We start from the raw sequence: 70,910 nt of genomic DNA on the forward strand, positions 1-70,910 counted from the left end.
CCGACCCCTCAGGGCCTCGGACGCAAGTTCCGACTCGCCCGACCCCTCAGGGCCTCGGACGCAAGTTCCGACTCGCCCGACCCCTCAGGGCCTCAGACGCAAGTTCCAACTCGCCCGACCCCGTCCAGGCTCGGGCACCGGACCCCACTCCGCCTGGGCAGCAAGACTTCCACCGCACGGCGCCCGTACCTACGACATGACAGACGCGATGGCTTCCATACCGCAGCAGGGCAAGGCGACAACTATTCCAACCACCCTGGGCACTGCAGCATCACCTTTTTCACTATGTGCCCTTACCTCTTTCACTGCGGCGTACTGCCACACAGTAGAAAGGGAATGGGAGAGGTAAATCAACACCATTATTTGGGGTCTTTTCCCACTATTGACGAGATGTGAAGCAGTGCTGGCGATCCGACCCCCGCGACCCCTACAGGGCTCGGTAACCCTCTACAGGAACAGCCATGCCGTCAACCATCCCTCAAGGACGAGATGGACCAGCGCCAACAGGGTCGGGACTGTGGTTTCACCATTCCACCCAGGGAAATCAACTCATGTAAATCTTTGTCTCCCCTTGAGGCTATAAAAGGGGAGCCAAGACTCATAGCTAGAGGCAGGAGTTCAGAAGGTTCACACGCACACAACACTCTTTCACAGAGTAGCGATCACCACTCTGTCCACCACTAAGCCGAGACCTGGGACTTAGCCCTCTCTCGCAACCGGCTTGTACCCCCTACTACAAACACCATTGGGTGCAAGGTTATACACAATCTACAGCCACACTGGACGTAGGGCATTCTTGGCCCGAACCAGTATAAACTCTCTGTGTCTCACTTGCATCACCATCCAAATTTGGGTAGTACCGCAGACTTATACTTGTTGGTGCCTAGACCACGAGTCTAGACGCCGACAGTTGGCGCGCCAGGTAGGGGCCTTCTGCGTGACATTCACCTGTCCCTACTGGGAAGGTTTGGATGGGAGACGGATTTCACCCGCTCCGCCGCGGCACCATCATGACGTTCAGAAGCTTAGAGGCACCGGACGCTGTGTCTGAGCATCCGGTGTGCAGACAGTGCCTGGCCCAGCTAGGGTAAGGCACCGGACGATAGGCACCGGACGCTGGCTTGAGCGTCCGGTGGTGCGCGTCCGGTGTGCGGGCGTTTTGCGACCCTCTCTGCGCATGGGTCCGGTGAGCACCGGACGCTGAGGGTGCGTCCGGTGGCTTGCGTCCGGTGAACCTGCGAGTTTGCGGAACTCTCTGCGCATGAGTCCGGTGTGCACCGGACGCGTCCGGTGCTCTGCAGGTTACCGTTAGGCTCTGACACGCGGCTGATGTTGGAGCACCGGACGCTGGTGTTGAGCGTCCGGTGCCCCTTTAAGAGCGTCCGGTGACCCCGAGTTTTGCCCAGTGAAAGAGCCAACGGCTCTATTTGTTTGAGGGGCTATATATACGTGTTTGGCCGGCTTGGAGCTCACACTCTTGGCATTCTAACATACTTGACATCCTTGTGAGCCTAAGCAAACTCCTCCCACTCATCTCCTTCATAGATTAAACATCTTTGTGAGATTGGGAGTGATTCCAAGTGCATTTGCTTGAGTGATTGCATCTAGTGGCACTTGGGTATCGATTTGGCTGCGGTTTTCTTGTTACTCTTGGTGGTTGCCGCCACCTAGACGGCTTGGAGCAGCGGAGGAGGATTGGCACGAGTTGGTGATTGTTCGTGGCCATCTCCCGGTGATTGTGAGAGGTTTGTGCCTACCTCGGCGGAGAGCCAAAGGCAACATTAGTGGATTGCTCGTGTCATTGAGCTACCTCACTTGTGGGTAGGTTCTTGTGGTGTCCTAGTGAGGACGAGGTTCGTGCTACACCTCTTAGCCACCGAACCACCAAGTGTTGGTCGACACAACGGGGACGTAGCGTGCCGGCAAGCACGTGAACCTCGGGAGAAAAATCGGTGTCTCAATTGTGTTTGATTGGCATTCTCCCGGTGCTTGGTTGTTTATATTGGTGATTGGTTCATCCCCTACTCGGTGGTATAATTATCTCATCCACTCTTTTACATTCCCGCAAACTAGAGTAGCTTACTTACTTGTATAGAAACTTTAGGTAGCTTTCTAGTGTAAGTAGTGACATAGCTCTTGTGTGCCTAGTGATTATATCAACTAGAATTGTTGGATAGGTGGCTTGCAAACACCCCATTAGAGCTAGAGCAAAAAGCTTCGCTTTGTTATTTACTAACCTCTTGCTCTAGTGAGTTTGTAGAATTTGTAAATAGGCTATTCACCCCCCCTCTAGCCATATTAGGACCTTTCACCTGGGGAAAGAACCTCTAAAGAGGTGACCTCACCCCTTCAGAGGCTCGGGGGCTACTGTTGGGTACCATAATAAGGGATACCCAAATCAGAGCAATAAAAAACGCAAAAAAACATACTAACCACAACCCTCAGGGCCTCGGACGCAAGTTCCGACTCGCCCGACCCCACAGGGCCTCGGACGCAAGTTCCGACTCGCCCGACCCCTCAGGGCCTCGGACGCAAGTTCCAACTCGCCCGACCCCTCAGGGCCTCGGACGCAAGTTCCAACTCGCCCGACCCCGTCCAGGCTCGGGCACCGGACCCCACTCCGACTGGGCCGCAAGACTTCCACCGCACGGCGCCCGTACCTACGACATGACAGACGCGATGGCTTCCATACCGCAGGAGGGCAAGGCGACAACTATTCCAACCACCCTGGGCACTGCAGCATCACCTTTTTCACTATGTGCCCTTACCTCTTTCACTGTGGCGTACTGCCGCACAGTAGAAAGGGAATGGGAGAGGTAAATTAGCACCACTATTTGGGGTCTTTTCCCACTATTGACGAGATGTGAAGCAGTGCTGGCGATCCGACCCCCGCGACCCCTACAGGGCTCGGTAACCCTCTACAGGAACAGCCATGCCGTCAACCATCCCTCAAGGACGAGATGGACCAGCGCCAACAGGGTCGGGACTGTGGTTTCACCATTCCACCCAGGGAAATCAACTCATGTAAATCTTTGTCTCCCCTTGAGGCTATAAAAGGGGAGCCAAGACTCATAGCTAGAGGCAGGAGTTCAGAAGGTTCACACGCACACAACACTCTTTCACAGAGTAGCGATCACCACTCTGTCCACCACTAAGCCGAGACCTGGGACTTAGCCCTCTCTCGCAACCGGCTTGTACCCCCTACTACAAGCACCATTGGGTGCAAGGTTATACAGAATCTACAGCCACACTGGACGTAGGGCATTCTTGGCCCGAACCAGTATAAACTCTCTGTGTCTCACTTGCATCACCATCCAAATTTGGGTAGTACCGCAGACTTATACTTGTTGGTGCCTAGACCACGAGTCTAGACGCCGACAGTTGGCGCGCCAGGTAGGGGCCTTCTGCGTGACATTCACCTGTCCCTACTGGGAAGGTTTGGATGGGAGACGGATTTCACCCGCTCCGCCGCGGCACCATCATGACGTTCAGAAGTTTGGAGTTCATGTCCCTCGGTTCCGGCTACGACATGGTCCTCCTCCCGCCACGTGGCGATGTCGAGCCTGCTCCCAAGCCGATCCCACCACAGTCAGTGCGTGGGAGCCGTTCGGGACACCGTGCGGGGGGCGCTCGGCGGGGGCGTCAGAGATCTAGGATCTCCGACCCCACCACTGAGGCCAGGATCCGTCCGGTCTTCCCCCCGCATATTCCTCACCAGGTCACCCGCTCCTCCGGCCCGACAGGCGCTAGAGGAAGGGCTCGCGGGGCATCAAGCTCCGCTCCCAGGACCAACAGAGGATCATCGCGGCCACCCGTCCCACCCCGTTCGAAGGGGAAGGCACGGCCCGCGCCCGTCCCCCGCAAGGGGGACAAAGGGGCCTCAACGTCCCGTCCTCCTCCACCTATGGATGAAGGAGAAGCAGCGGCACCTCCCGAGTTACCTTTTGGGCTCAGAAATGCCGCCGCCACCTACGCCTCTTCCGTGAGCACTTCGTTAAGTGCGTACGCGGAACTTCCAGGTCACCACTTGAAGTCTGCGCTGGACCTCATCTCTACACCGCCCGTCTCGTCATACCCGGAGGATCCTACCTCAGGCGACGACGAGTGGGCTGGCGCTGATTTCTCCGGGTGTGGTGACCCGGAGACCTTCATGCGCTTCTTGGAGGCCAGCAACTATTGTCTCGGCTACTCCGACTCCGACGACGGAAGCTACGACCCGTCACGAGAGTGCTTCAACTTAGAAGTCGGAGGCACGCCGCATAACGCCCAGGGGGACGCAGGGCCCTCTAGGCAAGAGAATGCAACTCCACCTCCCAATCCAACTCCCGGAACCAATCTCGGAGCCCGTGGCGTAGCATCGGCCCCCGCTGGGGTCACCGTCCTGACCTCGCACAGCTCGATGAGCTGGAGGCCAGGCTCGAAGAAGAGCGCACACGCCTCCGCCAACTCCGCGAGGCCCTGGTCCGAGAGCCGTCAGGCCGCGGAGACGGAGGTGAAGCCAGACGTCGCGCCCGTGACGTCAACCGTCACATTGTCGAGGACCAAGGGGGAGACGCCCCAGTCTTCAGCACGGCCAGCCAGAATGTGATGGCCGCCGCGCTCCTCCTCAGGGCGATGCCCAAGCCTTCGACTCCTGAGGGAAGGAGAGTGCGCCAGGGGCTGCGTGGCCTCCTGGAGCAGGCTGTGGTGCAGAACGCAGAAAGTTCTGCCTCACAATCCCATAGCGCAAGACGTCGTGGGGACCGTCCCCCTCTGAACAAGGCACCAACCGTACAGGGTCCGCCGCCCCCCAATCCACAAGGGGGCAACAGGGCCCCGTCAGTTCACGAACGCGTCGGAGCTGACGCGGACGTGCGGGCCACCCTCGAGGCCAGGCGACGCGACAGGGACGAGGCCGAGTCGAGGCGCTACCGACCGCGCCGAGGCGGAAGGTACGACCCCGATCACGACCGCAGCACGTCACCAGAGCCCCCGGGTCCCCGCGTCTTCAGTGAGGCCATACACAGGGCCAAGTTCCCAGCGCGATTCCGACAGCCCGCCAACCTCACCAAGTACTCAGGGGAAACGAACCCTGAGCTCTGGCTGGCGGATTACCGACTAGCATGCCAGCTGGGCGGCGCGGATGACGACCTGCTCATCATCCGCAACCTCCCACTCCATCTAGCCGATACGGCCAGGGCATGGCTCGAGCACCTCCCTAAGCGCATGATCCACGACTGGGCTGACCTGGTCAGGATCTTTGTTGGGAACTTCCAGGGCACATACGTGCGCCCTGGGAACTCCTGGGACCTCAGGAGCTGTCGGCAGAAGCCCGATGAGTCCCTCCGTGACTTCATTAGGCGATTCTCCAAACAGTGCACCGAGCTCCCCAACATCACGGATTCCGACGTGATCGGAGCCTTCATTTCCGGTACCACCTGCAAGGAGTTGGTACACGAGCTCGGACGCAAGACCCCCACGAGCACTATCCAGCTGCTCGACATCGCCACCAACTTTGCCTCAGGCGAAGAGGCGATCGACGCCATTTTCTCCGACGGTGCAGCCAAGGGGAAACAGAAGGCTGAGGCCACCGAGGCCTCAGGATCGCGCGACCCCAAGAAGAAGAAGAAGGGCCGCAAGGGGAAGCAGGGTCAGCCGGACGACAACCTAGTCGCCGCGGCTAATCGCAAGAACCCCAAGCGAGCTCCTGCTGGCCCCGGTCTCTTCGACGAAATGTTGAAGAAGCCGTGCCCCTATCACAGGGGGCCAACCAAGCACACCCTTGAGGAGTGCACCGTCCTCCGTCGGTACTATACCGACACCATCACTAAGGAGAGTGCCGAAGAGCCTCCTAAGGACGACGACCCTGAGGGGGAGGCTTTCCCCAAGATCAAGAACTGCCTTCTGATCTTCGGGGGACGTGCGGCTCGCCTCACTGCGAGTCAGAGGAAGCATGAACTCCGAGAAGTTTGCGTAGTCAGCATGGCCGTGCCCTCGTACCTCAAATGGTCCGAGAGCGCGATCACGTTCGACAGACAGGATCACCCGGATCGGATCCCCAATCCCGGGAGCTATCCTCTGATCGTCGACCCCATCATCGCCGAGACCCGTCTCACTAAGGTGCTGATGGATGGAGGCAGCGGCCTCAACATCCTCTATGCCGAGACTCTGGCCCTCATGGGGATCAGCAAGTCCCGACCGAGGAACGACACCGCACCATTCCACAGAGTGGTGCCGGGGCATCGTGTCCACCCCCTCAGACAGATCGATCTGCCCGTCTGCTTCGGGACCCCTAACAACTTCAGACGGGAGGTCCTCACTTTCGATGTGGTCGGGTTCCCAGGGACCTACCACGCGATCCTGGGACGACCATGTTACGCCAATTTCATGGCCGTCCCCAACTACACCTACCTCAAGCTCAAGATGCCAGGGCCAAAGGGCATCATGACCGTCAGCACGACGAGTTAGCACGCCTACCAATCCGATGTCGAGTGCGTCGAGCAGGCCGAGGCTCTGGCCGAGTCTCTGGCCATCCTCACCCGCCTCGGCGACTGCGACCAGGACGTCCCCGACCCCAAACGTCACGCCGGGAGCTTCGAACCGGCGGAGGAAACTAAGCTAGTCTTCCTCGACCCCGGAACCTCTGAGGGCAAGGCGTTGAGGATCAGCTCCAGCCTCGACCCCAAATAGGAAGTGGTGCTCGTCGACTTTCTCCGCGCAAACGCCGACATATTTGCGTGGAGTCCCTCGGACATGCCTGGAATACCGAGGGAAGTCGCCGAGCACTCCTTGGACATCCGAGCCAGCTCCAAACCCGTGAAACAACGCCTGCGCTGATTCGACGAGGAGAAGCGTCGGGCCATCGGGGAGGAGATCCACAAGCTGCTGGAGGCCGGATTCATCAAGGAGGTATTCCATCCCGAGTGGTTAGCCAACCCCGTGCTAGTTAAAAAGAAAAATGGGAAGTGGAGGATGTGTGTAGATTATACTAGTTTAAATAAAGCATGTCCAAAGAATCCCTTTCCATTACCTCGTATTGATCAGATAGTTGACTCTACCGCGGGATGTGAAATTTTGTCCTTTCTTGATGCTTATTCCGGCTACCACCAAATCAAGATGAAAGAGTCCGACCAGCTCGCGACTTCATTCATCACCCCTTTCGGAATGTATTGCTACGTAACCATGCCTTTTGGGCTCAAGAACGCGGGGGCTACATATCAACGGTGTATGCTCCAGGTTTTTGGGAACCTTATAGGTAAAACGATAGAAGCTTACGTAGACGACATTGTCGTCAAGTCCAGGAAAGCGAGCGGCCTGGTTGCCGACCTGGAAGAAACATTCCGATGTCTTAGGGCAAAAGGGGTCAGACTCAACCCCGAAAAGTGCGTTTTCGGGGTCCCCCGAGGCATGCTCCTCGGGTTTATTGTGTCTGAGTGAGGGATCGAGGTCAAAAGGTCTCGGCCATCGCAAATATGGGCCCGATTCGTAACCTAAAGGGAGTACAGAGGGTAATGGGATGTCTAGCCTCCCTAAGCCGCTTCATTTCTCGCCTCGGGGAAAAGGACTGCCTCTGTATAGGTTACTTAGGAAATCTGAGCACTTTTCCTGGACCCCCGAGGCCCAGGAAGCCCTTGACAAGCTCAAGGCTCTGCTCACCAACCCTCCCATCCTGGTGCCCCCCGCCGAGGGGGAACCACTACTTCTCTACGTCGCAGCCACTGATCAGGTGGTCAGCGCAGCTGTCGTGGTCGAGAGGAAGGAAGAAGGGCACGCCCTGCCGGTCCAAAGACCAGTGTACTTCGTCAGTGAAGTACTATCCGACACAAAGACCCTTTACCCCAAGATCCAAAAACTGCTCTACGCTGTGGTTCTGACCCGCCGCAAGCTCCGCCATTACTTTGAGTCTCATCCAGTCTCGGTGGTATCGTCTTTCCCCCTGGGGGAAGTGATTCAGAACCGAGAAGCCAACGGAAGAATTGCTAAGTGGGCCATAGAGCTCATGGGTGATGGAATCACCTACGAGCCTCGGAAGGCCATAAAATCCCAAATTCTGGCGGATTTCATCGCAGAGTGGATCGAGACTCAGCTCCCCCCACCACAAATCCAGCACGAATGCTGGACCATGTACTTCGACGGGTCCTTAATGAAAACTGGGTCGGCGCGGGCCTCGTCTTCATCTCACCTCTCGGGGTAAGGATGCGATACGCAATCCGGCTCCATTTCCCCGCTTCAAACAATGCAGCAGAGTACGAGGCCCTTGTTAACGGTCTCCACATCGCGATCGAGCTTGGGATCAAACAGCTCGACGCCCAAGGCGATTCTAGACTCATCATCGATCAAGTCATGAAAGAGTCTAGCTGCCATGACCCCAAGATGGACGCGTACTGCAAAGCGGTCCGACGCTTGGAAGAAAAGTTCGACGGCCTCGAACTTAACCACGTGTTTAGAAAGTATAATGAGGCCGCCGACGCACTCGCCAAGATGGCATCCGAGCGGGCCACGGTCCCCCCGGATGTCTTCGTCAGCGACCTCTACAAACCTTCCGTCGACCACAAGGACGACGGGGGGTCGGACGAACCCCCAAGCGAACAAAGTTCCGACCCCAAAGACACCGCCGCTCCAGAGCAGGGGGTCATGGACATCGAGCCAGAACCACCCGCGTCTGACGACTCGCCCGACTGGCGCTACCCCTTGCTTCAACGCCTCGTCGACGACACTTTGCCCCCAGACCAGGCTGAGGCAAGGCGCGTGGCCCGTCGTGCCAAGACCTTCGTCCTCCTCGACGGGGAGATGTACAAGCGCAGCCCCTCGGGCATCCTCATGCGTTGCATCCCACGTCAGGAAGGAGTCAAGCTCCTGCAGGACATACACTCGGGGGCTTGTGGCCATCACGCCGCACCTCGGACGTTGGTAGGAAATGCCTTCCGACATGGCTTCTACTGGTCCACCGCCGTAGCTGACGCCACAGAGATCGTCAGGGCCTTTAAGGGATGCCAGTTTTACGCTCGGTAGATACATCTACCCGCTCAGGCCCTGCAAACAATCCCCATCACTTGGCCTTTCGCTGTCTGGGGCCTCGACCTGGTCGGGCCTCTGCAGAAAGCGCCCGGGGGCTTCACCCACTTGCTTGTCGCAATCGACAAGTTCTCCAAGTGGATCGAAGTCCGACCCATTACAAGGATCAAGGCTGAGCAAACAGTGTTATTCTTCACAGACATCATCCATCGATTTGGGGTGCCGAACTCCATAATCACCGACAACGGCACACAGTTCACCGGGCGAAAGTTCTTGCAGTTCTGCGACAGACACCACATACGTGTGGACTGGGCGGCTGTGGCTCACCCCAAGACCAACGGTCAAGTGGAGCGTGCCAATGGCATGATCCTCCAGGGTTTCAAGCCCAGGATTTTCAACCGTCTGAACAAGTTTGGAAAAAGGTGGCTCAAAGAGCTACCAGCCGTGGTCTGGAGTCTGAGAACCTCCCAAAGCCGAGCCACAGGCTTCACCCCGTTCTTCATGATCTACGGGTCGGAAGCCGTCCTCCCCACGGATCTGGAATACGGGTCCCTGAGGGTACAAGCCTACGACGAAAATAGCGGCAAGACGTTCCAAGAAGACGCGCTGGACCAGCTGGATGAAGCCAGGGATGTAGCCCTCCTACACTCTGCCAAATACCAGCAGGCCCTCCGCCGATACCACGCACGACGAATCCGAGGCCGAGCCTTTCAAGTTGGCGACTTGGTGCTAAGGCTCAGACAGAGCAACAAGGGTCGTCACAAGCTTACACCCCCCTGGGAAGGACCCTTCGTCATCGCCGAAGTCCTCCGACCCGGGACCTACAAGCTCGCCAATGAAGCAGGGGAGGTCTTCAAAAACGCATGGAACATAGAACAGCTACGTCGCTTTTTCCCTTAGAACTTTGTAAAAATTTCTTTGTTCATCACCTTCAAGGAATAAATCAAAGTTTAAGTTATCAGAGAGCCTCGGACCTACCAAGCAGAGTCCGAGCCTCCCTCGGGGGCTACATGGGGGGAACCCCCTATGACGACTCCGAATCTTTTTCTTTTTTTGCGCAAGTTAAAAGAACCCCGACCCAAGCTCTTCCTCCTCCCTCCTAAAAAGACTTAAGAAACCGAAAATCCATCCCCTAAATCTTAAGGCATGAGCCCGAGGAAGGATCTGCGCTCACGAGCAAAGACCGCCTCTACTCACCTTAGATTCGGAGAACGAATTCGGACTTCCAAGAGTTACTAAGGAAAAAGGAAAAGCACTTAGGCTCGGGGACTCTGGCTAGCGCAAAACTCTAAGTAGCTCACCCGACCTCGCGCTGCCGAGGTCGGATCGGCATAAAGAGAAAGAAAATAAGACACTTAGGGAAAAAGCTCAGTTACATAAATATCCACATTCGACATTAACATTGTATATATATATTACAAGGCCCGCCGGCCTCAACACCCACAAAAAGAAAAGAAACCTAAGGGTCCTGCTGCCCTGTCTGCCCAGGTCCTCGAGCCCCAACAGGCGGAAGCTCCACCTCGTCGTCGAAGAAGGCGGCCAAGGCATCTCCGGGGGCAGCCGCGGCATCCTCAAGCCCCCGGCGGCCGCTTTTATAGGAGGGGCGAGCCACGACCACGCCCCTGCGAGGAAGGCCAAGTGAGAGAGAGAGAGCAACCGTCGCCCACTCAGGTGAAAAACTCGAAGCGCCAACTCCCTCCGATTCCCGCGCCCGCCGCACGCGCGCATTAATTTCGCAGGCGAAACGTCCCATCCGGCCGGGGCGAGACGGCACGGCCGTTTCGAGTCCCCGCGCGCCGCGCCTCAAAAGAAGCGCCCTGAAAAGTTATGTCAGGGCGGTTCCTTCCAGGGGACGCGGCGCCCGACCCCCCGCGGACCAAGCGTCGCAGGGAGGTCTCCGTCGGGCGCAAGATTCCGTCTCGCCCGACCCCATCATGACCCCGAGCAAAAACTGCAAGACGGTTTCCCGTCGGGCACAAATTCCATCTCGCTCGACCCCGACGCTACAAAACAAATTTGAAAAAAAGCCTTTCGAGGCCCAAAATCCCTAGGCCATGGCCACCTACGTTCCAGAGGTTGCGAGACTGACCTGCGACACAGGTTCGAACAGTCGCCTCAGGATAACTGAGCGAGGGATGACTGAAGATGAGCACAATAGAGGCCAAGGTCCGAGCCCAACAGAGAGTCGGCGCATCTTTACAGTCATATCCGAGACCCATGCGGGTGTCACGTGAGTGGGATCCCATCGAGGGAGGCATCGAGCCCTCGGAACCTAACAAACGGTTCCGACATCCACCGTGACTGCCCTCGGGTACTTTTTGAGATGTGCCCATAAGGCCACTAGCCGACCCCTATCGAACGGGACTCGGACATCCACTCGGATCTACCCGCCTGCAGCTCCCGAGAAACATCGTCACTCGTCCATCGAGGGTAGTACGGCACGACCCACCCCTCCTCCGAGCGAAAGGAAGAATGAGGGACGTAATTACAAGACGAGAAAGAACCTGATCGACCCTTGCGGGGAAAGGGCTCGGTGGCTTCCTCGCACCATGGGAACAGGCACTACGTGTAAAGAACACGCAACCTATCCCTTAAAACACTCCAGACTATAGTTGTCATAGGGTGAAAGCCTTTGAAGGAATAACACCATTCCTCCAAAAGGCTCGGGGGCTACACCCGGTGGGTGCGCTCGCGCGCACCTCCCGGAGAAAAATAAAAGGTTCCTAGTCAACTACAGTCCCTGGTGAAAGCTCTAGTTTGGTTTTGGATAATTGATGAAATCCTAAGTACTAACCTCTATACTAAGTGTGTGTAGACTTAATAAGGTTGGTACATGCCAAGTGATGGAGCAAGTGATGATCATGGTGATGATGGTGATGACCACAAGATGATCAAGTGCTCAACTTGGAAAAGAAGAAAGAGAAAAACAAACCCTATGGAGATCAAGGCAAAGGTATTGCTTAGGGTTTTGGTTTTAGTGATCAAGACACCATAGAGGGTGTGATCACATTCAGGATAGATAGCCGTACTATAAAGAGAGGAATTCTTTGGCTAAGCGGTTATCAAGTGCCACTAGGTGTCATTGTTCATGTGCATGCATTTAGAACCTAGTGAGCTAACTTAACTCCTTCGAAGAAAATGATTGTGAAAATGCTAACACACGTGCACATGTTGGTTTACACATTGTGGTGTTGGTTTACACGTGCACATGTTCGGCGCTTTTCGAGAAAATGAAGTGCATATTTTCTATTGCCCCGGAGGGAAATTTGGTGAAGTCGCGAGAGTTTTTCTCGCTGAGAAAACACTCACCGGACGCTGGCTTAGAGGCACCGGACGCTGTGTCTGAGCATCCGGTGTGCAGACAGTGCCTGGCCCAGCTAGGGTAAGGCACCGGACGATAGGCACCGGACGCTGGCTTGAGCGTCCGGTGGTGCGCGTCCGGTGTGCGGGCGTTTTGCGACCCTCTCTGCGCATGGGTCCGGTGAGCACCGGACGCTGAGGGTGCGTCCGGTGGCTTGCGTCCGGTGAACCTGCGAGTTTGCGGAACTCTCTGCGCATGAGTCCGGTGTGCACCGGACGCGTCCGGTGCTAACTTGCTCAGCGTCCGGTGCTCTGCAGGTTACCGTTAGGCTCTGACATGCGGCTGATGTTGGAGCACCGGACGCTGGTGTTGAGCGTCCGGTGCCCCTTTAAGAGCGTCCGGTGACCCCGAGTTTTGCCCAGTGAAAGAGCCAACGGCTCTATTTGTTTGAGGGGCTATATATACGTGTTTGGCCGGCTTGGAGCTCACACTCTTGGCATTCTAACATACTTGACATCCTTGTGAGCCTAAGCAAACTCCTCCCATTCATCTCCTTCATAGATTAAACATCTTTGTGAGATTGGGAGTGATTCCAAGTGCATTTGCTTGAGTGATTGCATCTAGTGGCACTTGGGTATCGATTTGGCTGCGGTTTTCTTGTTACTCTTGGTGGTTGCCGCCACCTAGACGGCTTGGAGCAGCGGAGGAGGATTGGCACGAGTTGGTGATTGTTCGTGGCCATCTCCCGGTGATTGTGAGAGGTTTGTGCCTACCTCGGCGGAGAGCCAAAGGCAACATTAGTGGATTGCTCGTGTCATTGAGCTACCTCACTTGTGGGTAGGTTCTTGTGGTGTCCTAGTGAGGACGAGGTTCGTGCTACACCTCTTAGCCACCGAACCACCAAGTGTTGGTCGACACAACGGGGACGTAGCGTGCCGGCAAGCACGTGAACCTCGGGAGAAAAATCGGTGTCTCAATTGTGTTTGATTGGCATTCTCCCGGTGCTTGGTTGTTTATATTGGTGATTGGTTCATCCCCTACTCGGTGGTATAATTATCTCATCCACTCTTTTACATTCCCGCAAACTAGAGTAGCTTACTTACTTGTATAGAAACTTTAGGTAGCTTTCTAGTGTAAGTAGTGACATAGCTCTTGTGTGCCTAGTGATTATATCAACTAGAATTGTTGGATAGGTGGCTTGCAAACACCCCATTAGAGCTAGAGCAAAAAGCTTCGCTTTGTTATTTACTAACCTTTTACTCTAGTGAGTTTGTAGAATTTGTAAATAGGCTATTCACCCCCCCTCTAGCCATATTAGGACCTTTCACCTGGGGAAAGAACCTCTAAAGAGGTGACCTCACCCCTTCAGAGGCTCGGGGGCTACTGTTGGGTACCATAATAAGGGATACCCAAATCAGAGCAATAAAAAACGCAAAAAAACATACTAACCACAACCCTCAGGGCCTCGGACGCAAGTTCCGACTCGCCCGACCCCACAGGGCCTCGGACGCAAGTTCCGACTCGCCCGACCCCTCAGGGCCTCGGACGCAAGTTCCGACTCGCCCGACCCCTCAGGGCCTCGGACGCAAGTTCCGACTCGCCCGACCCCGTCCAGGCTCGGGCACCGGACCCCACTCCGCCTGGGCAGCAAGACTTCCACCGCACGGCGCCCGTACCTACGACATGACAGACGCGATGGCTTCCATACCGCAGGAGGGCAAGGCGACAACTATTCCAACCACCCTGGGCACTGCAGCATCACCTTTTTCACTATGTGCCCTTACCTCTTTCACTGTGGCGTACTGCCGCACAGTAGAAAGGGAATGGGAGAGGTAAATCAGCACCACTATTTGGGGTCTTTTCCCACTATTGACGAGATGTGAAGCAGTGCTGGCGATCCGACCCCCGCGACCCCTACAGGGCTCGGTAACCCTCTATATTTGACAAATAAAAATATTATCATATAGTTAAAAAATTTCTTCAAAATGCTACAGTAACATCAATAAAATATTAAATATAGATAAAAAAGTAAATAATTATATAGGTTGTCTGTAATTTTCGAGGCAAATCTTTTAAATCTAGTTAATCTATAATTAAATAATATTTGACAAATAAAAATAAAATGCTACAGTAACAAAATTTTTTAAAAAATAGATGTAGACAAGGCCAAAATGTACTACTGCCTCAGTCGGATCTCACACGTTCCATAAAACAATGCTCCTGCCTAGTGTACGTGCCCACTCACGCTACAATTTTCGTCCATTTTCGCCCACTCACTGTCACAAGCTGGCGGTACTACTCTCAGTCCTCTCGGATACTTAGATTATCTCCAACAATCATCATCCAAAATACAAAACTCATTTGTCTTTTGAATAAAAGGTTCCATACATATTTTTAGTCTTTTTCAACAATAAGACCTGAAAGACAACACTCTCTGCAACTGGGTCTAAGAGAGAGATACCCAAATTTGGGTTATGCCTCTCCTGATACCCAAAATAGGTCTTCTGTATGACTACTCTGTTGGAGGCTATAGGTATTGTGTTGGAGACCCCAGAATTCAAAAAAAATTCAAGATTCCCCGTCACATCGAATCTTGCGGCACATGCATGAAGCATTAGATATAGACGAAAACAAAAACTAATTGCACAGTTTGCCTGTAAATTACGAAATAAATCTTTTGAACCTAGTTAGTCCATGATTAGATAATATTTGTTAAATAAGAACAAAAAATGCTACAGTACCGAAATCCGAAATCTTTTCGGAACTAAACAATTTTGTTTAGATCTGAAAATTTTTTGGATTTCGACACTTTAGCACTTTCGTTTTTATTTGACAAACATTATTCAATCATAGAGTAACTAGGCTTAAAAGATTCATCTCGCGATTTACAGACAAACTGTGCAATTAGTTTTTATTTTCATCTATATTTAATGCTCCATACATGTGTCACAAGATTCAATGTGACGGAGAATCTTGAAAATGTTTTGGTTTTTGGGTGAACTAAACAATACCTTATATTAGAAATATTAAATATGAGTTGACTATATAAACTAATTGTACAAATAAAGACTAATTTACGAGATGAATCTATTAAGACTAAGTAACTCATCATTAGTATATATTTACTGTAGCGACACATTATCAAATAATGAACTAATTAGGATTAATAGATTTATCTCGCAAATTAGTCTACATTAGTGCAATTAGTTTTGTAATTAGTGTATGTTTAATATTCTAAATTAGTGTCCAAACATTTTATGTTTCAGCAACATTCATCAAGAATACGTGAAACATCAAGTTTCAGTAACATCTGCGACGCTTATTTAACTAGATTTATAATAACAAAACATAATATTTATAATATACCAAATAAATATATTAGTTTTATTATTAAATATATTTATATTAAATCTATTTAAAGCACTCTTAAAGTATTTTCAAGGGCTTTTCTAAATCTCACTCTTTAAATCATCATTTGGAGAACCACTTGCATCAAAATTGCTTTCTACATCTTTTCACTATCCAACAGTTTTTCTATAACTCATGCACTAGGGAGTCATTCTCGTCTTCTAATTTTTACTAGCGAAAAAATTCAAAATAAAATATAACTATATTTGAATGACTATTTAAAAAAGCTGTTAGATGATACTTTTTCATCTAAATCTCTATTCGTAACATTTAGAAAAGGATATAGAAAATCTTGTAGAGATGCTCTTATAGCGCTACATCTGTAGCGGCTGGCTGTAATCTCTCTCACACGAGATTGTGCACGCAAGAACCGCTGCACTTTGTTTTTTGATCGGATACAACTTTTTTTTTAAAACCTCGCATGGATTTTGTCACACCCAAATTTAAGGATAAATTTGAGTACAATAATTTCATGTGCGCCCCAGGAATAGTCGCGCACACAAGTCGACAAATTACAAATGTATCATCACAAATGTCTTACATAACGATATTACAACACAAATATAGCAGAGTCTGCGACAAACGGAAAATTATAACTCATAACTAGCTATGATATGATAGCTCCAACACAGGGACGACCGACTGGGGGATCGCCAACCTAGAAGTCATCAGGGAAATCCTCGTAGTAGCTGTCATCTGTTACCCATCCGGGATTTTGTCCAAAATGAAATATAAAGACAAGCGTGAGTACATCTCGTACTCCGCAAGCATAACATAGGATTTTATGTGGCTCAAAAGGGTCAGACACTGGCTACTGCAGTTAGCATTTTAATTGGTCAATGTTTTAATCCTATTTAATCATCAATTATACTCAAGCTCCCAATTAGCCCAAATGAGTACATGATAATAACACCGTTAACCTTCACGGCTAACACCATCACCATCACGGTTAAACCACATTAATCATCACGATCAATGCGTCAGATTTTCATAAGTTATTTCCCATAACCATCCACACCCAACTATTCCGTAAGGGTCCAAGGCCGCTCATGTCCGAGAGCACGGCTAGTATACCAGTTTGATCAAACTCTGCGCAGAGGTGTGCACTTTTTCCGTAAGTCGTGTTACCCATATGCCCGGGGTTTGCAAGACCCACTAACACTGCCAAGGTGAGCGGGCAAGGAACACTATGAAGCCTTCCATAGGCCACGTCTAACCAGTTAGGGCCGCGAGGTTTCCTCGGCAGGCAGATATAGAGAACCCCTTTCCTATGGCACATTTCCATCACGGCTATACACATAGGAACAGAAGCAGTTCTATACCCAAAGTGGCAAGCCCCTCTTGCGCCCTTTCGGGTAACCTCTAACCAGCTAGATGAGATCCTATTACTGAGCTAAAGTTAGAGCCATATAACCATCACGGTTGCACTGTAAGTCCCGGATTGTCGCTTACAGAGAAGTCCTTACGGAGGGTCTAGGTCAACCCGACCGAAGTCAATTGCACCATAGCCCTTTTTCCCAACATTTATCATCATATTCATTAAAGTCAGAGTGATAATAAAAGTCTCAAATAATTAAAGCACTAGCAAAACTACCCACATGCATTCTTCCCATAGGTGTCATAAGTATTTAGTCAGGTAGCTAGGATGTCCTTAGGGTTACCAAATTAGACACATGCAGATGCGTAATTAATTAAGTGAATAGGTGTACAAGGGAAACCCATGTTATACTTGCTTTCGGTGAAGGGGAACTGCTGCTGGTCCTGCTGCTCCTCGAAGAAAAATGGGTCACCCACGGACACGTCACCGTCTGTGCTCGATCGGTACCACACAACAACACGCATCCAGGTTCATTCATACAAGCCAACAATCATTTAATTAGAACAGTACACCAACAGATCAAAAATGAAATAAAATATTTTAAAACAGAACCTACGATTCGCTACGATCACATAGATACGAAGATCACGAAAATCGGAGCTAAAACGACCAAATTACGACTTTTCGGCGATTTTCTATAGGCATTTAATTAATTAAACCTAACCCTGAAAATAAAAAGTGGCAAACTACAGAAACAGTAGTACTATCATGAAGAGAATTTAATTACGAACCTAACGCAATTTGAACGGGTCAAATCGGAGCTATAACGAATATTTTATGGCCAAAACAAGTTTAGTGGCAATTTTGTAATTTCCTGAAAGCGTATTTTGACCTAAACCGACAGAGTTTACGTTTTCCAAACAGCAAGACGTAAACTGCGAAATACGCTAAAGACCGCGGCCGAATTTGGAAATCTGGGAGGGGCTCTTTAAGCAAAATTCCCCCCGAAGGGGTACGGTGCATCCAGGGCCGTTGATCTGGAATCGGACGCGCGAGATTAGAAAGAAGAAAACAGAGGGGGGGGGAGGAGCGGCGCGCCGGCCGGAGGGGAGGAAGGGCGCGGCGGCGGCCATTGCTGGCCGGCCCAAGCTCGCCGGCGACGCCCTGTAGAGCGCTACGGAGCTCGGTTTCGCGATCCAAAAGCACCAGGAGAGAGAGGATGCGGAGGCGAACTCGTTCCCGGCCCCAGCGCGACCAGGGAGACCACGCGCGGCCCACTCCATGGCCGGCGGCCATGGAGCTCGACGAAGTTCGCCGAAACCGACCCTAGCGACCACGAAACGGAACGAAAGGAGCACCGGGAGGAAGCGAGGAAGGATGCGATGCTCACCAACGCGAAGAAGGAGGTCGAAGACGGCTCGGTTGGCTTGCCGACGCTCGGAGAAACGCGGCGGCGGCTTCTCTGCGCAAGGCCGAGAGGAGCGAAGACAAGGAGAAAAGAAAATGGGAAGGGGGAGAAAGAAGGCTCGGGCGCATGGGGGGGGTTTCTCCAACTGAAGCCGAGGCGCGGGGGGAGGGAACGTGGGGGGAGCGGGGCGCGGGCTTGCGGCCGGACGGTTTCCAAACCGAGAGAGAGAGGAAAGAGCGGGGGCGTCGGTTGGGAGAAGAGGGAGCTGACAGGCGGGCCCCGCCTGTCAGCGGGGGAGAGAGAGAGGGGAAGGGGGGAGGCCGGCTGGGCCAGGCCCAAGAAGGGGCGCGGGGGAGAGTTGCTGGGCCTCCAGGCCGAAAAGAGGAAGGGGAAGGGGGGAAAAGGATTCTTTTTTTTTTCTTTTTTTATACACATTTTCCAAATGAATTTCTTTTCTTCAAATATTTTCTTGCGCAAATATTTTGGTTTTTTTTAAAACAATCATCACATAAAAGAAATGCACCGGCATATATGCAACATAAATATTTCTCTAAACTTATATTAAATTTTAATTTCTCCAAATTTATTTATTTTCCTATATTGAAAATACTCACAAAATAAATTCATTTAAATTTAATTCATCTATTTGAAATAAATAAAATTTTTGGGTGTTAGAATAGTTATAAATCGTTTATCACAAAAGCAAGAATAAAACTAGGGGCCTCATACAATTTGGACGCAGACAGTCCACAGCACACGCACACAAGAAAAATACATTTCAATAAAAGATGCCCAAATCATAAACTTAATTGGGCCCATTATATTGACAAAAGGGAAAAAAAACAACAACTTTGTTCTCAGTCTCCTGCATGGGCGAAGGGCCATAAAACTTGGGCCTAGGCTGGCATTTTCCAACATTGAGAAAAAAAACAATTTATTTTGGACTAAAAGTTCACGTCCAGTAGCGCCTCGCGCGGGTGGGGCTGGGCACCCACTAGTTAAAATTTAGTAAGGCCAAGCCAGTTTTAAGTCCTCTCTTAATTTTTAAACCGTCTATTTTTATACAATGAGTGATTTAGCAATGAGTTTTCCGATGTAACGACATGTTAGCCACGATGAGTAAATAAAGTTGCCAATTATCCAATACTGTTTGGAAAATTGATGCAAATAAAATCTTAAAATTTGGTTTAATATTAGAAATTTTGTTTTAGCTAAAAAGTATGAAACTGGCTTTAGTTTTTCTAAAACCATGGTCAAATCTTATAGTGTATAGCTTGGAATTACTATTTTTTAGATAATGAGTTTGGTATTATTTGAATCTTCTATGCTTGTTTATATGATTATTTGATAACATATGTTCTCGTTATGTATTTTAATTAGTCAGTATTAAAGACTCATACTACATGTTGAGGGTCAGATGATGACTTCAATGACAACACAGATTTCATACCATGTAACCACCTCATTGATCTTATTTAGGAAGACGAGGGTACAATTTAAATAGCTAGCTAGGAGGAATTTTATTGTCTCTCAATAGCACTTTATAAATAGCTAGCGAGATGATGTATAAAAATAATAAAAAAATAGCACTTTCATTGACTATCGAGGAGAGAGATCAAATAGCTAGCGATTTCCTAATAGCTAATCTAGCACGATCTTCTAGAATAACTCTCTCACAATACTCTCCACAATAGCTAGCGACTTCCTAATAGCTAACGACTTCCTAAGCTAGCTATTTGCAAATTGCCATTGAGAGCCAATAGCATTCTTCCTAGAGATCAAATAGCTAGCGATTTGAATACCATTACGGACGCCCTAAGATAGCTCACGCAGATTTCATTAATTGCTATGTTTGTAGTATAAGTAGGTTCATATAATTGATGCCAACACCTAGCTTTGTAAGGTAAGATGTGTACATGAGAAAATTATGAATTATTGTAGCATAATATTGTGCATGACCAATTAATAAGTATACAAATCTCACCTAGTAAAACTAAAATTTACAAAAAATAATTCGTTTGGCTGATAAGGGTAGAAAGTACCGTTGATCGATTTGTTGGGAAAGAAAAACTCTACTGAACGGCTGGCAGTTTTGCCTGATAAGCTCAAGCCAACTTGCCATAGATAACAAGATACGGATTTCCTATTCCTATATTTGGAATAATGTAGTTTTTCACTTATCACTCCTTTTTCTCTCCCATATCCCTCTATTTTGCAATTCTCCATCCAAATAGATCATCAATGTTTGTTAGTTTTGCACAATTCCTCTCCTTCTTGCTTTCTAGGCCCTTGTTTAGTTCCATTTTTTTTTGCAAAATGAACACAATAGCATTTTCGTTTTTTGACAAATATTGTCCGACTAGCTAGGCTTAAAATATTCATCTCGCAAATTACAGATAAACTGTACAATTAGTTATTTCTTTTATCTATATTTAATGTTTTATGTATGTGGCGCAATATTTGATATGACGGGGAATCTGAAAAAATTTTGCAAATTTTTTTGAACTAAAAGACTGGGCCTTGTTTAGTTGCGAATTCTTTTTGGGTTTCGCTATTGTAGCACTTTCGTTTTTATTTGACAAACATTGTCCAATCATGGAATAACTAGGTTTAAAAGATTTGTCTCACGATTTACAGATAAACTGTGCAATTAGTTTTTGTTTTCATGTATATTTAATGCTTCATGCATGTGTCATAAAATTCGATGCAATGGGAAATCTTGAAAAAATTTTGGTTTTTGGTGAGAACTGTTTGGATGTGAAAAAATTTTGAATTTCGCTGTAGCACTTTCGTTTGTTTGTGGTAAATATTGTCCAATCATAGACTAACTAGGGTCAAAAGATTCGTCTCGCGATTTACAGTCAAACTGTATGATTAGTTTTTGTTTTCGTCTATATTTAATGCTTCATGCATGTGTCGCAAGATTCGATGTGACAGGGGATCTTGAAAACTTTTTGGTTTTCGGGCCTTGTTTAGTTCACCTCAAAAACCAAAAAGTTTTCAACATTCTCCGTCACATCAAATCTTGCGGCAAATGCATGAAGCATTAAATATAGACGAAAATAAAAGCTAATTACATAGTTTGCCTGTAAATCACGAGACGAATCTTTTGATCCTAGTTAGTCTATGATTAGACAATATTTACCACAAACAAACAAAAGTGCTACAGTAGTAAAATCCAAAAAAGGTTTTCTGTCACATCGAATCTTTAGACGCATGCATAGTGTATTAAATATAGATAAAAATAAAAACTAATTGCACAGTTTAATCGGAATTGACGAGATAATTTTTTGAGCCGAGTTAGTCTATGATTGAACAATATTTGTCAAATACAAACGAAATTGCTGCCGCGTCGATTTTTCCCAAAATTTTTGAGAACTATCGAATAGTTAAAGCGAACAGGCTCTCGCTCCCAGACGACTCTCCGTCTCCGCTGCATCCCTCTTCCCTCCTCCTCCTCCTCCTGCTCTCTCTCGCTACACTCGCGCTCCCATACGACTGAAGGTGCCGCCGCCGCCGCCGCCCTAGGCCAGGTGCTGAGGCATTCCTTGGTCTCTTTGCCGGCGACGAGCACCCACCAGGTACTCCCACCCCTTCCCTTCCCTTCCCTTCCCTTATGCTGTGCGAAGCTGAGCACCGAAACCCTAACCTAAAGCTATTTAGCTGCTTGAAAATCCTCCTAACTTCGAAGTTTTTGCAAAAATTATTGGGTCCTTTTACTGGATCCGCCTTCTAACTTCGTTTATTTTTGTGTGTTTTTTTTGTTTTGTTTTTTTTTTTGCAAAAATTACCCCTTGTAGGTGCCGAAGAATAAGGGAGGGGATCAGCAAATCGGTGCGCTGCTGTTCAAATGCTGGGGAGGAAATCAACAGATCAGGGGGGCCTGGCAAAATGCTGCGCAGCCAGGGTGACTGGCTGACTGACTGGCCTCCCCCGCCCGCCAAACTCCCCGTTTCGTGCTTACTTACCGGCATGCTCGCAGCATAAAGGTTCTCCCTTTTTGACTCTTGTTTTTTTTACCTATAATAAGACTCACACTCACCTGATTCCTGTTGGTTCTGAGGCAGTTTTTTTTAGTTTTTAGTATTAGTATAATACGACACATCCGATGCCTGTTGATGATGCTAAGAAAAGCTAAAATACATGCAGGAATCTTCTCGGCATTCCGTGGCCGTGGCTGCCCCAAGTTTCAAGACATGGACCATGTGCCAGCTCTAGTTCTTGCCGCCGTGTGCTTCCTGGCCTTGCTGCCTGGCTGGGCTAGTGGCCTTGGCTCCATGTCGTCCATCGCGGTGTCCTATGGGGAGGACGGTCCGGTGTTCTGTGGCCTCAACTCCGACGGCTCCCACCTCGTCGCCTGCTTTGGTGCGGACGCCTCGGTTCTGTATGGCGCCCCGCCCAACATCCCGTTCCTTGGCCTCACGGCGGGGGATGGGTTCGTGTGCGGCCTCCTGCTCGACACCAGGCAGCCGTATTGCTGGGGGAGCAACTCCTATGTCAAGAGCGGGGTGCCGCAGCCGATGGTCGAGGGTGCGAGGTACTCCGAGCTCAGCGCGGGGGACAACCACCTCTGCGCGCTGCGAGTGGCTGAAGATGGGGGCCGTGGTTCGAGCGCTGCTAGTGCTAAGGCGTTGATCGACTGCTGGGGATACAATATGACCGCCACACATGTCGTCGATGAAGCCGTGTCAACTGTTTCAGCCGGTTCGGTATTCAATTGCGGCTTGTTTGCTCGGAACAGGACGGTGTTCTGCTGGGGCGACGAGACAGTGAGTGGTGTCGTTGGGCTGGCACCAAGGAATGTGCGCTTCCAGTCTATCGGCGCGGGTGGTTACCATGTCTGTGGGGTGTTGGAAAATGCACAGGTGTTCTGCTGGGGCAGGAGCTTGGAAATGCAGCAGGTAGCACCGTCCAGTGCTATCGGCGTTGGTGATGTGAACATAGTGCCAATGGATGCGATGGTCGCTGTGGTTGGTGGGCGGTTCCATGCGTGTGGCATCAGGAGCCTTGACCACCAAGTGGCTTGCTGGGGTTTCACTCTTCATAACAGTACGTCACCACCGAAAGGGCTGAAGATGTATGCGCTTGTCGCTGGGGACTACTTTACTTGTGGAGTGCCTGCTGAGACTTCACTGATGCCAAGGTGCTGGGGCAACAGTGGGCCATTGGCATTACCGATGGCCGTACCTCCTGGGATTTGTGTTCCTACCGCATGCAGCCATGGGTACTATGAGTATGTGAACCATGGTGAAGTTGGCAGCATCAAGGTGTGTAAGCCTGCGAACTCTAGACTCTGCTTGCCCTGTAGTACAGGTTGCCCAGAAGACTCGTATGAGTCATCTCCTTGCAATGCAACAGCTGACCATGTTTGCCAGTTTGACTGCTCGAGGTGTGGCACAGATGAGTGCCTGTCATTCTGCTTATCACAGAAGCGGACCAAGAGTCACAAGTTGATGGCTTTTCAGATGCGCATCTTTGTAGCAGAGATTGTGTTTGCCATCATCTTGGTACTCAGCGTGTCAGTAATCTCTTGCCTATACGTCCGGCACAAGCTTCGACATTGTCAATGTTCAAATAGGGAGCTGAGACTGGCTAAGAGCACAGCGTACTCTTTCCGGAAGGATAACATGAGGATCCAGCCTGATGTGGAGGATTTGAAGATCAGGAGAGCTCAGGTATTCTCCTATGAAGAGTTAGAGCAGGCAACTGGTGGCTTCTCAGAGGATTCACAAGTCGGCAAAGGCAGCTTTTCATGTGTATTCAAGGGCATACTGAGAGATGGGACAGTGGTTGCTGTGAAGCGTGCAATAAAAGCATCAGATGTGAAGAAGAGCTCAAAGGAGTTTCACAACGAACTTGACCTCCTATCCAGGCTCAACCATGCACATTTGCTGAACCTGCTTGGTTACTGCGAGGATGGCAGTGAGAGGCTCTTGGTTTATGAGTTCATGGCTCATGGATCCCTGTACCAGCATCTGCATGGCAAGGATCCAAACTTGAAAAAGCGACTGAACTGGGCAAGGCGGGTCACCATTGCTGTCCAGGCCGCTAGGGGAATTGAGTACTTGCATGGCTATGCTTGCCCTCCTGTAATTCACCGGGACATCAAGTCGTCAAACATATTGATTGATGAGGATCACAATGCGCGTGTTGCTGACTTTGGTCTATCTATATTGGGTCCTGCAGATAGTGGTACCCCACTGTCCGAGCTGCCAGCAGGGACCCTTGGCTACCTTGATCCTGAGTACTACCGTCTCCACTACTTGACTACAAAATCTGATGTCTACAGCTTCGGGGTTGTTCTCCTGGAGATACTAAGTGGCAGGAAAGCGATTGACATGCAGTTCGAGGAAGGCAACATTGTTGAATGGGCAGTACCACTGATCAAAGCAGGGGACATTTTTGCCATCCTTGATCCAGCCTTATCTCCTCCCTCAGACCTTGAGGCCCTCAAGAAGATTGCTTCTGTGGCATGTAAGTGTGTCAGAATGCGGGGGAAAGACCGGCCTTCCATGGATAAGGTGACAACTGCTCTAGAGCATGCCCTTGCACTGCTGATGGGCAGTCCCTGCATTGAGCAGCCCATTCTGCCGACTGAGGTTGTTCTTGGAAGCAGCCGAATGCACAAGGTATCACAGATGTCCTCTAACCACTCTTGCTCAGAGAACGAGCTTGCTGACGGTGAGGACCAGCGGATTGAGTACAGGGCACCTTCCTGGATAACTTTTCCTAGCGTGACCTCATCACAGAGGAGGAAATCATCTGCATCTGAAGCTGACATTGTTGGCCGAAGGACCACAGATGGTAGGAACGTCGGGAGCAGCATAGGTGATGGCCTGCGGTCACTGGAGGAAGAAATCGCTCCGGCTTCACCACAAGAGAACCTGTACTTGCAGCACAACTTCTGAAGAAATTTCTGGAGATGCAGAAACCAGAGCAGTGACTTTCTGCCAATGCTGAGCAGCATTTTAAGTTCGGACTTCATGCCCTGTTGCTAAATCCAAATGCATTACAGTGTTTATACGTCCTATATAGTAGCAGGCCGTCTAAAAACAGAGAGCTAATTAGTACTGGAAGAATTTTTTTAGCATCCAGAAGCATTCCTTTGTAGATTCATATGGTCCCTTTCTTTTCCTGTCATGATCTATCTTCTGATGGTTGCAGTTGATGGATTATCTTGTATCCTTAGCTTGCAAAACTGTGTAGTTTCCTTGATCCTTCAGATCATCCCTTTGGTTCGCGATGCTGCTTCTGCATGTTAAATGGCAGTAGCTTTGGGAACTAACTGCATGTCTGGGTCACCATGTTTAGCATTCTTTCGCTTATGTTCCTGTGGAAGGTTTCTTCTGTTGCTTGATTTGTGATTAACAGTAACAGGTGGCTGCCCATTCTTCTCCTCAGAGACAGGTGAGATGTGATTCTCAGAGGTCTACCTCAGCAATGGCTACTGTCATGTTCCATGGTCTGTTTGTTTTCAACACAATGAAAGACAGGTTGTTGCTAACCAATTAATGTTGCTTAGACATAACAAACTTGCCATTATGTCTGATGTCTAATGCCTGATGCCAATGCTTCTTTCAGAAGTCATCTTTGTAAGACCGTACGTACTGATGAATTTATTTGCTTCTGGGACACAAAAGATACCATCAATAATGTCTCAGGCTTTTATCTTTAATCCCTTGCCATCAATATTGGCCTTCGCCTGGGACAAGAATGGCGTTGCAAATGTCATAATGATTTTAGCTCTACTGTGCAAAAATCTTTATGGAAAATTTGAAGAAAGGAAAAACAAAATTGGGATGACAAGTAGGGACTTGCGTCATATGCAAACTTTCAATCTTGATTATACCCTATTCGTGCGGGAAGACGAGGGCATAATAATAGTATTTTCTTGCTCTATAGAGCCTTCAATATAATTAGCTTGTTGGCGGCTTCCTATGTCGACAACCTTCATCAATATAATTAGCACACGGTGGAAAATTTAACTTCAAACATCAAATCACCAATATTAAGTTTACCTTGAACAGTAGTAATTTCACATTATACCAACTCTGTTGTGTTTTGTACACGCATCTTGTACCCGTAGCACTATTTGTTTTGACTGTATGTGGCATTTTTCTTTTGTATATATAAAAAAAGTTATTTCCCTTTTAAAAACTTTAAATGATGCAGATCACACGTGGACACACCACCCACGAGATGATGTACTTATAACAGTATAAGAATTACGTAGTAGTATCTGAGAGCATCTCCAAGAAACTACTGTCTTGCAAAATCAATAAAGTGCGCCAAATAGCTTTTTTTTAAAAAAAAGTAAACTTAAAACATAGAGTTTCACAATAGCCTTTGTATAAGATAGCTAATGAGAACAACATGCTATATATGACAAGCGAAAGTTTAGGAGTAGCAAATTTGCTATTTTAGCAAACCAGATAGCACACCTGTTGGACTTTAATTTTTGCTTTAAAAAATGTAAAAATAGCCTAAATAACATGGATAACATATCTGTTGGAGTTGCTCTAACTTCTATCGTTGAACATAGTCGAGTCTGGATCTATTAATCAACTACTACTGAAAAAAATGCTTTTATGTAAATAATTGAAATAATTTGTAGCCGTAACTTATATGGTCTAATTGTGATAAATTTTTTATGGTGAACTAATTATTGTATGTTTGAATTATAGTAAAAATTTCATATTTATTGGATTATATATAACTTAGATCACAAAAAAAGATCATGTATAACTTAGTGGGCTAATTTTTGTTTGATCTATTGGTTTTGTACGATCATGGCAGTTCGTATGTTCGTCAAGGTTGGCAGTTTGTATGTTCGTCAAGGGAAATAGTTGGTTGGCTTTCAATGTGGTAATTTTGATCTCTTTCAATTTGTTATATGCAAGGTCTTGTTCTTGCAACACAATATTCTAGTGAACTAAGCCTGCATTCGGCGGATAATATATCTCATTACTAGCGGTGAGTAGCTTTTCAGTCTTTAAAACCTTGTATTGTATGGCTAGGGTATTTGTAGGTGAGCTCCGGTGGGTGGCGAACACGGGAAAGAAAAAGCAATCAGTTTGATCTTAAATGGACACTTATTTTTCGGATGTGGTTTTGGCCATTATCATTCTTTAATACTGAATATTTTTTTCCATGATAAATATCTGATATCTTGCATTTTTTAAGTCTTTATAAAAAAATCTAGAGCCTTACTTATGGAGAAATTTGGACCTTTCTTATATAGACCTTGTTTAGTTCGCAAAAATTTTCAAGATTCTCCGTCACATCAAATCTTTAGTTGCATGCATGGAGCATTAAATATAGATGAAAACAAAAACTAATTGCATAGTTTACCTGTAATTTTTTGAGATGAATCTTTTGAGTCTAGTTACTCCTTGTTTGGACAAAGTTTGTCAAATAAAAACGAAAGTGCTACAATAGCTAAAAACGAAAATTTTTGCGAACTAAACAAGGCCATAATTTAACATTTAAAAGTGCAATTCCCACGCCTTGCCTGATGAAACGAGATAGCATATGTGGTCTACGAAATAAACGGACAAGCAAACCTCTGCCGTCCAGACCCGAGAGCGTGTTGATAGGCGCAGTAGATTTACATGGACCAGGTCCGTAGACCCAGAAACTTCCCCAACTCGCGCAATTAGATGCCACTATTCCGAAAGTTTAGATGATTTTTTTGCAAAAAGGCTTCCATTTTGTGGCTGCTGACTTATTGGAAAATAAGAAGAAAAAACAGCAACCAATTATTCAAGTTGAACGTCACACCCATCTCATCATAAAAAAAAAACGTAGAACAATAATATGAACCTTATACACCTGGTTTGTGGTAAATATAGGAAGAACTAGATAGAAGAATAAGAAAAGGAGGTAGAAATTTTATGGAAAACTTTACTCTCTTATTCCTGGCGCTGATCATGCCATTTTGAATGTCGGGATTCCAAAAAGGGCTTTTACATGTTGCAGATGATTAAGCAAACCAACCACCTTTTTTACATGCAAAATTAATGTACACATCGAACCTTACATCCATTGTTAAAATTAGAAAGGATTAAAACCAAAACCGTGGCTAAATAGAATTGAATATGAAATTTAGGTTAGGCCATGCGAAAAGATTTTAGATTTCGCTACTGTAACACTTTCGTTTGTTTGTGGCAAATATTTTCTAATTATAGACTAACTAGGATTAAAAAATTTATCTCACGATTTATAGTTAAACTGTGCAATTAGTTTTTATTTTCATCTATATTTAATGTTTCATGCATGTGCCGAAAAATTCGATGTGACAGAAAATCTTGAAAACTTTTTGGTTTTTGGGATGAACTAAATAAGGCCTTAAGCAAAGGAATCAATTCCATGTTTTCTTCTCCAGGAGAGAGAAAAAAAAAGGAAGCGCAACATACCATAACTGTCCTATGGACCCAGAGTACCCACCTCACCCTCACTTGGGTATTGGGTTGTTTGTCATAGCCAGTATCCTCATCTCACCCAGAACCCACCAATCACAGCCCACCTTTGTATTCTCTCCCAGATGAACCCCCTACAAAACCACCACCAAAATCTCTCACAACCCTTGCGGCCTTGACACAAGACACGCACAAAGGTGGGCCGTCACAAGAACACACACACACACACACACAAGGCAACAGTCTCCATTCTCCACACCACACGACCACCAGCTCAACTCAGCTCTCACTAAACCCCATCCACTCCTTTATCATCGTCTCCCTCCCTCCCTCCCTCTCCATTCTCAGCTCAGCTGGGTCGTCCTCCCGCCATCCATGGCAAATGCTTCTCTGCAATCCTTTCTTCTCCCGCAGCACCATTCTTTCGCCAGCAACGGCGGCAGCCATGACGGCTCCCCGTCTGCCCTGTTCAAGCTCTCCACCAACACCGGCAGCAGCATTTCCTTCAGGCTCCACCCCAACACCTCCCGCTCGGTGACCACAACCTCGACCACCAACTCGTCAGCTCCAACTCCAGTGGCCCCGGCAGCTGCATCAGCAGCAGAAGAAGACTCATCACCAGCCCCCTCCCTTGACCTCCTCAGCCGCCAGCTCGCGGCAGGGGACTACCGCCAGGCCGACGAGACCACCCGGGCGCTCATCATCGACCTTGCTGGCGAGTCCGCGAGGCGCCGAGGGTACGTCTTCTTCTCAGAGGTCCAGTTCATCTCCGCCGAGGACCTTCGCGCCATTGACGAGCTCTGGAAAGAGCACAGCAATGGCAAGTTCGGGTACAGCGTGCAGCGGCGGCTCTGGGAGAAATCGCAGCGCGACTTCACCCGCTTCTTCATCAGGGTCGGCTGGATGAAGAAGCTGGACACTGAGGTAGAGCAGTACAACTACAGGGCCTTCCCTGACGAGTTCATGTGGGAGATAAAGGATGACACACCTGAGGGTCACCTGCCGCTCACCAATGCGCTCAGGGGCACACAGCTCCTGGGGAACATCCTCACCCACCCGGCCTTCCAGGAGGAGAACCAGCAAGACGAAGCTGCAGCTGCAGCAGAGAGTGCCACCACTGGTCAAAGCAAAGATGATAACAAAGGGAGGGAGAGACCAAAGTTCATGAAAGATTTCAAGCCTGATTATTCCTTTTGACCGAGGCTGACCATAAAAGGGCATGGGAGTTTGTGATGCAGAGATGCTGGCATGGTGTAATTGATTTAAAAGATCATGTATCCGTAGTTCTGTTTGGGTTACTGTCTTAAAACATGCATCAAAGATTGTGCAATATATATTACGAATATATAATTGGTTCAGGTGTTTGGTCTGCACATGATGCTTTTGACAAGGAGAATAGGCTGCTCACGACAGCCACAAATATTAATTATGAGGAAAGCATGGATGCAATGCATCTCTAATCTCTATCACACTCTGATGGTATCTATATAGACCAACGCACTGCTGAATCAGCTGCATGCATTTTCATTCAGCACGCAACATCCTACAAAATACCATGCAAAGATTTGCAGGTACTCCATTTCCTTCTGCTTCCATGATGCTTCTCAAAAACAGGAGCAGATCTTTGCAGGTACTCCATTTCATTTTGCATCCATGATCCTTCCCAAAAATAGGAGCAGAGTAGGATGTTCTTTTTGAGGCAACCCGCAACCAGTACATAAAAAGGTTGTTCATCATGGGAGTGATGGAGAACCATCGGATTTCAGCTTATCACCTCCACTTGTTTCCTGTCAAGTGAACACGACTGACGTGAGCAAACCTACCTTGTCTATATCTTGGCATTTGGCAATTAAATGAGCCTAAAGCATGATAGAAAGTTTTTCAGAGAAAGCTACCCCTCTTATGAGTGTCACATTCCTTTTCCCTTCTCAAGCGCATGGACAGAGCCTCCGGGTATGCTGATGCGAACCATCACATGTGAGCCGCTCATCCATCTGCATGTATAAGCATGCTCCTGGATTCTGAAATAGAAGCCAGACGAAAATCAGTTCCACATTTTAACTGACTATTTTATGTTTATTAGTAAAATATCAATATGGAAAGCACCGACATATAACTGAAAAAAAAATCTAGTCAATAGGCACTATCAGCATCCCTCATGTAGCATTGAGAGCTTAACTTCGGCAATTTATAATGTTGCTAAATCAGGCATTTAACTGGGGACCAATGCATCAATACCATAAGCAACAAATACACTGAAATTTTTCATTATTTAAATTAAAATAGAGGAGGCATAAAGTTAAAATCTTGAATCTAATTCTGCACAACAGGAATATCCAGTCTTTGATTGCGGAAAAAACCAATACATGACAACAAAACATAAGAATCTTTTCAGAAGGTATCTAACAAAAGATGAAGAAATAGGAGAACACAGTTTAGGTGCTTTAACTGGAGTTGCTGCTATATTTTTTTCCCCCAAAAGTAGCCTGATAAATTTCTCCTCAATCCACCAAACCCTCTCATTTATCACCAGCCACTGTCATGTGCATGAAGTTCTAGATCTTGCATCCAAATACCCAATTACCCATTTGATATGACACCAATTAGATGGTTGTGGTGCTGTCTCATCTTTGTCAGTGCCAAAGCAGAGACATGATAATATCTGAGGCAATAAGTTTGATCATTTAAAGTATGTTAAAATCAAAGCTGAAGTTGAGCAGATATATCCAATGAGGCAGAGAACCATCAGTTTGATGGGATCATGGGTATGACCAGACAAAGGACATGTTTGTTTCAGATTAAAATCCGATTCTTAGTTGGCCAGCCGCAGCGTGTTTTGGTGGACGGTGGGCAAAATCACAGTGGGGTGAATGGAACAAAGTTCATTTTCTGCTGTGGGCGACTCAGCACTCAGCGACTGTCTCTTTAACTAAGAATATGTTTGTTGCAAGTTAGGAAGGTAGGATCATATCTAAAAGATTACATCAATAGTTGACTTAAGGGCCAAGTTATCTCTCTATATATATTCACCCGCAAAAAAAAACCTCTATATATATAAAATGAAGGGGGTATATCATGGCTCAAGTTCATTAAGGAGAAGCGAAGGGCTAGCCCCTTCAGCTCTCAGCTCTCCATATCTCCTGTGCTGCCTGTGTGTAGGTTTCCCATGCCCACTGCACTCTCTCCTCATCCCTCCTAAACTCCTAGCCATAAGCCCATAACACTTTGTTAATGGTTGACTATTTTCAGAAATAGGAGTAAGCACAGCACAGTAAATGTCAGTTTGAAGTAGGTCATCAACCACATAACCAGAAGAGTACACAAGATATCCTATCCAATATGACCTGAGTATGAAAACGTCCATTTTCTAGATATAAAACCTATAACAGTCTGCATATGGTGAAACAGCTAAATATGAAAACGAGATAGACAATAGTCCAAGATTGTTTTTAAAGTAAAAATATCATTCATACCAAGCTGGTTGGAGCTTCATCAACAACTTCAGCAGGTTGATCTGGTCCAAGGCTGGGAAAGCAGCCACTCTTGCATCTCATATATTTCTGCAAACTGGTTTGAATAATTCAGTTCAAGTGAGTGTAATCCTGCACCGATGGATGAACAGAAATACACACACAGAGAAACACAAGCATTGCTCAGTTTGTATTATCCAATTTCAAGAATGTTTCCTTGGGAATAGGGATGATGATCTAACATAAACGAATTTATTGACTATCAAGTGAGAATGTGATGATGAATCTATTTTCATATCAAGAACAAAATCTAGATCTAACAAGCCCCCAAGCTAACATGAACACTAATAAACTTGAACAAATACTTCCTATCATGAAAGACCTTCTAACAAAATGCTCAAAGGGTACATAGGATCCAGACGAGGTCCACAACAAATTTTTCCAACAATTTATAGCAACAATATTACTGACAGTGCTCATGATGTCAGGCAGGCTTAATAGAAGTCACATCTGCTTTACATTCGAGCAAGATGTACGCGTACCCTTTGATTTTCAGCGTGGATTTATAAATCATATGAATTATCTCATGCTGGCAACTACGGAATAATTTACACAGATTGTACAGAAAACAGGCTAACCATGCCAACACAACGGTGATTTCTTAGCATTCATCACTTTGTGAACTACAGGCAGAAGAAGCCCATCTCTTCCCAGCAAATTTTTGAGGGGGGTAAAATTTTCCTCACCTATTCTTCAAACTAAAAATAGTTGATGACTTGATGATATCAAACTTGGCTGGCAGTGCTTATCTATACATTTCCAATACGGTTGGTTATGGCATCACATACAAATTGGAGGACAACTGAAATGGAAATTAGTTGCTGTTTCTCTAGGATAGCAAACTACACAGGTACCCAAAATGACTATGCACTCAGACATTCTGTCAGGGAACCGAAAATTATGCACCCATGTAATGGAGCACCCAAAAAAATACTCCCTGGTGTTGTGCCTATAGGAAACAAAACTGATCTGCCAACTGCCAAGATCTGAATTCGAATTGGTTCCTAATGTGCTTGTGCCGAGGTCAAACTCACATGGCATCACCTCTGTGACAGTATCTTGTGTAATCCTCCAGTCTTCTCCTATCCTTTCAGGTATAAAGCTTACATGGACTCTAGTCAAAATTCATATTCAATAGTAAATATACACTCAGTCTAACTATTGTTAGGGCAGATCTACACTCAGCACACCCTCACCTCCCCATTATGCATCAGATTCCCAATTCAGTCCATATAGGATGTTTCTTCTCCAGAGACCTAGACATCTGTCTTACTCTCACCCAACAGCATAAACGAAACCAAGGACAACTAAGATATGCACCTTCAGCGGAACTTCCATGAACGAGGACATAAAATTTAGGATATCAATGCAGATTGTGATGGTGCTGACAGATTGATATCAGTTGAAAATTGAAAAAAAAAACATGTAAATAGCAAAAGACATTTATCAACTTTGTAGGTAACAGTTTGGAATATTTCAGACTAGGCTATTCAATATTTCAATTATAAGTTAGGTTCTGCAAAGTAATCTCTCAGTGAACATTTACTTCAAGCCCTGATGCAATGAAAATGGAAATTGCTACATGACTAGTCGGCTAAACAGAATTGCTATAGCATGGCATGGCATTTGTAATTTGAGGATAATCGACTGAACAGTAACCATGGATGTAATTTGAAGATACACAATTGGACTTACATCTCACATTTGTTCAACACAGAGAGCCTGCTTGGAACACATGACTGTCCTCTTACTTTGCACACCAAGCTGCAGGATTCCCCGGGCCTAATTTCCATTTGAGATTTCATAAAGCAGTTCTTAGGTGCACATTCACTTTAGAGAAATAAGGTGCTTCAAGTGGAAAGGACTTACCTTCCTACTACAACGTTAATGCCCAACAACTTTGATACAACACTAGATTCAGTTGATCCTGCAGAATGTTTACATTCCATGATCATTCATTTCCGACCATATAATTCAAAAAACAATGCATCATGGGCACTAGGAAGTAGGAATAGACAGAAGGTAGAGCTGATACCACAGACTTTCTGTCCAGATTTCAGTCAAAATAATAGGGCAATATATTTTGACTAGACTGTCATAATTCGCAAGCATCCATTTATAAACACAAAAAGTCAATAGATGAAATGCCATTGCATGCTGCAGTCATGATTCCAGGCCATAGCATATGTTACATATTTCTAGTAATCCTAATGCTGCTACACTGATGAAGAGGCCAGGAGATGGTTTGTCAACCAAGGTCATTGCCAAAGCAAGCTGGCCTAGATAAATAACTACTTATGACTCATAAACGTGTAGCTTCAAGCCTTCACAAGACTATCTGAAATCTGGAGGCAGGCAAACTAGAACTGGGCTTGTTTGCACTCCTAGTAGGGACTTGAAACCTAATGGGTGAAATGAGAGAGTAGTAGTTTTTACTTAAATAATTCAGTCCTAGCAGTGAATATGTGAGAACATGATAATTCCGGTCTACAAGTAATGACCTGAGAACATGTTACAACTGATAAGTTGTAATACAACCAAGAAATATAGTTCATAGTTTGTCATACCTGATGAATTTTGCTGCACTGAAAAACAGTGATGGAAATCACTGGCATAGGCATTTTCATGAACCTGTAAATTGAAAAAACAACTTAGTTAGTTTGAACTTCTTTGGACAAGCAATTGTTGTAACACCAAAAGACACGAAACTGAACAAACTCCTTGTTTTAGTTTAAACAAGAAAGATATGCCATAAAGTAGAAGAATTATCGTACTGGCACTCTAAGGGGGGAGAAAAACCAGTACCACACTTGCAGAGCTATGGCGGCATCTTCCCATGCAGAAATCGAAAACATTTGTGTATGTTCCTGGAGAAAATTAACGGTAAACTTCACTTGCCATATTCCAAATTCACCAATCAGCAATTAATAACTTCAAGCATCTTACCAGCAGTAACTGGCTTAGCTACCTTCAGCTTCAGCACATCTTCTTTCTTGATCTATCAAAAAGGCAGAGTAAAATGTTCATGAAACAATTCGTTTTTTTTTCCTTCCAGACCTGGTACTACTTATTAGGATTCACCTTAGAAGGATTCAAACAGCAAGAAACACAATACTCATATGAATTGCAGCACTGTAAATCGAGTTTGCAGCCCCTGGATTATGTTACGGAGACTTATGTCAGGCTTTGCAGGGTAACCAGTTTTGATGGAGTGCTGCATATAATATGGTAAAATGAAAACAGGAAACTCACTGGCAGGAAAAGCGGTCCCCTGTTGTTGGGCAGCAGTGAGACCATGGATTGATTGAAAGTGCAGAACATACATAACCTGCAAAGGGAAGTGTATTATCAGTGAGAGATTGTTGTCAGATAGTGCAGCATTTATAGGAAAAAATATCTAAGCATGCAAGACAAAGGCACAGGAGTATTACCATTATCATCAGAGATCAGATGCCGCCCCTGAACAGTGCTTCTGCACACAATTGGTTCAATAAAGCCAATGTCCTTCCTGCACAATATTTGAAGTTCTTTCCTTAGCTTTACTGAAATATAAACTGTAAAATTGCTCTCATATTCAGAATGACAAGAATATCCCAATTCCCAATACTAGACAGAAGCAATTCACTGATACCCATGCTCCTTATGCAATGAAAAATTTGTCCAGGTCCTAGAAACAAGGTTAAAGCACAGTTTGATTCAATGATTCCAGAACTGGTAACCTGTAGCTAGCTAACTGCTGTCCACCTTTACATTGAAACATTTGGCTTCGTCCATTCCCTTTCATCTACCTCTCTTTCTTCTTTACTTGCCTAATCCACACACCTTCCTTCCACAATTCCATCCCACATAAGCTTCCTCGTCCTTCCCTCATGTAATCCTACATTCCTTCTGCTAGCGATTTGTGACAATGAACTCAACTCAAACAGACCAACAATAAAGGACAAATCTGAACATTGTTGAAGATCATGGGGCTATTTTCGTGATAATCAAAGAAGGTAAATGTCAATAATATTTCACAATGTATCAGCTTTTTCCCAATCAGTGGCACAATGCATTGAAAAGAATTTGAATTGTCAAAATTAGCTTGGCATTCACCTTCCCCCTCACAGTACGCATCAATACTAGAATCAAACATGAGGTCCCAACCCGTGACCAAGTAAATTCTGACTGGTGCAACTACTCGCCTTTTATCTACAAGGAACTTTCAACTCCTGAGAGTTACATCGAGTGCGTGCGACGAGGACGGGCAAAGGATTCGCGGAGGGCCTGCAACGGCAGGAAGGTGAGTGCGGATCTCACCGGATACCGGAGACGGGGTTAGGGAAGCAGGCGCAGGCCGCGACGGCGACGGCGAGGCGAAGGATCCGGCCGAGGGGAGGGCGCGAATTGGCCATCGCGGGGCGCTCGTCGCGGGGCAAACTGGCCAGTGACGAAGTAGGACAGCAGCGATGGTCGCAGGACGTCGTGCCAGAGATGGTCGCGAGGATGCTGGGCCCCAGGTGGTGCTCGACTGAGCGCAGTCTCCTCCGGCCTCCGGGTTGCAGCGCGGCGCGGCGAGCGGATGCAGGAGAATAGGCCGCGGCCGCGGGCGAGAGCGAGACGACTCCAGGCGGTGGTGGGCCAAGGGGCGTGCGGGCAAGGGCAATTTAGTCCAGCTTACCTCTGTCTCAGCTTCTTGTGGCCAACTTCACGTGCGTGGGTACAGGCGTACAGCACAGGCTGCACATTAGTGAAACAACAGAGAGAAGAGAAAGAAGATACAATTTAGGCCCCGTTTAGATGGGAGAAGAAAATCTTTTTTGATGATGTCGAGAGAAGTTTTTAGAAACTAATAAAAAACAAATTATATAGCTCGTTGGAGACAGCAAGACAAATCTATTAAGCATAATTAATCTGTCATTAGCACATATAGGTTATTGTAGCACTTAAGGCTATTTATAGAATAACTAAGCTTAAAAAATTCGTCTCGCGATTTTCAACCAAACTGTATAATTAATTTATTTTTATCTACATTTAATGTTTCATGCATATCTCCAAAGATTCGATGTGATGGATGAAAATTTTTCAGGTGAGGAACTAAACAGGGCCTAGATTAAAAATTATGAAATTTTGGAGATGTGTGAAATTATATTAATATGTTTTTAATATATACTGAATAGTAATGATATATCTTTTCCAAATCGTGATATTTTGAATAATATGTATCTAATTATAACCTTAAAAATGCTATGTGGTATCCATAGGTGATCCACCTAGACATTCTCCAATGTCCTATCTCCTTCAGGCTACGATTGTCGCCTATGCAACCTTGTACCCATCGTTTCTGCCCATCCTCCTCCCATCATCCGCCTGCTGCCTCCAGTTGCACCCATAGCACACCTTTCTTCTAGCCGAGTCTGCCGCTAGCCTCCTCTAGGAGCGATTATCGCCTCTACCGCCATCTGTCGTCCCTTCCTCAAGCAACATGGCCTTGGATCTGGGGCACCCCGCTTATTCTCCGTCCACCCCCTTAGGAAAGATAGTGTCCCTCCGGCTAGCGCATAAGCATGCCTAGGCGAGCACCCTGTGGAACATTAGGACAAGCTCAGCCGCAAGTAAGCCTGGTAACGGATCGCATGAACTCACGGGCCGAAAGGGCCTCCTGACTCACGGGCCAGTATGGAGGATTTTATATGGGCTATATAAAAAAAGGATTGAGCTGGGCTGAATTCTTTTATAGAAGGGCTGGATTATATATGTGGTCCGAGTCCGTTGTGCGAATGTTGGTAGAGGGCCGGCCCGTGGACTCTTCGTCGGGCGACGCCGACGCATCTCGTACTCTCGCTGGCTCCTCGGCGGCGCTGCCGCGCCACCACGCCCTCCTCGCCGCGCCGCCCAACCCGCCCACCTGTGGACCGGAGCCGAGGGTCACGTCCGGAGGCCGGCTGCCCTTCTTCCGACACCGAGCTAGGTCGCTAGCGCGACGCCGTTGCCTGCAGGCCGCCGCCACCGAGGTCCGCCCCGTTCGTGTTCTCGTCCGGATCTGCTTAGTCCCGACAACAACCTACAAGTAACACATCCATCGTCCTCTCACTCCTTGTGCTTCCTCTCTTCAACGATGTCTTGTTGTTATTGATTGGAGAAACGCCTGCTTGAATTAGAAACAAATAGCTCCAAGATTCGTAGACAAAGAGCTTACGAGCTGCTTTTGAAGGTTCCAAGGACACCAACGTTTGGGATCTCTCCGGAGAAGAAATTAGTAGACAGGTTCCTGGGAGATGCATGGTAAGTGTGTGCCTTCTAAAAGTAATTTAATTTTGCTGCAACAGGGCAACTAAAAATAATTAAGGAGTGTTGCAAAATGTTTGGCACATGTAAAGAGAGAGATAACAAAAAAATAAAAAAACTAACTAAAAATAAACAAGTGAAAAGGAGGTATCTTACCATGATAACATCATTAGGCTGAAAATTTCTTTCACATACTTGCATCTGAAAAAGTTTATCTGCCAGCTCACACCTGTATGAATGTAGTAGTGTTATGGATGGGAATTGGATGGGGCAATAGCCAAGCCAAATGGAGCAAGAGCTTGCCTGAGGAAGTGAGGATGGATAGCAGGATATGGGTATCAAAAATACTGATTTTCAGCTCCTACTAATGATGCTGATTTGTTGCGGATTAGAGAGTGAGATATACATATACTGTATGTATTTCCAAATGTATGAGCAGTCCTAATGAGGTCGTGAGTACCCAATTGAATGGAACAGGGACAAATCTTCGTTTCCCACCTTTACATATATATATATATATAGAATTATACTTATTCAGGAAGGGATCCAATTGGGAATCCCATCTCATCTCAACTCTAATACAGCAGTAGTAGTACATTACAGAATGAGGCAGGCAGGAATTAGATCCTAGAGCAGGATTCGCTTGTTATTGTTGTTGCTTGGATTTTCTTTCTTTTTTCTCTTGTCCGAGTCGTGGTCGTGGCTGCAAATGAGAAATACTAAGTTTTTATGTAGTATAGGATAGGATAGGAGGAGTAGATACTGAGGCCGGCCGGCTGCGGTGCGGAAGAAGCAATGTTTGGTCGTCCGGAACTGTATGCAGAAAATAAACAGACCATATCAAAGATGCAGCTTGCAACGCAGTCATGACTCGTGAATAACTTAGCCAGTCCTATATCAAACAACATTCATGAATCAATGTAGGAAAATTATATATATGAAAGTGAGGCCATATTTTACTTCTCTGCCAGCTCTAATAAAAATTATTTAACCAGTTTTTTATACTAAGGCATACATGCATATCTTTAGTGATGTTGACTAAAGTTAAATTTCATAGCACTAGCAGGCATTCACTCAACAATCCAGAAGCACTCAATATGCTTGCACAGGATACTCACACAAACAACTTTTATTAGCTTTTTTCTTGTATGACGAAGGAAGCAGGAAACAGACTTAAATATGTAATTACTTGCATATTCAGATGTCTGAATACTGAGGAACATGTAGAAACGGGGAAACACCATTTCTCAAATTCTCTTTTGCTTGTAATCTTGAATTGATAGGTGCACATAGTAGGAAACTTTTCAGTGCTGGTAATATTGTGTTGGTGAACATAGTTGTCTATTGGGGCAAACATCAATGTTTTTCAGATAGCACAAGCATGATCTGTTTGTTAGGTTGATCTCAGGCCCAGCCCAACGGCTGGGGCCTTTTCCCTCTGGATCGCGCCCTGATCGGGGGCGCCCAACCGATCTATGGTTGGTGGGCCCCCGACGCGCTGCGCCACATATAAATAGGAGTAGGGGGCTACAGGCACACAACACGAAGTTCGTCGTGCGCCGCCAAACCCTACTCACAACCCTAGGTCGCCGATCAACAGTGCGCAGTGGCGTCGGGAAGCACCACCGTGCCGTCACCCTTCTACTCCTACCCCGCCGTCGTCGGTCAGTGCCGGTGGAGGCCCGAAGGACGACGGGATCTACTCCGTCACCGCGTCAACACCCTCGCCATGGACCCCACTGGATCTGCACCCGCCGCCAACGACGGTCGAAACCCTATACTCTAGATCTACCTGTTTCTATTCCCTATGTAATAGATATGTAATAGATCTAGTGTGCATATTTACGTTACTGTCTATGTTACTTATGTATCCCGAATCCCTATTCTTTCTATTGCTAGTAGATCCTGTAGATCTATCACTGTTGATTTTGCATCAAGCATACAACCCACAATATTCTTTAAATCAAATTCAGAGCATTGACTGCAACTGATGATATTGAACATATTTGCTGACCAATAACCTCAGATAAATTTGGTTTTGGTTGTGGAAGTAATTCTTCACTTTGCACTTAACTACTAGTTACATAGTAGTTGATTTATCTTGTAATTCTTACAATTGCTATTATTTATCTTGCATCATTGTCTTCATTAATTTGTTGCATCTCTAACATCCTCTGTGTGAACAAGGATCATCACAAGGACAACCAAACATTGGAAGAATGGTCCAGGAGGTAAGGCCTTCTTCCTAGATAGTAGATACTTTAGATGTGTGCAGACATTTCACCATCATGGTCCGTTCAGTTGACATTTCACAATCCGTTCGGTTCACTGACATTCTACTCTTCTTTGTGTATCAGGACCATGCCATACTCAGTGAACCGCGCCAGGATTTTTGGCTGATGTTAACATCCAGTCCTTTTTGTGAAGAAAGTACAATACAAACTGACTAAAAAGGCGAACAACCTGTTTGGGGCATCATTCTTCGTGTGCAACAAGTAGATATATAATAATCTATTTTATGATTCGCTAGTTTATACGTGAATCCCCGAATAATAGTCATCATTCTTCAATTGGAAGCTATGTTGCACTAGATGCATGTGCATCAATTGAATTGAGCATGTGAATTTTCCCTCCGACGCGCCTGAGTCGAGTACTGTATTTCGTAAGAGGAAAATCGATTGAGCATGTGAGTACCACAAAGCTTTTTTAGTCCAATGGTTAAAATCGATTTTACAGTGACACTGTTCCATCCATCCATACACCCACGGCACGACAGTACCACACATCCCCGCTCCCGTGAATCACAGGAAAGTCCCGTGAATCCATTACACACGCAAAAGTGCAAGCTGCAGCTTGCACAGAGCCCAAGGGCTGAGTTGTGCCAGTAAAGGATCATGGCTCTAGGATTTAATTAGGATCAGGAGCCCATTGATGTGTTTCATTCACATCTATAACAAACGACCATAAATAATAGAATTATAAGGCTAACTTCATTCAAGGCCCTACTTAAGGTCTCGTATCATTTTAAGAGCTCCAACATATGAAAATTCTCTGGTATCGACCCTATTTATCCCTCAATGGACGAGAACCTCGCATTTCTCTCTTCTAGATTCTTAGATGTAGGATCTTTTTATCTTTTTTCTATTCCTCATTTCTTTCTTCACGTAAAGCTGAACAAAGTTCAATATTAAGTAGAAGAAATTTAAGAGATCACTTAAAGTGCACTAAAAATAGGGGATGAAAATTCGAAAACTGTTAATAATGTCGTATACATTGTTGTTAATATTTATTTATTATACATAGTCATAAGATTTGTTAAAAAATTATATACGCCCAATGTTACAAAACTGTGTCCGCCATTGGCGACGGCGAGGCGAAGGATTCGGCCGAGCCATCCCGGCAACGGAATCGATGACGCAGAAGTGAGTTTTTTTTTTTTTTTGAACAAAACTCTCTCAGCCGCTCTGCTTGCTTTGGCAGCCGTTTCGCCGTTGAACTAGGCCTAGTTTAGTTCACCCGAAAAATCAAAAAGTTTTCAAGACGTCACATCAAATCTTGCGGCATATGTATGAAATATTAAATATAGACGAAAATAAAAACTAATTACACAGTTTACCTGTAAATCGCGAGACGAATCTTTTGACCCTAGTTAGTCTATAATTAGATAATATTTACCAAAAACAAACGAAAGTGGTATAATAGCGAAATCCAAAAAAATTTCACATCTAAACAAGGCCTAATTAAAAAATATATATGGAGACCAGATTAAGGTCCTGTTTGGTTCCCCTTACTAAATTTTAGCTAGCTAAACTTTAGTCACTTTAGTATAGTAGCTAAAGTTCTAAACACATTGACTAAAAGGAGATAAAATAGTTTAGTTTCATTAGTCACTCAAGAGTAGCTAAAAATAATTTTAGCTAGCTAAAATTTAGCAAGAGGAACCAAACAAGCCCTAAATATGCGAATGGATTTATAAAAGAAAAATAAAACATCACTACTCTCTCCATCCTAAATTATAAGTCATTTCAAGAATTTTAGGCTCTGTTTGGCACAGCTCAAGTTCGCTAGTGAAGCTGTTTTTTAAAAAAATAGCTTCATGAGCAACTTTCTAAATGAAGCTAAGCTACTTTGAAAAAAGTGTTTGGTAAAATAACTTCACCAACTACTTCTTGTATAGATGGGAGAAAGAAATGAGGGAGAGTGCTGCAATAAGCTATTTTTTCCAGCTTCATTCCACTCATGTTTTTATGAGAGGAGAAGAAAAACAGCTTCACCTATGATGTTTTGGAAACAAGTGTTTGGGAAAAAAACAGCTCACAACAACTCATGAAGCTGTTGTGAGCTGTACCAAACAGAGCCTTAGATAGTCAAACCATCTTAGAGCATCTCCAAAGGCTTTGGCAAATTGATTTGGCATTTGTTGTTGTTTGCAAACTCTCATAACAAAATGCAAAGAATAACTCCAAAGGCTTTGGCAAATTGACTTGGCATTTGTTGCTATTTGTAAACTCCTATAACAAAATGCAAAGGATAAAAATAGGTCATCTCCAAGGGAATTGACATTTGGACTTGGCAAACGATAAAAATAGAAGGTCTCCAGTAGGGATGGCAATGGGTAATTACCCGCTGGGTATGTGTTACACATACCCTTACCCACGAGAAAATTTTTTACCCATTAATTTACCCATACCCGTGCACGGATAAGAGTTTTTTCCCATACCCTTACCTATGCGGGTAACGGGTAACCCATGGGTTATCTTTACCCATGATTTTAAGAATACTTGCTATGAAAAAATACGTGTTTTAATATATCATGCTCCCAAATTTAGCAAAAATATCATAAATCATTAATAAACTCTTCAAATATACAAGCTACATGAACACACAATCAAATGATCTAATGGATAAATCCATCGTTACTAGATAACAAGTCATAAAATCCACAAGTTGTATGATTCTAGTATAATTTATCGGGTTCAATTTACCCATGGGTTAACGGGTATGGGCAATGCAGTCCCATACCCTTTCCCGCTTTACCCGCTGGGTAAAGTTTTTTTCCCATTATCTTACACATGGGTAAAAAAAATAGCCATACTCTTACCCTAATGAGGTAATTACCCATCGGGTTTCGGGTTTTGGGTAAAAATTGCCATCTTTAGTCTCCAAGCGCGCGCGCTTTCCTCGCGCGTGATTTTGCTCACACGATCGGGTTTGCAAAGTCGTCCACACCTTGGCATTTCTGCCAAGTTTGCTCCCTCATTTGCCAAGTTGCCCAAATTGCAAACTCCAAATGCAAAACCATTAGATACCTCTTTTGGAGCTTTTTGGCAAATTACTCAAATGCAAACCTCAAATGCAAAACCCTTGGAGATCTGTCATCTACAAGGGAATTGGCATTTGGACTTGGCAAAGGATAAAAATAGGAGGTCTCCAGGCGCGCGCTTTCCTCGCGCGTGACTTTGCTCGCGCGATCGGGTTTGCAAAGCCGTCCACAGCTTGGCATTTTTGCCAAGTTTGCTCCCTTATTTGCCAAGTTGTCCAAATTGCAAACTCCAAATGCAAAACCATTGGATATTTCTTTTGGAGCTTTTTGGTAAATTACTCAAATGCAAACCTCAAATGCAAAACCTTTGGAGATGCTCTTAAGTCTAACGAAAATAATAGAAAAAAATTATAAAGATTTATGAGATCAAATAGATATACTATAATCTAATGATATTTAGTTGATATCATAAATGTTATTATTTTATCATATAAATTTGGTTAAACTTAAGATGCTTTGACTCTCTAAAATTTTTAGAATAACTTATAATTTGATATAGAGGGAATACAAAATAGCACACATGTTTATTGTAAAGCTAGATGGGTAATCACAAAGTTACCCTAGTATGTATATATATATATATATATATATATATATATATATATATATATTGTAAAGTTATATTGTTTTCTCGACCAATGGAAGATAAGAAATAACTTGAATTTCTCCACCACTTAGCTCATGGGCAAGGGGCCCTAGCCAATCAGATTAATGCCCTCCATCCTCAAATAAATCGATTCCTAGAATCTGTGTCAATTATTTTTTTTAAAATTAAATTAAATTTATAGAAAAAAAGTAACAACATCTATGTCATAAAATTAGCACGTATGAAAATATACTATATAATAAATTTAATGATACTAATTTTATACCATAAGCCTTAATGTTTTCTTTCGAGAAATTTAGTTAAAGTTTAAAAAGTTTAACTTAAGACAAATCCAGAAATCTATTTATTCAGAATCTTTGTATTTGCAGGCTTTGCCTAGGCCTTGTGAGTTACAAGGAATAAAATGGCAATTGAGAAGCATTTATCTAAAGGCCCAACTGATGTTATATGCATTGCGTCTGATTTGCAGTAAACCTTACTTCTGTTATATTGTTTTCATGTGCTGCAGCAATTCTTGGTCCAATGAGACAAACCAACACGATCTACAAACAGGGTGACCTCTGTCCGCTGCTTGGTGCAATAAACATTCTCTCCGTGAAGATAGTACCCTTGGATGTTGATTTCCCAATACATGTCTATGGTACTGTCATCGGCAGAGATAATTGCCAAGTCATAAACTCTAAGGTACCATGCCTAGTTTAGTATCCTTCATTCTAACAGTGAAGTTTTGGCATGCATTATGTGTCTGGACTCTGGAATTATATGTGCCACTAAACTGTAATGTAAACTTTTCTGTAGACGCAACCGTTGATCTTGGAGGGCCCGTGTTGTCAGATGATGTATTCATTGAGATCGATCTGAAGATAAGAGATATTCAACAGGAGGTCTTGATCAGGTTGTTGAAAGTAAATCTCTTGCTACCAGGCTCAGTACTGTTGAGATGAGGTGTTCAGTTGTGAAAGATCGGCCTTGAGGCTCTTGTTGCTATTGAAGTTTTACGGGGATCATTCAGTGGGAAAATCGCTGCCTGCACTTACAACATCCCTCATGAAGTCCTGCTTCGTGATAGCAAACTTAGGCTCGTGGCGTTGAAGGAGTTATCCAGCTTTTGCAGCCAGCTTGTTCACCTGCCAGTCATTCAGCAACTCACAACTCAAAATGTCAACGGAGAACCGATCCCCGATTCTCCGCGGGGAACTCCCCTATTTGGAGATAGGTTTGGGGCAAAATCTCTCCCCACGGGGAGCTACATGGGGCAAAATCTGTCCCCGTCGGGTTTCGCGGGGGCGGGTCCGGTGTGCCTCCCCTCGTCCCCGTCCCCCGTGGAGACCCGATAATAATAAACCTATGCTCGATGTTTGAATTCTTAGTTGCTATTTCTAGTTGATGAATCACTTGTGGTGAATGTATGAACAATGTGATTGTTTCTGTGTTGTTATGAACTATGCAGTAGGCAATTATGGACAAATGGCTATTATTTGCATGTGAATTATTGAATACTTGCTGCTGTTTATGTAAGTGATTTGTTGTTGTTTATATAATTGACGCGGGGACGGGGATGGGGCAGAAGTTCTCCCCGTGACCCTTCACGGGGACGGGGATGAGGGAGAATTTGCCCCCGCGGGGACGGGTTTGGGGCAGTAACCTCTGACGGGGAATTCCCCGTTGACATCCTACTCACAACAAATCAGCGCAGTCATGGCTTATCAGCCAAACGAACAGGCTTACTCCAAGGTAACATCGAGTTTACTCCAAGGTACAGCACTACAGACGAAGATGTTATTGCAGTTGGAGGCACTAAGATGCGTGTCAAAGTTTCCTGGTCTATACTGCACTGGTAAGCGTGAGCTTTGGAGCAGCACAATCACAAGATGAGTATTTGTTAAGCTCATATGTGCTATATGAGCGTGAGATCCATGTACGGAGTACATGTCATTGCCTCCCTCCACCACTGCAACTGTCAAAGACATCCCCATGAGCTTGATGGGCCTAGAAGCATGTTTATAGGATTATTATGGGTTGGTCAGTAATTTTTTTAATTGAGGACGGGCTGGCATATAAGCGTGCCAGGAACTCAGGATCAAGTCCAATTGACCGTTGAATCCCTCATTGATGGCGTCGATTCCTCTCTGAGCAACTGAATGATGATCTTTTCCATCAAGTCTTGGACTGGTGGAAACAGTCACGGTGCAAAGCTGTAATAGAGATGAGCTTGGAAGAATTCTAACTGAATGATAATCTTTGCCGTCAAGTCTTGAACTGGTGGAAACAGACATATGGTGCAAAGCTGGAATAGAGATGAGCAAGAAACAGTCATGGTGCAAAGCTGTAAAGGATTATTACTTTGATGGGAGATAGCCAAAAAGCACAAGGGTGAACTGGACCAGATGAATCGGTGGTTCCTGGAACAGCAGTTTATGTCCATTCTCCATGGAACACATATTACAGCTGAGGCTTCGTTGTTAGGATTAGATCCTTGTTAGGTCATTTAGGAACCAGCGATACACATTATTGTACAAATGTGCATACATGGGTCACGTATAACCAACCAAAAGGGCTCTAGGCTTAGAAATATAAATGCAGGTTTTCAAAAACGATAAAGACCTGTGAAACATTCTCTTTTTTTTCCCCTCAACCTGCGGTGTCATAAGATTTGTGAAACTTGCATAAGCAAGGTTAGTTCATCAAATCTTCGCTACACTTTGGTGGTCGCAAGAGAATTTTGCCATGGCACCTTTACGAGTCATTGACACATGAAAATTTTGCTTGCTACCAGTAATTTTTACAGTGACTGGTAGATAAACGTGTCTTTATACCGTCTTGAACAATTTACTGGTATACAAAAAGATACATGACTTGCCAAATGCCAATGGTATGGCACCAAGGTGATCCAACAATAGATCGACCAAATGAAAACCCCATAATATTAACCACCGACGGACAACCAAAAATATTATCTCACTTCGGTGCATAGATCGACCAAAAGAAAACCCCATAATATTAACCACCGACGGACAACCCAAAATATTATCTCACTTCGGTGTCAGACCAGTCATAGTCAAGAGTTCTATGGAGACCTTGTTTTCTTTTGCTTTGGATTTGGGCTTGATGATTCCTTGAAAGCAGAAGGGCAAAGGTTATTGATGCCACAGTTGTCGCATTTGGGCCTCAGTGGAGTACAGATAGTTTGCCCAAATCCAACCTACAAGACATTTTTTTCAGTTTTTTTCAGCATAGACTAGCAGTTCTGAAATCAAGGCAGGATTCAGATAGCATAGAACAATAACCACTATCTTACAATCAAATAATCAAAGAAAAGCATTACTAAAGTACTAAAATAAAAAAATACTTCAGTAGAGAGATACCAGTAATGGATTTATAGGTTCCCACTCATCCTTGGGTAGCCATTTCTCTAGAGAAATTCTTGTCTGTTCTGGTGTCGTAGTTTTCTGTGCACAACACACAGCAACATAAGCACTATTCCCCAGCCTCTGTAATGGGTAGTTGTATTTTTTTTTCAAGAGAAGACAACATAAATCAAACCTAAGCTACCTGTTTTGTTCCTTCCCGAAAAACCCACCCAAGTCGATTAGAAATGCGATGCACATGAGTGTCAACGCAGATTCCTTGAGTATTCTTCCAAGCAATGCTCATCACCTGTTTAGTTAAAGAAAGATACCCATGAAGATATTTATGTTCATATTTCAACCACAAAGGAGAGAATAAGTAGATTATTACCAAATGAGCCATTTTAGGGCCAACTCCTCTCAGAGCAAGCAGCTCATTCAGAGAATCTGGAATATCCCCTCCAAAACGTTCAAGACAAATTTTAGAAGCTTCTTTTATGAACTGTGCCTTTCTCTGATAGAATCCGACCTGTTGAAAGCAAGAACAATATGTTGTGAGTCATCTATCTGAGAAGTTTCTTGTAATCTCTACATTCAAACGATCTTGAGCCTAAAGCGATGTTCCATTTCAAATAGTGCTAAGTCTGGTGTATTTGCAAAGCCTGTGATGGATCACAAAAGCAGACATGTGAATTTTCATTTTCATGCTTCTAAGTTCATTTCTTTTTTGGGTACATACAGTACAGTAATTATTAACTTATCAATGATGTAAGCATAGCATTCATCCTAATAAGGTGAAAACCTTGCAACTTACAGGTTTGATAAGATTCGCAAGCGTGGTCTCATCAGTCCTCACTATAGCATCAGGATCAAGTAAACCGTTTTCAGAGAGGCGTTCCACAGCAGCTGAAAAGAATTGACTCCAAAATGCAATCAGTACATTTCTAAAGGACAACTATTTAGTACAAACACATCAGAGAATCTCATGACAAGGCTAGTTTGTCCTAAATTTCATATGATAGAACCAAAAAAACTCTTGAATTTCCATAGTAACAATAGATACTTCAGTGGTCTGAGAATTCTCAACAAGAAGGCATAACCAATTCTGGATACAGGAAATTTTAAAGACATACCATGCGTAACTTCATCTTTTGTCTGGCTTGACATCATAGTTGATATCAGAACTGCAAATCTTCTTTCCTGTCCAGGAATAGGAAGAGAAGTATTGATTACAACTGGATAGTTGATATCAGAACTGCAAATCTTCTTTCCTGTCCAGGAATAGGAAGAGAAGTATTGATTACAACTGGACCTAAACTCTTTACAAACAGAACCCATATGCACAATTATTTCCAGACAAAAAAAGGCATAAAAAGTATTATAAAGCAGCAAATAAGTGAAGAGCCACAAATGTGGAAATTTTGCAATCTATTTGGCACAAAATTAATGTATAGATTGTTTTACGTCTAGACTCTAGACAGGAAAAACAACATCATTTTCATATTGTAGTACAGCACAAGGACATTAACCAACTAGGTGAGTTGCATAACCCCGAAGCTACCTATGTAAGGCCAACCAAAGAAGTCTAGCCTTTTCTCTTTATATTTCCATTTTGAAGGGCAAAGAGCTCCACTTTGATATTAATAAATCCGGTAGGAAATAAACTTGGGACAGGTCATACCAACAAGGCTCTTTACATAAAATTGTAAAGGTGAAAAGATTATTTTGTGGCAAAAACTACCTTGGGTGGAAGGAGAGAACCAGCCTTTTCACAGCCCTTCGTATCTACGGGGGCTTCACCAGATAACCTCATGCTTTTAATGCCTCCAAGAACTGCCTCCCAGTTATCTGGAGCTCCAACTGCACAAATGACTACTTTTGTTTTCATATAGTACATGGACCTAAGAAAGATACCAATCAAATGAAAGAGGTGAATGCTTGATACAGCAGTCAACAAACCTGGCCTTAATGCATTTATTTTCCATGGTGCAACAATGAAGAATTTAGGTTGAAAAAACACACAGATGTTCAGAATAAGGAAGCACTAAGTTTAATAAAAGTTTTTTAATCAGTGACTGTAATTAGACTGCCTTTTTGGCTAACATTAAAATTAGGGGAAATAAACAAAATTGTAACCTAATTCAAAACATAATTAAAAATATATATGGAGCTTGCAAATGATAGTTGTGTATGGAAAACTGAAAATGCCACAACATATCCTGACCATGTAAGATCCCACTTGAGGTTGTAGCAAGATTGACCTCATGTAGCAGAAAAGTTTCAATCCAGTCACTTCATCTTAGTAAGTAGTAACCCAATAATTTAACTTCATATAAACTTGCAGAAAATGAAACATGACATAACAAGAAAAGCAACATGGTAAACGTATATGCAATAATTAATCTCTTCTAGTAGCCTTCTGATTTATGAGTACCTTTTATTACTGAAGAAACTCTGACCTTTTTCTCCACCTTGACTGAAGAAAGGAAGTGTTAGTTTTTTTGCAAGACATGGCAGAAAATGTAAACAAGATTGTAATATGGCACACAGAGACTTGCAAGCAGAGGGAAGATACTTGCACACTGATTATGAAACATTTGGCTTAGAAGGAAACTCAAAAAGATTATCTGATCAGCACCAGCGGTTCTTACCCGAAGATGCTGTTGCCTTACTTGACGCTGTCAATGTTTTGGCCTTTTCATATCGAAAATCCTCGATGTCAGGGACAACACCAAACTGCATATGCATAGGACATTTTTGTGTTGAGGAGAGCATGAAACCAAGTAGTAAGGTAACATGAGTGAATAAATGTAGCTAAATACAAAAGGTACACTTGCGGCACCAAAGAACAAGGGTTCAATAAGCAAGCAATTTAAATCAAGGGCACAGAACGTAAGTAAAGAAAAATGAGAAACACATGGAACTCGCCTCTTTTCATACAAAAACATTCTATTTAGTAAGCAGGTACCTGCTTCTTATGATGCTCCCCATTTAATTCAAGTTCTCGTTTCACCCTTTTCCTCTTAACAGAAGCAGTTGCTTCGGGCTTTGAAATGTCAAAAGAAACACTGGATTCGCGTTTGACTTCTCGTACAACTGAAAAAGGCATGAAACTTGTACTTTATTGGCAGAAGAAAAAGTATACCAAAATTGTTGGGGAAAAAAAAGTCAGGCATATGTACTGATCTACAGATATCCAGAGATGGATTTTTCTTAATAGAGTAGGAAGATTAGGTTAACAATTGAAGTTAGAACAAGTCTTACTGCCTTGTTCAATCCGCATAAACAAAAGAAAAGGCAAAGAAGGAATATTTGTTCTCATCAAACTAAATCCATGTATCTTGACCTTGCATACAGCAGACAATCAAACATTAAGCTAGTGGGGGCAACATGAGCAAGGCATTCACCACTTGACTCGTTTATGTCAACATTAGATATGCATATTACTTCACCCATAGCAAAATGCCAAAATCTAATTTCCAACGCCAACAAAAGAAAAGACTACATGTGAAATAAACTTACAGAAAAGGAATCCAATTTTTTGCCCCTTGTGTAAGCAGCCTAAACTCACGAGATGAAGAAATCCAGGTAGCACACTGATTTCACCCATCTTGTGAAAGGAATCACGCAACTCCAGTCTCCAGACACTCATCGGTATCAATACAACATTTAGGCATATACCATGAGAAAAGGGGTTTTTTTTTTCTGGGACCGTGTAATAAAGATAAAATACTACTACTTGGCAAGTACCATTTCAATAAAAGGTAAAATAGTTCCTCGGGACCAAACGGTGAAGGAAACAGAGCAAGAAGACATTAGCAAAGTAGCATTAAAGAAGGGGGAGAAAGATCTGCGGAGACGAAAAGCGCAGGAAAGCGGGCTCTTCCGCTTTCGCTTCACCTGGGTTGAGGTCGGCGCGGACCAGCAGCCTGGAGGCGGAGGCGGAGCGGGTGCTGGACATGGCGGCCGGCGAGAGGCGAATGCGGGGGAGGAGGAGAGCGAGGTGCATCCGCGCCCGCGCCGCTGCGCTAGGGTTTTAGCGACGAGGCCCTCTCCTGTTCATCTTTTCCCCCCTCCTGCTCCGCTTCTCGAGCTTTTCTTCGCGTTTGAAAAAACAGTCGCGTTGCTTGTGGCGCTGCAGCCTCCTGCGTGGCGCTTTTTTCTTCGGCTGCAAACGTGTTTTTTTTTTTCTTTCCTGTGGCTGCGGCGTGCGCGGCGGCCGGTAGCACCACGCCACCAGCCCCACCACACGCACACACACGAATTGCATTTGCATGAAAGCAAGGTAATTCCTTGTCAAAAAAAAGCAAGGTAATCCATCCATGGTTATAGGTTATGGGGAGGATTTGCAAATTTGATTTTTACTCATAGTCTCTTTTGTTTGGTTTGTGGGGAAAAAAAATAAGACGGTTAAAAAAGAAATTTGTATCTCTTTGGTGCATGAGTGGGAACTTTTATATCGCAAGTCACTATCAAACGTTAAACCCAGGTTCAAAAAAAAAAGGATACATTCGTTTTTACTCAATTAACACCTATCTCATGATAGTTGATTAGTGGAAATTCATCTTCTAAACTCTAATTCCTCTTCCCACCAAAACTCTTATGAAAAAAGTCTACTCAACCCTCTCAACTATTGGTGTTTGTCTACTTCACCCCTCAACTATAAAACCAGGTATTCTACCCGTCAGAATATTCAAAACCGTCTAAGGTCTCGTTCATTTTGGCCTGAAACGTGGCCTATTCCACCTAGATCAAATTAGCCTGACTCCAAGTCAGGACAAACCAGAAATGACCGTTCGGTTAGATACAATCCGAAATGAAAACTAATCGATCTGGGCCCTTTTTCTCCCTTCTATGGCCGGAATGAAAATAGGGCATTATATATTTGGAATAGAAACAAGCCAGGTTTGAGTGAACCAACAGAAACCACTTAATCCGGCCCACAAATAAAAGCAGACCCGTTTTTAACATGAAACAATCAAACAAGACCTAAATAACCCCCCTGAGACGGTTTTGAAAGTGGTTTTGCTAACGTGCCATGTTAAGACATATATATAATCCCCCTAACATATGGTTGACTGTATGACCCCTCTAGCTATAAAATGTGATATTATAGCCCTTAAAACGTCTAATAATATTCAAACGATGGTCATGTAGGGTTGTTTGGACATTGTATTCCCCCATTCGTTTGTTGCCGCCTCATGAACACCATGTTATTTCTTACTCCACCTCATGTACTCCTCGACGACATTTAGTACATGTACTACGCTTTCACATGAACTCCTTGATGACTTTTGATGCTTCACGAGCTATAATACTATATATTAGGGGATTATATATACTTTTTAATATGTCATGCCAACAATATCATCTTCAAAACCACTTTAGGGGGTTATTTAAACGGTTTTCAATAGTTTAAGGGGTGGAATACCTGGTTTTATAAGTGAGAGGATGAAATAGACAACCACTAATAGTTGAGGGGGTGAAGTATTTTTTTTCCTAAAAGCCATGTTGGACTGTAGAAAGGAATAGTGCTGAAATTCTACAAGATCAATTTATTTTTTTATAGAAAAACATAGGAACATGGAAAAAAATCTCACATTCTAAAGGGAGCCTTTTAACTCTTAAGCCTCACTTCCTCTTTCCAATTACCCAACCAAATGTGCTGCAACAATTTGTGTAAGGGTGTGTTTGGTATCTAAAACTTTTAAATCTAAATTCTCTTAAGAAACATTTCAGGTGTCGAATCAAAATCACTCTATTAAATCATTTGGCTGGTAGGTTAGATTATGATTTTTAAAAATATATTTTTAAAAAAACCTATGCTTTAGAAAAATTAAAAAAATTGTGGGCTAAGAACAACTTAAATACAACCTATTTAACTTGTTGCACTTAAAAAACTAACAAAAATTTTTTGATCACTATTACAAAGGGTAGTCCAAACATAAAATTGGGGTAAGCAAACTCCAGCCATTTCGAACTCCAATGAAAGAAATGCGTTCGGCTCCAAATCCCTTGGTGAAAACTCCGTTTGGCACTGATTCTTGTGTTTCTAATCATGTTATTAAATCGTTTGGCTAGTTGGTCCAATTCTGATACTTGGTGGTTAAAGTCATTGGTTTACATAAAAATAATAAAAATATAAAATTTTTACTAAAAGAATGCTAATTTTTTTCATGGACGAAGAACTCGAGCAGGGCCTCTAGTTGAACCCACATAGCTAAATATGGGTACCCAAGCCAAAAAAAACGGGGCCCAGCAGGGCCCCTACTTAGGAACCCCAAATCCTCCCTCGATCCCAATTTCTGTTGGCCCAACAGACCGGCCCCCATCCGCTCGTTCCTCCCCGAGTCGTACGGCCTCCCCTGCTCAGGCGTGTCTCCCTCCTATCCGGTGAGCGCACCCATCCGCTTCATGTCTGGCACGGCAGCGCACCTCCCCTGGCCGACGAGCTCTCTTCCCCGTGACTGCGCCGGTCACACCGCCCCTCGCCCGCAATCACGCTAACACGACGCCCCTCGCTGTGCGTCATGCTGTCCCCTACCGCACGAGCCCCTTCTCCGCCGAGCGACTTGCAAGCTCCAGTCCAATCCATCTTTGGTGAGCTCCTTGTATAAAGGAAGACGAGAAGCAAATCCCATTCAAGCGAAATAGGTTTAGAGGCCTCAATTTGGAGGGCGCTGTTGGAGTGGAATAAAAAAATCTGAGCCAACAAAAAAAGGTGGCAGCACAGTAGAGGCCTTGATTTGGGTGCCACACTGGAGTTGCTCTAAGAGAATCCAACTATTCTCACATCCAAACGGGACGGATCAGTTCTGGCTATCCAATCGATCCCTAAATATTCCACTCCAACCGAACATAGCCGACTTTTCCCTGTTACGTATCGCAGGATAGTAAATTTGATTCACCCAAACTAAATCAAACCATACTTTTGATGCTTCTATTATTAGTCAATATTTAACCATAAAAAACAGAACATCGATAATGAATCCATTCAACAATGGAAAATGTCTGTTTATTACTCCATTGAAACAACATAAATAAAATAAAACTAACTAAAATGACAGCAGGAAAGCCAAAGAACATGTACTCACATCGACGACAGAGCCTGTCACCTTGGTCAAAACCAAGATGTCTGGTAGATCATAACACTATAAACCTACAACAGATTTTGGTATCATATGGGAGCCCAGGTGACAGATTTAGTTCGCAGGCAGGCCGGTCTCACCAGGTAATATATTCAGTCCCAACTAAACCACGCTCAGGCAGGTTGCAGGCATGGGTCCTAACTACTAACGAGGCATCCTACTGCAGGGTTACAACCAAACAGCCCCTTTTGTAGTAAATTCCTTAAATAGCAATTGAGAATAAACTTGGTGCCAAAACTAACAGCAATGACAGGGAAGTTCAGGAGGATACACCAACAGACCGAACTAACTATCCAGTCACATTCCACAACCAAAAGAAAGCAAAATGAGCTTGACAAAGAAACTCCAATTATCCCCAAGAAAACATTGCCCGTAGCAGTTGCAGATAAACGTCTAAGCAGGAAGGCCATCAAAGAACTTCATGTAGTCATCAAACTTCTCCTCATGCCTGATCTTAACGATTGAACCATCCTCTTCCACCTGCAAAGCAAAAAATAAACCGTATTGGTTAAATGACCAATGAAGAAAACTGATGGACAAAAGAGGCAACAAATGGAGAATGTTATGAATGGACATCCCCAAAGTCTCATTCCTTACGGTTACAGTCTACCACCTGCAAGCTTTACGTGTTCATATTCAAGTTGGTCTCGATGGTTAACATGCATAACTCTAAAAAAAACATTGGTTGGTCAATAGGCACATGGAGTATTTGGAAACACATAGAATTTGCAGGTTTTAAGACAATATAAGAGCAACTTTGGCAATAGCCCTTATTTTAAAGCCCCAATGACCGGTTGTCAAGCTCCTCTACATGATCCCCTTCACCCTCCATGTTCTACGGCACCTCAGGCGTTGCAGGTTTTAAGACAATATAAGAGCAACTTTGGCAATAGCCCTTATTTTAAAGCCCCAATGACCGGTTGTCAAGCTCCTCTACATGATCCCCTTCACCCTCCATGTTCTACGGCACCTCAGGCCTTGCCAGGCTTTGTTCCCTTAAGCTCCTCTAAGCCGCCAGCACTAAGGCTCCACTCTCTACTAATTGGTCTGCTCAGCCAACCTTCTCAACAACAATCGACAATCCAGAATAGAACCAAGCTCCCGTCCATGGACAGATACCCATCTGTGACATTGTGGAATAGGCAAAGGGGACACCGCGCAAGTAGGCTGGTAGGTAAGGACCAGGAGGGATAGGGTGCAGCCTGTGCGGCATGGTGTGGAATTAAGGGGAGATGGCCTGCAGGGAATTTCAAGCCAAGTTTGAGCCTCTCCATCACTCTTAACAACCCCAACTCTCTACATTTGAGGCCTTAGGCAAAAAAAAAAAAGGTAGCTTCAACAGGACCCACTCAAGCACTCAAACTTGAGAGGCACCATCAATTGCCCTTAGCCCGGCCATTTCCCACGGGGCAAGCAAGGCATACAAAGGAGGTGCGGTGGCAGTGGAGGATCAGGAGCAGTGGGAGTTGCAACCCTGCTGGACCTCGTTTCTTAGAATCAACCCCCCAAAACTGCTATAATTGCTCTGAGTAAGGAAGACCCAGGCAAGTAATTGAAATTCCCTAGCTTGCAATGGGTTTTTCCATTTTTCCTACAAAATAATCATGCGAAAAAAGGAATATAGGTGGTAGTATACCACACAGGGAGGCTGGCACCCTCTTTAGCTAAAATATCATGTTGCACTGTTTCAAAAAAAAATCATCACAAAAATAATGTATGTAGTTCCTTAAAGTTAAGTGTAGCTGAAACAATTCAGTTTGAAATTCATCTCTGATGTTGAGATTCAAAAAACACAAGTGCCACTGTCAGCACATGATGAACAATGCCAGGTTGATAGCTTGTTTATTTGGTTTCTTAACATCTAGGATTAATATCAAACTAACTGTTGGAACTATACTTAAACATATGTGATTTTTGTTATGTTTTTTTGAAACATTGCAACATGATATTTTAGGTATCGAGGGCACCCCCCTGGGCACTAAATATGTGTTGTAGTTTGTACCCAGTACTCCGGCGGCCTCAACTTCAGGTTGTAGGTGGAAGCCATGCTCATGCAGTAGGCACCTGCGTCATGAACAACCAGTCCAGCTCCCTACAAGGACAATATGTCAGAAGGAAACGGAGACACTAATCATCAAATAAAATATAATGGCTTTGAAAAAGACCTCATCAGGCTTTGGAAGTTCCCTATCTTTTCCAAGGAAATCTGCAGACTCACAAACTGGTCCAACAATATCGAAGGTCGCTACTTCGGCACCAGGAGTGGGGGGAGAGACCAGTTCGATATGCTGCCACATGAGTAACAAGATTCAAGAGCTGAAATATTGAAATAACTTTCCTCACATGACATTTTTGTTCAATGAAAAGTGAAACCAAAACATAGATGCTTCATCAAGTTGCTGCAATCATAGTGCTTCATTAAGTTGCTGCAACATCTGAGTGATGCATAGTTGACTAAGTGCCTGCCTAAAAGAGAATCAGCAGTGGAAACAACAATCATAAAATAAATCTATGGCAAGAATGAGATGTAGCAGTATCGTATCGTTCCAAAACTAAGACTAAATCCTTTACTCTCAGCACATTACCTAAATATTTAATCTACTGTGTGGTGTCTAGGTGATGCTGCGAACATAGGTGTGCAATTGAACTTTCTGAGCCTCCACCAGTAAATTACCCATATATGGTTGTAAATATTAGCATTTAAAACTGTCACATACAAGGTAATATTCAAAATTTCCATGCATCTTGAAGTAATCTACTTTCTCAAGACTATCACAATGTCAAAGTGTTACCAGCTTGGATACACAACCAAAGCTACCGCTTGGAATCATTATGGTTCTATAGATGGAAAAGAAACTACCTAAAGAACTTAGTAGTAACACTCATTATCACTGATTAAATAAATCTCTAAACAAACCTGGTATGCTCCATACAGACTAGGTCTGATGAGTTCTGCCATGCTGCCATCAACAACAATGAAATTCTTTGTACCATTAGATTTAACACCAGTTACTCTATTAACGAAGCAGCAAGTATTAGCAATCAAAGATCTTCCAGGTTCAATAATAAGAGTAAGATCTTGTGAGAGAACTAACTCTCGCACCTGCAACAAAAGAAATAGAATAAGCATGACGAATTAAGCCATAACTGCATAAGCTAACTTTTTGTATCACAATAAGGAAAACTGATATCTTAAAAATGCATGCCTACCGATATGAATCAGAAACATGGTAAGGATGCTGAGCTTACAGTGTTGATAAGATCCATAGGTGTAGGTAAGACTGCATCAGTATGATGGTAATCTATTCCCAAACCACCTCCAATATTCAGGTACTCCAACTTAAAACCTTGTGCTCGAATTTCATCAACATAATTCACCATAAGAACTGCAGCATCTCTGAATATATCAACCTAAAAAAATGGAAGAACACTTCAGATACATCTACTAAGAAACAGGTATTCTGCAAAGAATACAGCCATCTAAGCAAAGAGTACTGAACACAAATGTTCTGCATGAGTATTTTTTGGGTCTGGCAGAAAGATAAAAGCCCTAGGTATTTACTATAATGAGTGTATGGGTAGTACATGGATGGATGGAGGATCTACCTCTTGATTCAGTCAAATATGCATCTTAATTTCAAAATAGTTGAGCCCTTAGTCATTCTCAGCTTAGTAACAAAAAGCAGGCTCCTTTTTATATATTGATATACTGATGCATCAAATATTATCTCTGCAGTGCGAGCATGCATGCTACAAATTCCATGTTTGCCAATGGAAGAACTTTGTATTGTCAAAATTCGAAAAAACCTGGACTTCACTATAAGACAATAGCAATTTCAATAATCTGGAATTGACAAAATTGGCATTTCAACATGGAACAGTAAGAGAACAAGGTGGAAATGTGGTCTGGACTCTGGAGGGAGTAAAACACTAGTGCTTCCCAGTTTTTAAGTGAGCAAGTATATCGATTAATTAGGGCATGGCAGTATAATCACCTATTAGAAATGACCAGACATCTATCCTTGTTGATGGTGTGGGCCACTAGTTAGATCTTAGATGACAGGTTCTATAAGGGACTTCAGATATAATCTTAATAACAACAACAATTTCTAATCTTTACCTGTGGTAAAGGCTGTCAGGCAACCATCATAAAACAGGGTGCATTTACTGACTACAGGTGACATAGTGCAACATGGTCATTGTTTACTGGGACAGCAAACATTTAACTGACTGCAACAAAGTGACTGTTAACCCGACACAAGATGTTGCCCATTAGGCGGAGAAAAAAAGTACAATTTACCACTGCAGGCAAGCTTTTTATTTCCTCAAATAGGCGAATATGCAAGAGAGCTGTGTATCATTGCATTAAGAAGAAAAAGGACAACTGCGGGCAAGCTCAGTTCAACAAATTCTAGACATAAAACTATAGTGATATTAAAATAATACTACAAAGAGAACAAGACATTACCTTTGTAATAGTAGATCCCAGATGGCAATGAACACCAACGAGTTTGATTTCATCTGGGTATGACTTGATAGAGTCCAAAAACCATTGCAATTTCTCATTGCGGATCCCAAACTTGGACGTTTTATTTCCCGTGGCAACATACGGATGTACCTGTTGAAACAAGTTTCTTTCTTACAAAAAAATGTCCAAGCACTGCTTTCTAACATTTAACTCTTCTTTTTTTTTCTCGAACACACAGGAGAGTTTAACTCTTCATTTATTATCACTAACATTACAAATATCCTGTTTACTCTTATCTTTTGGGAGCTCTTACTGGGTTTTTATCTCTAGCCTGCCCCAACTTGCTTGAGATTAAAAGGCTTTGTGGCAGTGGTTGCTCAAAAGTGAAAGACACAAGGAGTTACTTAGTCTGTTACAGGAAAAAATTCAGATAGGCAGGAAAGAGTGATCACAACAGAGGTGGCAGTTGTCCACATTCAAGTAATTAAGGAAACAGAAGGCAAAAATCCATTGCTAACAAGCACAATTAAATTAAATCAATAAAAGGTATCCTACTCAAAACAATACAAAGGGGTGTTAGCCGGCAGCCAGGTGCTTGCCACAGTCCACACACACAATAGGAACTAGATAGTCGAGAAGAGAGAACAGAAAGAGAGCATGAACAGAGTGCTGCTGCTGACTGAACTGAGGATGTCCTGTAGTAGTACAAGGTGATGTACACCCATTACCAGGACAACAATTTCTATAGTCGTACAAGGTGATGTACACGCACTACAAAGCCATACCAGCCATTCTAACAACTACCAACTACTAGAACAAAGCCATACTTGGCCATATATCAGCAGCATGCCATGTCCTGTGGATAGGATGGCATGACCAAAATAAGCAACTACCAGGCCATACATGTTCTATAGTAGTACAAGGTGATGTACACCCACAACAAGGCCATACTGGCCATTCTACCAACTACTAGAACAAAGCCATACTTGGCCATATATTAGCAGCATGCCATGTCCTGTGGATAGGATGGCATGACCAAAATAAGCAACAGCTAGCCAAATTCCAACAAGGGATAAGACAAAGGGCAATAAAAGAAACCAAATACTCTCATTGGCCACATGTGTACACATGTACGTGTGTTTTGGGGAGTACTAGAAGGTAACCATACCTGCGGATCCACATCTGGATTTATTCTAAGCAAAACAGGCACTTTCTTTCCGGTAGCCCTTGCAGCTCTGACAATATTTTCCAAATCAAATTCGCTATCCACATTTACAAATACTCCACTCTCAGCAGCTAATTTAAGATCTTCGAATGTCTTCCCATTTCCGTTAAATATACACCTGAACTTCAAAATAGAAACTAAACATAGTTACTTTCTATTCAGAAACAATGCCATCAACTGGAGAAACAATGAGCTCTACAGCTGAAGGGGTTTGCAAAACCAATGACAAGAGAAAATCCTTGAGTAGATTAAAACAACACTATGCAATAGCCAATAATATCATTATGTGATTTTTTTTGGGCTTATAGTCCATGTAATACTTTCATACAAAAAACAATCAGGTCTCTTCTTTTTGCACAAACAAAAATGAATCTATCAAGGACAGATATGCACAAACAAAACCATAGTACTTGTATACACAAGTTCTGCTAAAAAAACTGAACGACTGTCAGATAGCTTAACTAGGCAACTAGCATTTTGGAATCTCCCAGCTTTTTCCAGATTCAGGTTTTGTTGAGGACATATGTGGGAGTTAGATCAAAAGAAAATTCTTCAACCCTTTGCCCATGCATGTGAAAGTGACAATTTCAAGTCCAAAGTTCTTGTATTTGGGTTGTTAGTTGAATTAAGTTAAAAGTTCACTCAGCTCCAGACTTGGTGACAAACCATGGACAGTCTGTGCCTTTATTGATGAGTTTGGCCATCAAGTTGATTAGCCAACCAGCCTCATCTTCTTGCTGTGAAATAAACTAGAGTACTTATAGCTTCCTCTAAAAGAAATGCCTCAACTCCAGAATGTGATGAGGATCTGGTCTTTGTGCACTCAAATCTAAGGCATCTCTCAACCCTTTGATCTGGGATGTTTCAGGAGATTCCTTTGATTCTCTCAGTGGTGTAGCTCTTCTTGAAGTGGCTAGTCTGTTCCTTGATGAGCCTGAGTTACAATCTGTATCTTTTGGTATTGGTGTTTCCTCTCTTGATGACGCTGCTATTGTGGAAAAGAATGAAGCAGTTGGGGATTAAGCAGCAGCTAGTACCCGAACTTGGCATTAGAGCTGGCCTTCATTGTACTAGAGTTTTGATAACGTGATGGTCTGCATGTTTGTGTGGCCATTATGTGTGGTCCCTGTTCTTACTTTGTAATCTGGTATTCCCAAAAACTTGATTTCTATAAAGCAGGGCTCTGCCTTTGGTCAAAGGTGATATATACTTCAATCCTCCATTCTGCCCACCATTTATACAACAAGAATAAGACATTTAGACTTATACTGTGATATATTCATATTTAGTTTTTGTCTGCAACTTTGGACTTTCTTGAAGTTGGAGAAATCAGAAATGGGTGGACTTGGCTTGCTGTTGCCTTACTGGGGAAAAAAAGTAAAAATGACAATATTTGCAGGGTAATTTCAGTGTTTGCTGAATTTCAACCTGCACTATATGGGGCTTTTTTGGGGTGAATGCCCTAATAGTGTGTCCATATCAGCCTGATAACAAGACACTATCTGTGCTGCATAGACTTTGATAAATATGTACTCCCTCCATTCCAAATTACAAGACGTTTTGGCTAATGCAGTTTCCTGATGCATAGATATGTTGGCTAATGCATAGACGTTTTGGTGCACTGACTAAAATAATCTAACATTACTGCTATCTATGCCAAATATACAGAAATGCCCTTCATCATCGTCAGCGGCAATGCAACATAATATATTCTAACCCATCCAAGATTAAAACAATAAACAACAGCAGCAGAAAGCAGTAAGACATTTGCTCAATGACACCAGTTCCATCCTAGGAAGTAAAAATCTAGGAACAAGAGCTGCACCTGGCAGGGTCGAATCCCGCCTGGAGAGCGAGTCGGAGCTCGTTGCCGCTGACGAGGACGGCGCCGCAGCCAAGCTCACGCAGGACGCGTAGCACGGGGAGGTTGTTGTTGGCCTTCACGGCATACCCGACGATGGAGCGGAGCCCCTGGAGAGCGTCGCGGTAGGCGGCGAAGTTGCGGAGGATCTGAGGCTTGCTGTAGAGATAGAAGGGGCTGCGCTCGGCAGCCGCCATCGCGTCCTCCACCCGCACTCCCTCGCAGTACAGGTAGCCGTCGGCGCCGCGCCGGAAGCAGTGCTTCGGCACGCCGGCAGCCGCCGCCGCCGCGGGCTGTGGCGGTGGGGACGGGGAGGCCGTGGAGACGGAGGCGCGCACGGACAGGCGGCCATGGCGGCGGGGGAATGAGACGACGGCGGGGCTCCGGCGGTTCGGGTGGCTCGTTTGGGTTGGGTTTGGGGTCGGGAGAAGGGAGCGCGAGAGCAGGTTCGCCGCCGCCATTGCTAGGGTTTAGGAAGCGAAGTGTTGTGTGCTAGTTAGTTCCACGCAAGCACGACTTTACGATAGAATTGACCTCCACGTCTGCATCACTCACGAGAATTGTTTCGGTCTGAAGGACTTGCTCAGGCCTTATTTAGGACAGTCTCAATACATAGTTTTATGACACAGTTACCAAGACTATAAACTAAGTAAAACAGAGCCACAGGAGTTTCATAGGGATGAAACTCCTCTCTCATCTGATAAAACTCCTTCATTTAATGACCCTGCCAAGTCAGTAATTTTGCTTATATGGCACTCTACTTAATGTGCATGACACTCTCATGAAACATGCATTAAGACTGGCCTTAGTTCCAATTTTTTCTAAAATGTATATCATAGCACTTTTATTTGTATTTAATAAATATTATTTAATTATAGATTAACTAGATTTAAAAAATTCGTCTCACAAATTATAAGTAAAATATGCAATTAGTTTTTTATCTATATTTAATGTTATATGCATGTGCCATAAAATTCAATATAATGGCTAAAAAAATTTGTAAAATTTTTTAAAAACTACACAAGGCCTCAGTTGTTCTCTTTTTCTCTAAGAACACTAGGGCCTTGTTTAGTTCCGAAAAGATTTCGGATTTCGGTACTGTAGCATTTTCGTTTGTTTATAACAAATATTATCTAATTATGGACTAACTAGGATCAAAAGATTTGTCTCGCGATTTCCAGCTAAACTGTGTAATTAGTTTTTGCTTTCGTCTATATTTAATGCTTCATGCATGTGCCGCAAGATTCGATGTGATGGGGAATCTTGAAAACTTTTTGCTTTTTGGGGTGAACTAAACAAGGCCTAGACATAGATCGTCGGCTCAAACGGCGTCGCTAACGAAGGAATCTGGGTCTAAAAACTGATTTGCTACACATAACCCGGGCGTGAACTAGAGCAGCGCGCCGAAGGGGGCTAGACCACGGAAGCCTGCAGCGAGCTAGGCGTTCGCCTCCTCTCTCACCTTGGCCAGAGTGTGAGTAGGCGTGCAACTAGTGTTGTGAAAGGTTCTGGCGTTGCGTTCCTTCCAGAGTGTCCAAGAGACGAGCACTACGAGCGAGTCGAAGCCTCATCTGAGCTGCTGAGGTAGTAGGACGCGGCTGGCCTGCCACCAGTCCACCAGCCTTGAATCGCTCAAGGGGTGAAGGTGATCGAGGCCGTTGGCGGATAGAAGGCGTTGCCAGACCTCCCTCGCGAACACACATGCCACCAGCAAGTGGTCGGTCGTCTCCGGCAGCTGGTCACACAGCGCGCAGTCATCAACTGCCTGTAGGCCATGACGTCGTCTGCGTTCGGCTGTCCAAAGGCGCCCGTGGAGAGCGAGCCGAAAGAAGAACTTGACCTTGGGCGGTGTCGAGGCCGCCCAGATGTCCTTGGCCCCGCACAACGACGTTCGCCCTATAAAGAATGCCCTGTATGCCGAGGCGCTGGAGTAATGTCCATTCGTCGTCCATCTCCACAGTAGCTGATCTTGGCTTTCTATAATGGCAAGCGAGCAAAACCACAACTCTAGATGGCATACACAAATGACAAACCGTTTCTCCCCTCTGCCACATACACATTTCACAAGTTCAAGAATCAAGGAGCAGGCTTCTTCGTCGAAGCATTCCTTGCACATCCTGTCCTTAGTAGCTAGAAGAACCTCTTCCACATTTGGTTCAGATTAGTTATTTAGTTTAGTGCTGCTCCTGCCATGGAACTGAGCTTACTCTGCTTGCTAGCACTCTGCAATGAGATCCAGATTGCTATTCAACCAAGATAATGATAAGAGGCGTGTAGTGTAGCTGCCTCGGCCTATGCATGGTTATCACAACTAAAAAAAATCCATGGATCGAATCGAAGCGAGGAACGGAGAGGAACTCATGATTAGTTAGCTCGAGAAATTTGACTGAATACCGAGCGTGTGACCCAAAAATTCTTGCGATAGGCTGATTCCGACATATCATTGACCGAGCTGATGCCGACGAGGAGGAATGTCCACTAGTACTTTGAATCATATCATGCACAGGGCATAAAACATAACAGGAACCATGTAGCAAGGCACGCATATAACACTGAACATTGATCTGTGCCCAACGCAGTATTCAAAACATAACACCCCAAGCAGCCAAGTAGTCGTTCTTAACGACTGTGATAGTGTAATAACTTTAAACTACCAGTGCAACCTGCTACTCAACAAGTCAAAATGGAGCCAGATAATTGAAGCTACCAAACGCAGCACATATAATAAGACCTCGGCAAGCCGCGTAGTACAGGTTACTTCAGCCATCTCAAACTAGCAATGACATGGAGATCGTATATGACTAATAAAGCATTTTTTTTAACTCCCAATGTGTAAATGTATTTCCTCCTGCGGCGAGATTTGGGTTCAGAGACGAACTCATCATCATCATCAGATTTATCCTCGTCCACAGAGTCAGGATGGCACCAGTGGGGCATAGGCATAGGCCACCTGTAGTTCAATTGAATAAAATAGTTCATGTGTCCAGAAACTTAACCCCATCTTAGGCCTTATTTAGATGCATTCAAAAATCCAAAAGTTTATAAGATTTCCATCGCATCGAATCTTGCAGCACATGCATGGAGCATTAAATATAGATAAAAAAATAACTAATTGTACAGTTTACTTGTAAATGGCGAGACAAACTAAAGTCTAGTTACTCTATAATTGAATAATGTTTGTCAAATAAAAATAAAAGTGCTACAGTGTCAAAATTCAAAAAAAAATTGAATCTAAACAAGGCCTTAATATATTTTTTCAACATGCATGTGAATACCTACCTGTTTAACACAAGATTCTCATCTCCAACTACTTCCCGAAAAGGTGGGATGACTATCATGGCCAACTTCACCAGGTTTACTGTCAAACATACCAATAAAAAGATTATACTTCACTCAACCTCCAACAACATCTCCATCAAGATTAACAAGTGGGCCTCCAATCCCAGCCTAGCAAGGTGACATGGGCAAGTTCTGATTCCTATTCCAAGGTATTGCTAGCAGCCAACTCATTGTAATAGAAATATATACTTTCTCTGTTCAGGCGTGTTTTGATTGTTCAATTTCGAGCCTGACCAATTTTGAGCCCCTGAAGAACGCGAAGGTTGGGGATGAATGGTAAAGTTATTTTTTGCTGTTGAAGGCATACGCTCTCACTCTCTCCACTAGATTCGCATTGAGAAATGTACAAATACACATCTCAGTGGAAATCTTTTTTGAGATGTGCGTTTGCACATTTCTAAATATGAATCCAGCAGTGAAGAGAGTGAGAGCACATCCCCTTAAGGGGATTTTGGTTGGCTATGGACGGAGAGATATGTCGTAAGCAATGGACCCATACGCAAGTGAGGTTGAGAGAGGACAAATGTATAGTGACGACTTTTTGACATAGGGCTTGTTTAGTTTCAAAAAAATTTAGGAAATCGACACTATAGCATTTTCGTTTGTATTTAACAAATATTGTCCAATAATAGACTAACTAGGCTCAAAAGATTCGTCTCGTCAATTCCGACGAAACTGTGCAATTAGTTTTTATTTTTGTCTATATTTAATACTCCATGCATGCGTCTAAAATTTCGATATGACGAAGAATCTGAAAAATTTTACAAACTTTTTTGGAAACTAAACAAGGCCTATATATACACAAACATACTATGGCCTGTGCACGGGTCTGATGTCATTAGAAGTGCACAATATGGCAGAATTTAGATAAACAACAAATTATGATAGCGTATCTCCAAATAAGTGAATTATAGTGATGTACCTTTAAAATCGTAAAAATTATAATGACACGTTCCAGTTAACCCTACAATTTGTTCATGATCCATGTATGTACATCTACAATAAAAGTGTAACGATCCTTAAAACTTACTACAAAACTCCAATTGTAAATGTAATGAAGGCAAAATATAGATAAAGAACAAATTATAATAATAGTGCATCTACAAATAAGTGAATTGTAGCGATGTATTTTATAGTGACACATTGTTCCAGTTAACCCTACGATTTGTTTGTGTTGATGCAAAACTGATCTGCAAACACAAAGGGCTAATACCCGATTCAAACGTTAAGGCGTGCCAGCCGATTTGACCTTGCTATCGGCAAAGGTGATAACTCGAATACTTTAGTCCTGACAACAGCGATGCGCCCGGATGTCACGGCTAAGAGGTACTCACGCGGAACTCGAGAACACGCCGAGCTTAAGTCGACGAATTCCTAAGAACTCGTAATAAAAAGGAAAAATATGACGAAGTCGTCGAAAAAGTAGATGCTGGAATATGAGTAAAACGTGTGTTTGATTGATTTCTTGATATCTTGATTACAAGGTCCTAGGGTTTATATTTATACCCTGCTCAAAGAGCTACGACCAGACACGATTTAGAATTCGAATTCCAAATTACACGGAATCCGTATACAAAACGATGCAAATAACTAAGGAAATAATAAAACTATCCTTCGTGACAAACCGAAACTCCTCCAGATGACAACTGGCAGCTTCCGGACTCCTCCTTCGCGTCATCGGCAATCCCCTTGCCATAGTCATCGGCAGCCCTTTTTACCCAGCCATCGGCACCATATTACTGCCTGTGGACTTAGTCACATCCAACCTCTCCCTCATCGGCAACCATCCTCATCAACAACCCGCATTGTACTGCCACCCTATCCTGCCATCCTGGACACGTGCCCAAAAACGGTGTCAACACATGCCCCCCAGTTTCGGAGTATAAAACTATTAATGCTCCGAAATTCTCTGCAGTAATGATGCCTTCTCCGCAATTAATGCTCCTAATCTGGTAACCGACAACCTCAATCTGGGCAACTCTGATCCTAATCCTCCGCAGATTCCTCGAAATCCCCAACTTCCTAAATGGGCATCTCTCTTGGTCGTACATCGGCAACAATTCCGTTATAAAGATCTGTCGATGCTCTGACCAGGATATTCGCAAAAAACGGTTATCCCCGTCTATCCGCCTATCGGCAAGATGACCGTTATAGAATATCGCCGATGGACCGACCAGGAGATTGCGCACAGTAAAATATCTTTAGATAATGACCGCTTCCTGTCAAATCACGTGCACAATCCCTGGATTACCGTGCGAACAGTTACCATATCCACCTGAGTACCCTCGGGCTTCTCGGATGCGGCAAAGAGATAAGACGGATTTGCCCTTGCCCATCTTGTCCTATAAATAGTTCCTTCTTGGGTACTCCTCCCCATTACACCATTCTACTATCCAACTCTGCTTTTCCAGCGGCGGCGCCATCTACAACCCTTAAGACCTCCGACAAGCATTCTTCTTCATCAACTCCGGTGCCCTCCAACGTCCTCTTCACGACAAGATGGCCATTGGCTTCGTCGTCCCTGAGGTCAGACTTCCATCTCATCTGCTGTACCTTTTTCTCGCATTCCTATTCATCTGCGATTCATCTTACCGAATATTTTCCTTTTCCTTTTTCTTTGTATTTTTATTCCCCAAAACACTAGGAGTTGTCCAACAAAATTGTCATCCCTACCGATCAACCACACCTTCAGTGCCTCGGCCCTCTAGGGGATCCAGATCCAACCGACCTTATTAATGCAGAAACCAACAGGATTCCCTTTAGAGCTGAAAACTTTTCTTTAGATCTGTGGAAAGACACCTTTCGTTCTTGGCCCAGTCCTACTGTAGGGTGGAAAGATTGGTTCTTGAGGGTCAGCAATTCATATGAAGTTCAATGGGGTGAGAGGAAGCTAGCTCAATGCATTAGGCTATCCATTGCCGATGTGCACAGGAACGAGTCATTGCTGATAGCTGCATCCTACTTTTGGTCAGACACTCTCAATGCTTTTGTTTTTGGCCACGGCCCTGCTTCTCCTACCCTTGCCGATGTAGCCATGCTTACTGGGTTAGATATATCTTCTGCCGATAGCACCCACTTTTTTGATACCGCCCCCAGTGCCAAAGTGGAGACTCGCGCTATCGGCGGTTGGTCAGGGTACATCCAGAAGTACCGCGGGAGAGGGCCTGTCACCACAAAGGAGCAAACCACCTTTTTGAACATGTGGCTGGACAAGTTTGTATTCTGTGGTCGATCGGCAGGACCGACTTCTGTCTATCTATCGGCAGCAGAAAGACTGGCTAGCGGCGGCCAATTTCCTCTCGGCCGATATTTGCTCGGCGCTGTTTACCACCTTCTTCATCAGGTAGCCCAGAAACTCCTGCTTGGCCAATCCATCGGCAACTTGGGAGGCCCCTGGTGGTTTATTAACATGTGGCTCAATCTGCACCTGCATAAGCGCCTTGATTTCAACTTGTTCTCACAGCACTTCCCAAGAGATATAGCCGAGAATCATGTGTTAGGTGAAGAGGAATCGGCAACGCGTGCCCCCTTGAACTTTGGTGAAGCCGTTATAGTCTTACCCGGTTCAGGGAACAATCCGGATCAGATCGGCCGATTCTTCGAGACTCTGTATGAGGGTCTGGCCAGAGATGAACGACCATGGCTGGCTTATGACGACCCAGACAGCATGCTCCCTCTGACCTTCAATCCATTTGATGAGGCTCTCGACAGGGACAATGAGGTGATGATGGCAATCGTGACTCCCAGAGCCATACCGGTGAATTTCTTCGGTAGCACGAAAACCTCCCCCCAAACCTATGAATTTTATAATCCATCGGCATTAGCTCGCCAGCTAGCTTTCGGCCAGTTGCCGATTGCACTTCCTTATGCCGATGTAATAAAGCCCAGAGAACCCATCGCCAACCTCCTCGAGTGGACTCGAGTAGCCCAGTTACCACCAAATGCCGATACAGACGTAGATCTGTCAGAATGGGTTCCAGCCGCCTTTATCACTCAGGCATACAAGCTATGGTGGGCAGAATGGAAGGAGAATCTGTTCTGCAGATCGGCCCTCTCATACCGCGGCATGATCGACCCCGAATACGAAGTCCCCGATGACACTGTAAGTATTTTAAACCGATGTCTTATTTTCCAATACCATTCCCATCGGTAACTTACCCCTGTATTTCTTTTGCAGATTGACAACACCCCCCCATCGGTTAGCAGGAGTGGCAAGCCGATCGACTTATTCCCATCAGGCCCGATTTCCTCAATCGACCATAAGGCTCCCACTCTGGCTTCCATCGTGCACCGGGGTGTGCGCCTCAAGAAAGTTACCACCAGGAAAACTCAGACATCACCAACGGTAACTGCCTCCACTCTGGCGCAAGCTTTCAAGGCAATCTGTTAAAACCTTTTTCATTTATGCTGACTATCTTTGTATCGGCTATCTGTGCTCATAAACTCCTTTTTGTTGTTGCAGCAAACTGGTGCATCGGCAAAAGCCAAACGCCAAGGTGCCGATGCCCCCCAGTCTAGCCAGCCAAAGAGGAAGGGCATCCAAGGTGCTAAGGCTGGAACAAAGCGCCAGAAAGTGGCAACTCCTCCTCCTCCTCCGGTGTCTCCAATCCCGGTGGAATCTTCCCCTTCTTCTCCAGAAGTCCAGACACAGCAAGTACCATCTCCCCAACCAATGCAGGAAGCACCACAGATGGAAGAACCCCAGCAGGAAGAACCTCAAGTGGCAGGTGCATCGGCTGACGTAGGTGAACAAACAACTGGCCCGGCAGGTCCAGTTATATCATCGGCGGTTTCCCCGACTCAGGCAGCTGTTCTCTCTCCTCCGGGTAACATATCTCAACAATACTTCTGCCGATAAACTTATTCTTATTTAGTCTCATAATCCTTCCTGTCTTCTTTCAGGCGATATCGTTCCATTGGCAACATTTGCCGATCAACCTGTAGCTCC

The 70,910-nt window shown here is 44.6% G+C and overlaps 5 protein-coding genes and 1 long non-coding RNA gene across 16 annotated transcripts; 3 read left to right on the forward strand and 3 right to left on the reverse strand.

Moving 5' to 3' along the window:
• LOC8066976 (putative receptor protein kinase CRINKLY4) lies at positions 21,850-25,776 on the forward strand. The gene is made up of 3 exons (XM_002441799.2): positions 21,850-22,010; positions 22,230-22,418; positions 22,579-25,776. The coding sequence occupies exon 3, from the start codon at positions 22,626-22,628 to the stop codon at positions 25,335-25,337; it is 2,712 nt and encodes a 903-aa protein (XP_002441844.1). The 5' UTR covers positions 21,850-22,010; positions 22,230-22,418; positions 22,579-22,625; the 3' UTR covers positions 25,338-25,776.
• LOC8074897 (tetrapyrrole-binding protein, chloroplastic) lies at positions 28,951-30,220 on the forward strand. The gene has a single exon (XM_002441800.2). The coding sequence runs from the start codon at positions 29,223-29,225 to the stop codon at positions 30,042-30,044; it is 822 nt and encodes a 273-aa protein (XP_002441845.1). The 5' UTR covers positions 28,951-29,222; the 3' UTR covers positions 30,045-30,220.
• Positions 30,159-37,018, reverse strand: LOC8074898. 2 transcript variants are annotated; one of them, XM_021446489.1, is made up of 12 exons: positions 36,677-37,017; positions 35,809-35,885; positions 35,630-35,705; positions 35,459-35,531; positions 35,324-35,375; positions 35,183-35,244; positions 34,945-35,008; positions 34,247-34,304; positions 34,073-34,159; positions 32,321-32,414; positions 30,743-30,868; positions 30,159-30,634 (listed from the first exon to the last, which is right to left on the reverse strand). In XM_021446489.1, exons 1-11 carry the CDS (start codon positions 36,769-36,771, stop codon positions 30,776-30,778), a joined length of 831 nt encoding a protein of 276 aa, XP_021302164.1. In that variant the 5' UTR covers positions 36,772-37,017; the 3' UTR covers positions 30,159-30,634; positions 30,743-30,775. The 2 variants fall into 2 exon arrangements, with proteins under 2 accessions (XP_021302164.1, XP_002442816.1); XM_002442771.2 differs by lacking the exon at positions 30,159-30,634 and having other exon boundaries at positions 30,742-30,868; positions 36,677-37,018.
• On the forward strand, positions 38,139-41,353 carry LOC110437689. 2 transcript variants are annotated; one of them, XR_002455621.1, is made up of 3 exons: positions 38,139-38,426; positions 38,518-40,875; positions 41,002-41,353. It is a non-coding gene; the product is annotated as an uncharacterized LOC110437689 (long non-coding RNA). The 2 variants fall into 2 exon arrangements; XR_002455620.1 differs by having other exon boundaries at positions 38,139-40,875.
• On the reverse strand, positions 47,318-52,065 carry LOC8066977 (endonuclease III homolog 1, chloroplastic). 9 transcript variants are annotated; one of them, XR_002447066.1, is made up of 11 exons: positions 51,822-52,000; positions 50,890-51,017; positions 50,573-50,657; positions 50,356-50,397; positions 49,663-49,781; positions 49,055-49,192; positions 48,736-48,827; positions 48,313-48,450; positions 48,127-48,231; positions 47,940-48,023; positions 47,318-47,776 (listed from the first exon to the last, which is right to left on the reverse strand). XR_002447066.1 is itself a non-coding variant. In XM_021446592.1 (11 exons), exons 1-11 carry the CDS (start codon positions 51,928-51,930, stop codon positions 47,642-47,644), a joined length of 1,116 nt encoding a protein of 371 aa, XP_021302267.1. In that variant the 5' UTR covers positions 51,931-52,062; the 3' UTR covers positions 47,318-47,641. The 9 variants fall into 9 exon arrangements, 8 of the variants coding, with proteins under 8 accessions (XP_021302267.1, XP_002442817.1, XP_021302264.1 ...); XM_021446592.1 differs by having other exon boundaries at positions 49,055-49,121; positions 49,663-49,793; positions 51,822-52,062; XM_002442772.2 differs by having other exon boundaries at positions 49,055-49,121; positions 51,822-52,061.
• LOC8066978 (probable diaminopimelate decarboxylase, chloroplastic) lies at positions 54,886-63,161 on the reverse strand. The gene is made up of 8 exons (XM_002442773.2): positions 62,588-63,161; positions 60,706-60,880; positions 59,538-59,687; positions 58,319-58,480; positions 57,987-58,172; positions 57,235-57,357; positions 57,072-57,161; positions 54,886-55,549 (listed from the first exon to the last, which is right to left on the reverse strand). Exons 1-8 carry the CDS (start codon positions 63,082-63,084, stop codon positions 55,463-55,465), a joined length of 1,470 nt encoding a protein of 489 aa, XP_002442818.1. The 5' UTR covers positions 63,085-63,161; the 3' UTR covers positions 54,886-55,462.

The sequence above is a fragment of the Sorghum bicolor genome, chromosome 8 (assembly GCF_000003195.3).
Source record: "Sorghum bicolor cultivar BTx623 chromosome 8, Sorghum_bicolor_NCBIv3, whole genome shotgun sequence".
Lineage (NCBI taxonomy): Eukaryota > Viridiplantae > Streptophyta > Magnoliopsida > Poales > Poaceae > Sorghum > Sorghum bicolor.

Coding starts and splice junctions, on each gene's coding strand:
- LOC8066976 (XM_002441799.2), top strand. CDS start 22,626: ATGGACCATGTGCCAGCTCTAGTTCTTGCCGCCGTGTGCTTCCTGGCC.
- LOC8074897 (XM_002441800.2), top strand. CDS start 29,223: ATGGCAAATGCTTCTCTGCAATCCTTTCTTCTCCCGCAGCACCATTCT.
- LOC8074898 (XM_021446489.1), bottom strand. CDS start 36,771: ATGGCCAATTCGCGCCCTCCCCTCGGCCGGATCCTTCGCCTCGCCGTC. Junction 35,706..35,808: donor TCTGATCTCTGATGATAATG/GTAATACTCCTG, acceptor TTCCCTTTGCAG/GTTATGTATGTTCTGCACTT. Junction 35,009..35,182: donor GCCATAGCTCTGCAAGTGTG/GTACTGGTTTTT, acceptor TTCAATTTACAG/GTTCATGAAAATGCCTATGC.
- LOC8066977 (XM_021446585.1), bottom strand. CDS start 51,573: ATGAGTGTCTGGAGACTGGAGTTGCGTGATTCCTTTCACAAGATGGGT. Junction 50,658..50,889: donor GGGAGCATCATAAGAAGCAG/GTACCTGCTTAC, acceptor ATGCATATGCAG/TTTGGTGTTGTCCCTGACAT. Junction 49,122..49,662: donor GTTCTCTCCTTCCACCCAAG/GTAGTTTTTGCC, acceptor ATTCCTGGACAG/GAAAGAAGATTTGCAGTTCT.
- LOC8066978 (XM_002442773.2), bottom strand. CDS start 63,084: ATGGCGGCGGCGAACCTGCTCTCGCGCTCCCTTCTCCCGACCCCAAAC. Junction 59,688..60,705: donor ATCCAGATGTGGATCCGCAG/GTATGGTTACCT, acceptor TTGTTTCAACAG/GTACATCCGTATGTTGCCAC. Junction 55,550..57,071: donor TGAGGCCGCCGGAGTACTGG/GTACAAACTACA, acceptor TTTGCTTTGCAG/GTGGAAGAGGATGGTTCAAT.